The sequence below is a fragment of the Mastacembelus armatus genome, chromosome 11 (assembly GCF_900324485.2).
Source record: "Mastacembelus armatus chromosome 11, fMasArm1.2, whole genome shotgun sequence".
Taxonomy (NCBI): domain Eukaryota; kingdom Metazoa; phylum Chordata; class Actinopteri; order Synbranchiformes; family Mastacembelidae; genus Mastacembelus; species Mastacembelus armatus.
The window spans coordinates 2,524,653-2,595,456 of record NC_046643.1 but is presented as its reverse complement, the minus strand read 5'-3'; the positions used below and the strand labels follow the sequence as shown (position 1 = coordinate 2,595,456).

The following is a 70,804-nucleotide window of genomic DNA, read 5'->3' as shown; positions in this document are numbered from 1 at the left end:
AAACAATCAGAGAGGTTTTTCTTTCCCCTGACATCATGCCCAGCAATCCTGTGCTTGGTGCTTATCTTTGCAGAAATTGCATTGCTTGGTTTGGAACCCAGAGCCCATGAATGGGAGTGAGGTGAGTTTTGAGAACGCTTGGAATAACTATGGCTGTAATTGTGCAGTTAAAGCAGCAACTGTCCACCCTTGACCACCCTTGATGCCCTACAATGGATGTTCATGACAGGTAAGGATACTGAACCAGTGATAGTGAACTTGCGTGTTTTGCATGTTTTGCGTGGACACGCATCACAATCCTTGAATTCCACTCTGGATCTTGATGAATGAATTACTGACATTGAAAATCTTTACTAATGTACAATTTATTCAGAATAAAATAACATAACAGTGGCCAATGAAAACCAAAGCCATCAGCTCATGGAGAGCTGCATTCAAAATCAAATTGAAAATCAAAGTGGAAAATTGAAATCACAAGTTCTGTCAGCATCATCACAGCAAGTCATAATGCACTTCAAACAATATCTGGGTATGCTGCTGATGGTGTCTTGGGGGATTTCCTTGCAGACCTGGATATGGGCATCAGTGAACTCATGGACAGTCTGTGGTGATGGATAGATAGAGATATAATGTCCCATAGCTCAGAGTGGTAGAGAAAACAGAGGGGTGGAACTATTTTATCTTGCCGCCATGCTGTCATGTAGTTAATGTAGGCTTCAGTAGTTTCAAGCAAACCCTGCACTCTGCACAGTTCTTCTATGGGACAGACCAGCAGCAATTGCATTATTGGAAAGTAAATATTAAAATAAACCAAATAATATTTACACTTTAACTGTGATTCTACATTCAAATATTGCATCTGGAGTGGCGGAGTGACAACACTACAGTTCTATTAGTTTTTATTTTTTTGAGGGAAGTCTAGGTCATGGTGTGTTATGTAACACAAATTAGGGTCCAAAAGCAGACTCGCTGACTGGAAAAACAATTTTTGTTTGAATAGAAAATCACTGTAGAAATGAGGAACCAAAAACTCCAGAACAGAATTGCAGGTAAGACAAGACGTGACGAGGCGGGGCAGACAGCCCTAGACAGCAGCTCAGCAGTAATCCACTGGAGCTGGGAGACCTGAGGAAGACCAGAGTCAGAGGTAAGTATCAACGAGGTGACAACAACAAACATACGTTGTGGGACTTCCACTACTGCGTGGGTAAACAGACGAACTGGCAAAGACACAGTAAAGAACCGGAGCCTTTATTGCAGCTGTAATAAATTGACAGCAGGTGGAAGGCATCAGCAATGCCTGGTGTCCATGGTGCACCTGCACGTGAATGACAGACAAGGGCGACACACAGTAACCCCACGCCCCACCCCCAACCCCATACCAACAGTTTGTTGAGGTATTGTCTATGAAAGTCCCGGACCAAAGTGGGGTCCAGGATGGCGGAGCGCAAAACCCATGGGTGCTCCTCTGGGCCGTATCCTTCCCAATAGACTAGATACTGGAGACCCCTCCCTCTCCCTCTTATGGTTTGTCCATAAGTCACTGGACAATATAGCCCGGAGCATCATCTATGAGTTGAGGGGGCAGAGGAGGGTTGGACGGAGGATTCAGCAGGCTGGCAGACACGGGTTTGACCTGGGACTCATGGAACACGGGATGAATCCTCATCACAGAGGGGAGGCGTAGTTGGACCACTACCGGGTTAACTATCCTCTCGATAGTGAAGGGTCGGATGAATCTGGGGAAGAGTTTCCGAGACTCTGTCTTGATCAGGATATTCCTCATGGACAGCCAGATGGCTTGGTCCAGCTGGTAGAAAGAGAAAGGGGACCAGTGGCGGTCAGCTAGCCACCGATTCTGCTCTGCTTTCCTTTGCAGGGCTGCCTGGATGTTGGAGGGGCAGGACAGCTACCTCCTGTTCCTGGGCCTGGAACAGGGGAGGTTGATAACCCAAGGAGGCTTTGAAGGGGGCCAGCTCGGTGGTGGAGCTCAGCTGTGAATTCGATCCAGGCCAGGTGGGTATTCCAGGACAATGGGCAGGATGCCATGACACACCGGAGGGCCACCTCTAAGTCCTGGTTAAACCAATCTTGTCTGGGGATGGAAGCCCGAGGATAGGCTGACCGTAGCACCGAGGATCTTGCAAAATGCCTTCCAGACCTATGACGTAAACTGTGTACCCCTGTCCGACACAATGTCCAGAGGGATAGCGTGAAGTCTGAAAACGTGCTGGGTGAGCAGTCCAGCAGTCTCTAAGGAGTGTAACGAACCTAAGGCAGGAAAATATATTCACATTCCAAGACTTGTACCCTCTGACAATTTATGGCTATAAATCTCTCTGTAACCTACTAAGGTAAACAACAGGGCCCTCTCCAACAAGTACCGAACTGTCAAGACTCCATTTGAAAAAGAGCAGATCACTGGCTCTTGACAAAGAAACCCCTTTTTTTGATCACATCCTGCTGTAAATACTTTGAAACTACCCCTTTCAGGCAAGACCTGAAACTTATACAATGACTCATAAACTGTCCTTGTTATATTAGTGCTCTGATTACTAAACATGTAACATGTGTTAACCATGTGTTATTCCAACAGGCTTATAAAGAGCATCATTGTCAGACTACAGTGTGATATAGAATCTGTGCTATTGTTTATCTGTTATTCATGCTTGTAGTTAATCCATATAACTATGTGAAGTTTTATTGATTTTCATTTATGATGTTGCTGAACTATTGCTGAATAAATCTTAAAAAAGACAACTGACTGGCATCATTGATGTCAGGATTTCGGGAGGTGACTTGTCCAACACTGCCCCCTGCTGACTTTAAACTGTTTAGTATTCTGAAATAATCAGTTGATTCGCTGCACCTGCCCGCTGCATGTTTTAAGCAGACCAGGACAGTGCGCTCCTTGCCAGATTGTGGTTAACCCTCGTGCTGACACTCTCCTGCCACTTGATAGAACTCAAGTTCTGAGACTTCTTTTTGAATTTGCCTTTAAACCCGAAGTGCTATTGTCCTTGCTTTCACTAGTACAGATGTGTCTTCTAGAGATCTGCCTTTGACCTGTACGAACCGTGTGACGAAGAGGAACTACCTCACCTGGATTCAGTACGGACTACTACGACGTATCTGTGGATGCCATTACCTGACCGGAGAAGGAGATAAGTAGCTTAATATCAACTCTTCCCTTATGTGGACGCTGAAGAGGAGGATTAAATCCGTAACGCTCCCCACAAATAACAAGCATTAGGAAGTCAATTTTTGTACCCGACACAGTGACTGTGACTTTTGACAGTGGAGTTGTTCTGCTGGAATATGAGGAAAAGCTGTTCTGTTTGGACTTGAAGATTTGAGTTTCTACTCTTATGAATAAGGGACAATAAGGGAACTTCCTGGATCGTCGCGACGAGGAGCCCGAACAGCTAGCTTTTTCATACAGTACACTGTCACTGAATCGGTAGAACACTCCGTCAGATTGTAGACTGATATCCCGTATTACTCATTAATTGATTGGTTGATCCACCATAAAATGATCTGGTGCCCCAAATTATTAAGATGGTTTATGATATTCATAATTCATAAACCAGACATAATAAAGCTTCATGTTCAATACATATATATATTTAAATTTGCTACAGGCAGTAGGGAGCTTGGGAAGGGGAATAAACTGAGCAGCCTTGGAAAAGCGGACAAAAATGGTCAGAATGATTGTGTTACCCTTGGATGGGGGCAGACCAGTAACGAAATTCAAGGTGATGTGAGACCAGGGTCGTGAGGGTATCGACAAGGGCTGGAGCTGGCCGGCAACAGGTCGGTGGGGTGCCTTGCCTCAGGTACAGACAGAACAGGCCAATACATAGTCACGTATATCCTGGTCCATCCTGGCCACCAGAACCGTCATTTTACCAGGTCCCTGGTGCGGGCAGCCTCCAGGTGACAGGCGAACTTGGCGGTGTGGACCCACTGGAGTACCTGCGGATGAAGAAAACTCGGAGCAAACAGAGGACCAGTTCCAGGGTCAAGCTTAGGGCTTTATGCCTGCTTCACTCATTCCTCAATCTCCCACTATGCAGCTGGCAGGAAGGATCAGTTCAGGCTCTGGATCAGGTTCTGAGGAGGAGAACTGACAGGAGAGGTCATTGGGCTTTACATTACAGGATCCTGGGCGATAAGTTACCATAAAGCAGAATCTATTAAAAAACAAAGCCTACCTAGCCTCAACTGTTTGGCCAACTGAAGGTATGCGAGGTTTTTATGGTCGGTCGAACAATGAACAGTCGCTCAGACCCCTCCAACCAATGCCTTCACTCCTCCAGGGCAAGCTTGAGGCTAGGAGCTCCTTATTCCAAATGTCATAGTTCCTCTCTGTTGAAGACAGATACCAGGAGAAGAAGGCACAGGGGTGTAGTTTATTGTCTGTCTCTGTGCATTGAGAAAGGATCGCATCAACTCCCACGCTATTACGTAGATCTTATTTTCAAGCAGACGCTGCAATACCTGCCACAAATGCTCCTGGTGTTCATCCGTGATGGCATTAATCTCATGATACATGGGCATAAGGTCTTGTCCTTCTTTGCTACAAAGAAAAAACCTGAACTTACAGGGGAGGATGAGGGACAGATGATACCGGACACAAGCGATTCCCTAATATACTTCTTCATTGACTCCCTCTCCAGGCTTGACAGGCTGTAGAGTCGGCTAGAAGGCAATGAGGAGGTCAATGGCGCAATCATATGTCCAGTGTGGCAGGAGGGAAAGTGCCCTGTCCTTAATAAACACATGCACTAGGTCATGATAGCACTCTGACTAGAACCCTGGTTAACTTCGGCAGCTCCTTGGGTTGATTAATCAGACTAGAGGATGGAGTCAGCACCGCCCACAGGCAAGTTGCATGGCAGCGTGGATTCTATTCCGTGACTTTACCCGTGGACCAGTTGATGTGGGGATTATGTCGCTGGAGCCACGGGAGGCTGAGGACCTTGGGAGAATGTGGTTCGGAAATGATTTTTAAAGTAATCTACTCTCTGTGATTACCCGAGAGGATGAGCGTAAGTGGGACAGTAACTTGAGTAATGCGCGCAAGCCGATGGCTAACCCGTCTGTTTTGAGCGGCAAGGCGGATGTACATGAGGGAAATCTGTAGTTGGTGCACCAGTTCTGTGTCTAAAACGTTGTAGTCAACTGTTAACCAAGAGCCATCCATCCATCCATCCATCCATCTTCTGCTTATCCGGGGCAGTAGCCTAAGCAGGGACACCCAGACTTCCCTCTCCCTGGACACTTCCTCCAGCTCATCCGGGGGGGACACCGAGGCGTTCCCAGGCCAGCCAAGTGACATAGCCCCTCCAGCGTGTCCTGGGTCTTCCCCAGGGCCTCCTCCCGGTGGGACATGCCCGGAACACCTCCTTAGGGAGGCGCCCAGGAGGCATCCAGTACAGATGCCCGAGCCACCTCAGCTGGCTCCTCTCGATGTGGAGGTGCAGCGGCTCTGCTCCAAGCTCCTCTCGGGTGACCGAGCTCCTCACCCTATCCCTAAGGGGGTGCCCAGCCACCCTGCGAAGGAAGCTCATTTCAACTGCTTGTATCCGAGATCTTGTCCTTTCAGTCATGACCCAAAGCTCATGACCATAGGTGAGAGTTTGAACGTAAATAGAGAGCTGAGCTGAAAGGCGAAGCTCCTTCTTCACCACAACGGACCAGTACACCAACCGCTTTGCTGCTGCCGATGCACCGATCCATCCGTCCTTCCCTCACTCGTGAACAAGATCCCAAGATACTTAAACTCCTCCACCTGAGGCAGGGGCTCTCCCTTGACCTGGAGATGGCAGGCCACCTTTTTCCACGACCCTGCTGCATGAGCTTCTCTGGTTCCATTGGAGGATAGATGGGAGTCGGTTGAGTCCTGGGTAGAACTGATCGTGTCACGTGGGAGTGGTAGGAGGAACCACGAACCCCCAGGCCTGGCTGGCTTGCTCACGCCACCTCTTCCAGAGCCAGTTGTCTAACTGGATAGCTAAAATAACAAATGAGTGGAAATCGGGAGCATCCTAACAGCTTAGTTCATCCTTTAGCTCTTTTGAAGGCCCCTGTCTAAATAGTTCCTTAAGAACAGACTCAGCCCAATCCGTGTCTGCTGCCATAGTCTTAAACTCAATGGAATAGTTCACCACACTCTTGTTGCTAATGTTGTTGCTAATGTTAGCTAGCTAAAGCTAGCTGTTAGCTTATTTCAGCTGCTACTAAAGCAGCAAAAAGTCATTTAGAAGTTAATGTTAACAGATGCTTCTTCTTTCTCAATAAACAATGGCAGAGAGCACAGACTCATTTGTGGTTTAGGAACTCCACGAGAACTTGTACATGAATTTATGTCCAGTGGCGTGCAAGTTAACAGCTTCTCCTTTGGTTACTTGGCGTTTCCGCGGTATGTAAATGATATGTAAATCGTTGTCTCATAACCCTCCGTTTAAAGCCACCCCCCACCACCCCCCTTCACGCCAAAAGGGTGTCAGAAAGTTGGAACTGAAAAACAGTCCTTGGCATTGTAAAAAAAAAAAAGGAGCAGCATCGTACAAGAAACAATGTCATCGAAAAAAAGAATTGTCATTGAAAAAAACAGGAAGTATCAAAAGATTATCACTGAAAAACACACCACAATGCAATTGAATTGAATTGAAAACAATATTGTGGTCTGTCAGCGTGTCAGTTTATTGGAAATTAGCAGAGGAGGAATTCTTTTGGTGCACACACAAGTTTTAATCGAAATTACAAACTCTTGTACAAGGACCCATTCCTTGTTAGAAAATCGCAGTCTGCAAGCAGTTTGCTGCAACCAACTTCGCAAGAAAGAGAAGCATGCCAAGAATCACATCTCACTGGTTAACTACAGGTGGGGGGAAGGTGTGTCTCTTCACACTGTGGAGACAGTGCTTTTAACCTTCTTTCTTTAGCGTGCCAGGTCTGCACAACTCTTTGCAACAATGTGTGCACAAACAATATTTAACAAGCTAAATGGAATGTAACTTCTAATAATATTTTTCCCAACAGGTCCTACAAGGAGGTATGGACATTTCTGTGCTTGGTGGCATCACGGCAGTTTTGTGCCACCGTGCTAATATGGGCTGAGGTGGTACTCAAGTGTAATGGAAAACCCTCCGACCCCTAAAACGGGAATGGTTTGCATGTGGGCGCCACAAATAAATACTCTCTCCTTATCCTTCCTGAGTGATTCTAAAGCAGTATGCTTTAAATAGCCTATGGTATTTTATGCCTTATTATAAAATGGCCAGTCTCACTGGGCTGTCGGCGTCATGTTTCTATACTAAAATACAGGTTTTAAATGTTGGAATGAAAAATATTTGCTTTTACCTCTCTCATGTAATGCAGTCAGATCAAAGCACTGAATTTCTTGTTACTGAAAGCTAAAATTGTGGTTTTTGTCATGTCTAATATTTTACTTTGTTTGCTGCTTGTTTCAGCTGTTCAGCCGCTGTTAAGCTGTTGAAGCAACTGGATGTTGGAGGGAGACCTGTCACCCCTCTGCTCTGAGTCAAACATCCATATCAATAATTTAACCAGACAGGAAAAAACCTCAGACACCAGAAACCTCCAGCCAGTCACAGCTAAGCTAAGACATGTGAGCTTCCCCCAGGTTGTCACACTCTTTCTACACTAGCATTCTTCCTTCTCACGCACCTCTGAGCTGCGAAAACACAGATGGAGGATTGAATCTGACAGTAGTGAGTGATGCCAGTTAGCTACCTTGCATGGAGAGAAGGTAGCTGGACTGATGGATAAAATTAGAAAACCAGTCCAAAAACCTGAATGTCCCCTTGGGGATTAACAAGGTGTATCTTAACTTATCTTATTTTAGCTTTCAGGTTCAGCTCTTACATAACAATAGTTTATTTAGCTGTGTAAAAAGAATCAGATAATAGTATAATTTTCTGTGGCAGTTCAGTCTTTGACGTTTATTACTACTGGGCCTTCAAGTGTCAGAACAGAACACCTCAGCTATGCAAAGTGTATGTTTTTATTGTATAATTTTAGTATCAATGAAAACCAAACCAAACAGGTTTAACAGTTGCGAGGTCAGTGAAAACAAAAGGGGTCCACCCCCATACCTTTGAGTTTGTCTCTGAGGATGACTGGTTGGATGGTATTGAATGCACTTGAAAAATCAAAGAACATAACCCTCACATAACTTGCAGGTTCTTCAGGATGAGACAAACATGGTGAAGCACCAAACACCAGTGTGTTCTTTGTAAGCAGGGGATCTATTGTGTGTTTAACCTGGAGTTTTAGTAGGCAGAGAACCATCATCTCCAGATACTTCATAATATGGGATGTGAGAGCCACCAGTCTGTATTCATTTAGTTTAACTGGACACTTTACTTTAGGTCCCAGAACAATAAAAGGTGTTTTCCACAGAGCTGGGACCCTCCCCAGCTGTAGAGTAAAGTTGCAGATCCTCTGTAGAGGCTCACATAGTTGGGCAGCCCAGTCCTTAATCAGCCACCATCGAGGCCAACTGCCTTCCCACGGCAGAGTCTTTGTAGCTGCAGCCTCACCCTTGTTACTGTGACAGATGGTGGAGCATGTCCAGATGAGGGAGGGGGCATTGCTGCAGTGGTGGAGATGCACACAGGTGGAGGAGATGAGGGAGGAGATATTGAAAAAGAATGAGGGGGTGTGGCTGGACAGGCTGGTGCTTTTGTGACAGTGTCATCTTCTGTTGAAGAACTTGTTGAGTTCATCGGCTCTGTCCACATCATCCACTGTTGCCTGGTTGTTCGTTTTTATATCCAATGAAGTTGTTAATTCCGCTCCACACCTCTCTGATCTTGTTGTGCTGTAAATTTTATTTTTGTAGTCCTCCTAAACCTGGTTTAATCTCTTCTTCAGCTCACATTGAATATGTCTGAGGCGTTCCTTGTCTCCATCTTTAAATGTCTCCTGGTTAAGGATAGCCTTGATGTCACTAGTGATCCAGGGTTTGTTATTAGGGAAACAGAGTACAGACTTTGTAGGTATAACAGTGTCTCTACATGAATTCATGTAATCTATGAAACAGTCAACCTGTCAATGTCCATGCTGTTCCCTTCTGCTACCACCAATACGTTCCAGTCTGTACATTCAAAGCAGTCCCTTAGAGACTCAGTTGCCTCAGGGGTCCATTTCCTGACTGTGATGGTGGTGCAGGTTGATTCAGTACAAAGGGTTTATAACAGGTTTGCAGTAAGTGGTGGTAGGGCAGTATGCTGATGTTTGCATACAGCAGATCAAATCTCTCACCTTCTCTGGTTGGATGGTTGACAAACTGAGAAAATCTAGTCAAGTGTGAGGGGAGAGTCACATGGTTAAAATCACCTGATATTATTATGTGTCATGGATGACTTCTCTTGGAACATTAATTGTTGCTCTTGGTTGAATGTAAACAAGTATGGCGCTGATATGACTGAACGCCCTGGGAACATAATAAGGTCTGAGACCAGCTGCCAAAAGCTCCATGTCCTGACAACATATCCTTTCCTTGACAGTAATATGACCAGGGTTACACCATCTCTTGTTCACAAATGAAGCCAGTCCTCCACCTTTTGTCTTGACACTTGCCTCATCAATGTCATGTGAAGATTCTTTTCCCCACAGTAATACCCATAAGTCATTAAACAAAATAGAACAGTAGTTCTCAAAAATATGTCATAAAAGAGTGAAAATTTCAGGGGCCACAAGACTGTAATCTGCAAATTCTATAATGTTTTTTAAAATATTTTTATGAATGAAAAAAGAAAATATGTCTGGTGCTGTATTTATTGTTGTACAGTGCAGGAGCTCTCCAAAGCTCACCTTCAAAATATCCAAACTAAACACAACAACCACATAGATATAATGCGAAGACATTTACAAAGAGTAGACAAAAAACGTCAACAGTGAGACACTAACCAACTGCAAGAAGTTCCAAAATGACTATGCAGAAGGACCACAGTTGCAAAGAAACCACAGCGATGCAAAATGACCACAAAGAGATGCAGAGGGACAACAAAGATGCAAAATGGCAACTAAGGTATGAAATATGACCGCCAAAGATATAAAATGACCACAAAGCAACATAAAATATTCTGAGATCCAACGATACCAAAAAAGATGACCACAGATGCAAAACGACCATACATTTTGTGTGTGTTTTAGTCTGGGTGTCTTGCATGTGCTCATGGCCTATTGTGTCATAATCTGTCTATGACTAGTATCTAGTAAGCAGTGAACATGATTAGCATACCTTAATCAAAACGAACAATATATAAGTTCCTGCCATGATGTGTCACATTTGTGTTTTACACTGATGGAGAACACAGCCAAATCATCAGGACACCGAAAAAAATCAATATGAACAGGAAAATCAACAAATCAACTATGAATGAATGCATTTTGCCATAAATATGCAGCATGTCACTGTGCACATTCTTACAAATTGGGTATTCAGGTTTCGATTGAGAACTTCATTGTGGATGATGAAAAACCTGGAAGTGTAATACCTCCTTTTGAATAATGTCCATTAATACTTCTTCACAACTCTACAAGAAGCTCAGCAGTTAATCTTGTACTTAAGTCTCTCTTCAAAACTCTTCACCATCCTGGGAAAGAATGTTTTTGCAATCTCATCCATCCCTGTCTATATTAGGCAGATATTTCCAGGCTTTAAATATTCACTGCTTCCAGGACAGACATTTGATCATGTGGATGGTGGTCAGAAAATTTCCACCTCCGTGAGTTGGAAAAGTGCAATCAAAAGATTTGACTTTCACTGTATAGAAGGCATAAAGCTGAAAAGCACAATTAGTGGGTAGGTGTTTAGCTAAAACTGGTAAGACTGGTTGTTGTTTTGTTTTATATATATATATATATATAGTTTTATATATATATATATAGTTTTATATATAGCAGAACATAGCAAAGTGCACATATCAGTTTTTTGGTTTTTTTTTTTTCAATTTTACTCTGAGCATCATTACACACTCCAGCTGTGAACCTCTTGAAGGTCTGGAAGATAAAGTGATGACACTTATATAATAGTGTTAAAAATGTTTAAGATATTTATTATGCATACTGTCAGATGTCATAGAAATCAATTTAGAAATGCTTTGTTTGAAGACTGCAGTTTCATTTTTCAGACAGTGTCATATTTTATTATCCATAATGCAACACTGTAATATGTACAAACACAGATTTGATTTCTATTGGTAGTTTAAGAGTTTTCATTTTACAACATGTATAGTACAACCACGTCTGCCACAACCACCAAAAGTCATACATAACAAAAAATAATAATTTACAACCCCTAAAAAAAAAAAAATCACAAATTCATTTAACAAACAATGTGTGGGTTTTCTCTTTGCCTGTTCTGAAATCCTTCCATTTTTACATTTGAAATACAGTGACAGGTAGTGTTAGTGCAGTAAATAAGACAAGACATGAATGAATGAGGCAAATTAAAGAATCTCTTAAATCATCCCACATGCCACCTCAGTCCTCCATCCTCTCCTGTATCTCAGGTTAAATAAGATTTTACAGCTATTTTACAAAAACAGGTTTGATCAGTTCAGATGCATAAGACACTGACTGGCCCTCTGCTTTCATCTACTCCACTAGATTTGGTGAAGTGGTCAGCCTCTTCTTGCACATGATTACAAGCTGATACTTGCAGGTGGGAGGGGGCAAAGTAAAAGGTAATAGTGAAAGGATTGGTTGTGAGTCAACTCACTTAGCAGCTTGCCAAATAATGATGCTGAGTATGACAAGCACGATGGAACAAACCATAGCCAGGATGCACATCTTCTTCCGGGACTTTTGCTGTGATAAAAAGAGCAGGGAGAGGAGGGTTACTGGCAGGATTTCACTTAATGGCAGCAGAACAGAGGGACTGCTGCACACCCACCTGGTAGTAGCTGGCTCTCTGGAGCTGTTCTGTTCCTCGTTCTACGTGAACTTCTGCATTCTCCACATTTGCTTCAATGCTATCTACAGGGAAGAACATGGAGCAGGGTCAACCAAGAAAAAGTGAAATTTCAAGGATTCTTATAGAGAAAACATTTCAGGTTTTTAGCATCCACAGTGAAGTGGACCACTCAGACAGTATTTACTTGTGTCCTCCATGCGCAACTATTAAAAAAAAAAAACAAGTGAACACCACACACATTACTTTGCTGCTCCTGTTATTTTCTGATATAAAAGTTAATCCCGTATAACATTTCCAAAGAATCTTGAAGTGGGCAAGACAGAAACTCAGCCATAGTACATGTTCTCACAATAGTAGCATGCACTCAGTTGTCAAGTTATTAGGAACACCCAGCTAAAACTAGATCAGGCTAATCTGAAAGCCCTGCAGTAAATCCTCCTTCATGAGCACAATAACGTTCAATTTGTGTTCAGACTGTTCCACAGAGTGGCTGTTTCAAATGGGTCATAATTTTAGAGGATGCAGTTTGTGCTGCTGCTGAACAGAAATAAAGAAAAGGTTAAAAACAAAAACAACCGCAGTCCTACTCACCAATCATCTCTCCCTGATCATGGATCATCATTGCCAGGTCCTTGAAGATCTGGTTTACATCCATGATGTCAGACTGAAACAAAGAAATGGACAAAAAGCTTGAATCAGCTGTGGCAGGTGTGTTTGGATACTACGACAGTAGATTTTTGCAGAGGCTAGTACACAGGTAGAGAGACTGGTGATTTTCTACCATGTCCTGCTATTATTAATAATAAGCAAAGGCTGACCTCCAGCTGCCTGATGTTGGTTTCTCTTTCCTTGATGAGCTCGAGATCCTCCTCTGTGATGGCCGCTTCTTCTGTCTGGGTGGTCATCTGACCCCAGTCATCTTGGCTTTAAACAGGGAAATTTTTAAAGATGTTAAGAGCTGGAATAATGTGTGTGAACACAGGTGCTAAGTGCAACAGAAGAATAAATCAAAACTAAAGCTGATCGCCCTGGCTACTATGTGTATTGCGTGTCATTTGCACTTCATGAGATGAAGGTACAAAGCATTTAAAAATGTTACTACATGACTACAAAGTGAACCTTCTTTAACCCATTAACAAATGCATTTCGCAACTTTGCTGAGTTCATCTATTTGTCAATGCATGTAAGTTGTAAAATCGAGCTAAGAAAGAGTGGAATACCATGCACATTCTTTGTATTATTTTAAAAACATCCTGTATTTGCTTTTAGACAAATTCTTTCATCATTATTAGACAACCTTTAATTTCATCATGACGTGCAAGGATATAAACGGTTAACCAATCAATCTGTTCAACATAACTATGAAACACCAGTTGCTGTAAAGACAAGGTTCATGCTGCCTAAAGCAAAATCTAATATAAAAGATAAATCAATAGTGTACAGGGCTATAGCTAGTTGGAATTCACTCCCAGTGTAGACTATTCAAGAAAATATTAAAAGTTTAAATTTATGTTGAAATAATATCTTTAAAGACATCGGAAACTTTAATTTGAGTTGTAGAAAAACTAGTTAAAACTGGTGGTAAAAAAACTATATGCTTGTTCCTTAGGTTTGAGATGTATGTAAATAAAAACTCGTTTGGGTATGTGAAATTGTTTATTATGATGAATTTATCATGAAAAGGGTTTATTGTAGAAAGTGTATGTAATGAGAATATTGCTTTAATTTTATTATGAAATTTTTTAAAAAGAATTTAAGATGGACTAGTGTGTTTTGCATTGTTTGATTTAATGTTTAAGTTTTCTCTCTTATATGAATAGAACTTTCAATTTGGGGTAATTGTCATACAGTGGTAATTGCACTGTATGTATGTAAAGTGTGCATACGGTTGCATGTATGGTGCAGAATAGCCAATGCTGGTGCTACTGGGGATCCAAAGAAGAAAAAAAAAAAGAAAAAAAAAAAAAAGGGAGTGGTTCCTTTCTTGAGATAAAAATGCATTATTATATTTTAATCTGTTAAATGAATTAATCTTGATACTTTGGTTTGCAAAGATATACTGTAGTGTATATAATTCCATAATACTATGCTATATATAATATTAAACGCTACATAATAACAATCTCTTACTTATCAAAAGAAACAAGCTTCTCATCCCGAGAACCGTCTTCAGTCTGAAAGAGAAGAAAAACCCACTACTACCAAAGTCAAGTCAGCAAAACATTATCAAAACCTGACTCCCATGAATGTGATGCTTCATCACTACTGTCATGAATGCATTTAGGTGTCTTTTAGGTGCCTTGTGGTGTGAAAGCACCACTGACTCCTGCTTACCGACAGGCGGGATCCAGCCCTTGCTCTGGCTACTGATTCCTTCTCCTTCTCTGCTGCACGACGCTGGACTGCTTGGAAGTTGTTGAGAGCTGCTGAGAAATCATTCATCAGTCGGTCCCTCTGGATCTTTTGCTGCCTCTACACACCATAGAGTAGAGAGAAGTGTGTAGTATCAAACCAATTAGATATGGAAGAACAGATGTAAAGTCATTCACTGAAAATGAAATACAGCTTGATGAGGGTCATTGGATGAACAACTACTGTCTACAAAAGTTGTTTCCAACTCCAGTCCTTGAGGTCCACTGTCCTGCTTGGTTTCCAACTATCCCTGCCCTGCCCACTGCTGATTTCCTGGATCAGGTGTATTCAGCCAATCAGAAGCTGCAAGGGCAGGGATAGTTGGGAAAAGAAGCAGGACAGTGGACCTCAAGGACTGGAGTTGCAGACCCCTGGTGTAGAACTTAAAAGTCCAACTCTGGCGCCACCAAGAGACACTATGCTGAACACCACTCACATACGTTCTAGCAGAGAGATGTGTCAATGCTGAGTGAGGAGGCTGCTGTAAGAGTCAAATGCTTGTCAGTGTAAACTATTGATGTATTAACAAATGCAGATCAGCACTTACTTGCTCTGAGGGTGATGAGGGCAAAGGGATTGATCCTAACTCTTTTAGGTGCTTGTTGGTGTCTTTTGCCAGTTGGTTAGTATAGTGTTGCATCTGCTGCCTGTGGAAACATCAACAGTTTAAAATAACAAAGGACTGTATTGCTCTAAAACTAGAGTTCTATTTGTTCTTCACCCTATAATTTACATCTTTATAGAACATACAGAACAGTGTGAAATTTAAGCAACAACATAAAACAGTTCTGTCATGCGTTCAGGATAAGAATGCTGTGTGTGTTAAAGCCTCCCTGACTCATAGAATCTGTACACCTTTTTTGGAGAATAACTCTGGATCACTCTGTGGTAGTTTTGGCTGTTCGTAACACATCAAGGTGACTAGCTGAGAGAGAGTGAATGTGTGTGTCTGTGTGTGTCTGTCCATGTGATGAACACTACGGGCGTTACTAGTGATAAGGCTGATACATACAAATGGTCCTGGAGTTCACTGGTATCCTGTCTGGTCCCCAACTGATTCACCATGCTCTTGATCTGAGCAGCTGTTGTGAGAAGAAGTTATGAGTTTCCATTCATATTTTCAACTTCCAGAAGAAAAAAATCTAGAGTGGATATGCCAGAAACTTGCAAAAACAAAAAAAGGAAGTTACATTTGGTTCAGATAAAGCTTGTGTATTGTTAAAACAAAATGCAACAGTGCAATGAAAACAGACCAGAACAGACTTGTTTTGGAGTAGCGTCCCCTAAAAACAAATACATGAAACAGAAATGCCACAACCATCTTGATTTCTATGTTGTGCCAGCATTTGAACTTTTTTAGTTTTCTTTCAATCAGCCAATCGATTAATTGATTACTTGTTATTCATTGTGATGGCCTAGCCACTTTTGACTTCTAAATTATTGAATCCTCATTTTTGAAAGGTCTGGTAAAATATAGTGACATTTTGATAAACTTCAATCTTCTATAGAGAATCTGAAATGAACTGAGTCTTAAATGTCCTTTAGGTATTTTATTATCTTTGCAAAAAAGTCACTGTCATGACAGAAAAACAATGAGCACAATCAGTTTTATACAGTATTATCAGGATGGCTCCAGAAGCTGCCACAGCCAGTGTTTGTCCCTGACAGGGAAGACACTGATTAATTGAGTCGATGCATACTTAACAGAAATGCAAAACAAGAACAAGCCAGTGCCATAACAATAGTTCTTCATAAAGTTCATAAAATAGATTTTCCACTAGACTAGTTTACTCAAAGCACACTTAAGGCTCCTTGCAGACTTGATAAACTTTGAATTTGGCACTCAGTGACTTTCTGAGCCCCAAGTGTAGGGAGGTCCAGACATTCAGAATCAGTATAAATATTGTTGATGATCTGCATTAAAAAAAAAAAGGAAAAAAAAAGCTGACAAAAAAAGACTAATGTTGCATCTCCAACACAATTATAAAAGATGTATCATAAATATTTTTTCTGCTGCCCTGCAATTCATGGTGTTAATGAGTGAACATGTTGTCACACCCCAGTCAAATAACCTACCACATTCAACAAAAATAACCAGTAAAATTCTACACTGCAAATTCTGCTCTGCCTCAAAAATAATCCGATTTAGCACAGTGAGGCAGCCTTCATGGTAACAGCATCTTGAAGCATCTCCCCTGAATCAGTGAGCCAGTAAAAAACTTTGCTTACCTACACTGTGTCCATGGTCTTGTTCACACTCTAGCAAAAATAGCAACTGATACAGCAGCAAGACACTTACTGTTCTGTGTGATCTTCTGGATGTTGGAGCTGCATGTTTGTATGAGGGTGTTGAAATCCCGTGGTACAGCACGATAGCTGTCTGCTTTGCCGTATGACATGTCTGCTGGAGTGAGCTTGCCTTAGGAGTTAAACTGGCTGGACACAAGCAGAAGAGAAAGAGCTTTTAAAGAGAAAGCATCTGTATTTACAACTGTCATTATTCATTTGACCAGAGAAAACAAGGACTACAATAATGTGAGACAAGTGGTCAGTCTTGGGCCCTGCTGATGACATACACACATGCGCTGTTTTAGCATTTATAAGATATCTACAATTACATTTTGACTGGTCAAAACTCACATTTATATGTATTTATCTACAATTATTACTAGTAACATATTCGTTTTGATTTCCAAAAAGATAATTAAGATATCTCTTAAATGTTTCAAATTACAGTTATCTTTAATTATGACTAATCAGAATTTCATTGTAGTTTTGACTAGTCACACTGTAGTTTTAGATATCTGAAATGTCATTACGGACATTCCAGTGAAACTGCTTTGTTGGCAAAACGGTTTGCCATAGACATCCTGACACAGGAAACCGGAGGTACTTATTTTAAAGTTTAGGTCAGGCTTAACTTACAAACCACATTTATCACGTTGAGGCGGAGTAGTTTGTTCCCTTACACAGTCCACTTCCAATAAATGAATAATTGTTGTAAGTTACTGACGACAGAGACTGATCCAACGCTTATTATCGCTTTCGATAACAACTGTTAGCTTGCTAACAAGTTAGCCAGCTAATGTCAAATCATTGAAGCTGGTCGACATAAATGCAGACGTAAGACATGTGATATTGGTTTTACAATAACGGGACTGTGTTGAAAACACGGCTTGTGTTTAGCCAACGAAAGTTACCGGAGGATGTACGGAATTAACCTATGCTGTTAGCTAACCAGCTAAGTGACGACAACTTGTCAGCTTGTTCAGGATAAAAAGCCTATCTCAAAACGGCAACTTCTACACAAATAACGACTTGGAAACAACAACACACCACCAACACAGTTAAATCGTGTAATATTTAAAAACTATGTAATACCTGCTTATTTGGCTGTTTAAAATGAACACATAGGCGTAGGAATTTTCGCCCTGCTGTCAAGATACTGCCCTTCCTGCTCCGTAACGTTATCACGTAATGACGCGCAGTGTGAGCAAATAAACTATGGTTTCAAAACCATGCCTCACTTTCCGAAAGTTCAATCAGGTACCAGTCGGTAGAGGAATATTTTACCCCAATCCTAAAAAGAATGAAAATGCTAAAATATCGATTCTATGTAACGTTAATGTTTTTATTCATGTTTTAAAACAATAGGAATATAGGAATACAAATAAAGTATTTGGAATAAGGAGAGGAGAGGAGAGGAGAGGAGAGGAGAGGAGGAGAGGAGAGGAGAGGAGAGGAGAGGAGGGAGGAGGAGGAGGGAGGAGAGGAGAGGAGAGGAGAGGAGAGGAGAGGAGGGAGGAGGCAGGAGAGGAGAGGAGAGGAGAGGAGAGGAGAGGAGGGGAGGAGGGCAGGAGAGGAGAGGAGAGGAGAGGAGAGGAGAGGAGAAAGTCTAACCACAACACCAACATACAGTTACTAAAGTATCCAAAATATTTCAACATATGCTATTTTGTAAAATGTGGATGCTTTTAATAAATTCTGCTTCCTATAAACAGATGCTATACATAATATATGATATTATCACATCATATATAATAATATATCATATGAATCTGTATGATAATGAATAGTATAATATATGGTATTATCATATCAAATGTGATATATAGCATTTATGTATGTATAGGATTTTTGGATAGCAAAAAAATTCCACCTACACATTTACACATTATGTAAATCATTATATTTTAGAGGGTAGCATCATGGTGCTGTAAGTTCAGAGTCTGAATCCCATTAGGGTTAGGCTATTGGTATTTTATAATAGGGTTAAGTTTATATTAAGGTTGGGCTTAAGCAATTACTGGTTATGATGAAGGCTATGTCTCAAGGAAACTAATTTATGTCAATGTAATGGTCCCCTTCTGAAAGAAAACAAACCGTTTGTGCAAACTGGTGTGCAGACTGATACTTTTTTCTGGCATGTCACTACTTGTAACTGTCACATCTCTGGCCCTCAATGGTTTCCCAGTGAAACCAGGCACTGACTGGGAAGTGTGACACCTTAGGACACTTTTGGGGAGGTCAGTAGTGCATGCTGTAAAATGTTTGGTTACTGGTTATCTTTGGTTACCTTTCTTGGAAGGCAGGGGTCCACCCTGGACAGGTCACCAGTCCATCACAGGGCCACATAGAGACAAACAACCTCACACACTCACACTCACTCCTATGGGCAATTTAGAGTCACCAATCAACCTGACATACATGTTTTTGGACTGTGGGAGGAAACCAGAGTACCCTGAGGGGTCTAAATGGAAGCTAAATAGAACCAAAAAATCTCTAGAGCTCACTTGATAGATGGTATACCTATATTGGCAATAGTCAATATAGAGTGCTTTATCACAAAAACTATAAAACTGCATAAACAACAAAAGACTGGATTTCAGTTTGACTGTCATGCCGGGTGCAGGTATGAATGAAAGCGGACATAAAGTGACATAAAGAAGGTACGTTTTCCGTTTATTTCTTTTTAAACACTTGACCGTCACGTTTTACAATATTATAAAAGTACAGTATTGTAAAAGATGACGGCCGAATGTTTAAAAAGATAGGCTAGGATAGGCTTTAGTAAGGGCATTCCTGATGCCATGCACTATGATGGTGTATGTGCTAAATCATTTTTTAAAAGTGAGAACAGAAGTGGACTAAAGCGACTGTAGAACACTGCAGGATATGTTTTTGTCAAAAAACTGCCATTTAAAAAAAACAATAAAGGCTAAAGGACAGACAGATTTATTAGCAGGAGTTTTAGCTTTACCCCTGGAAAGAATAAGAGGCCTTAGCACCCAACAATCCTTTTGGAGGGAGTTTATTTGACAAATTTTTTAATATCACACAAAAGAAACACTTTAAGTAGAAAACATCACATATGAATTCAAAATTATGAAACTGTACCATTTAAGGGATCTTTGATAAGACAGAGGGGCATGTTCTGTGCATTAGGTGATACTTAGTACTAAGATGACAACTCATCAAATATTACCGGTAAAGATAAACCACAAGGCATATATATATATATATATATATATATATATATATATATATATATATATAGACTAAAGGTAAAAAAGTGCAAAGCAGCTTAAGGTCATGTGGACCACTAGGGCATCACTGTGCACAAACACACCTTCAAAATACCATCACACTTCATTTTCAGCAAATGTAGAACAATGCTGATAGGTTTGGCTTTATTTAGCAGGCCTGTATATGACAATGCTACTGAAGGACTTACACGGGTATCTATTCATCTCTGTCTCTTCATCTCAGGATTGTGCACCATCCTGTTTTCACCATCTTTCTCTCAACCCTGTTCGTCACAATCCATGTTCTAGCATCCTGTTTTGGACTTTTATTTGGTATCTAGTTACCTGTGTTAGTCTCAGGTATCCTGGTTTCTGTGTCTGTTGTTTTCTGGATTGTTTTTTCAAATAAGAGAGAGAGAGTGCACACTTCTTCCTGGGTCTCCCACTGTGTTCCTGTGTTTAGTGTCACCAGACTCCAGCTTGCCTGTAAGTAGGCTACACTCTCCTGAGCCTCTCCTTGTTCCTGTGTTCCGTGTTCCTGGACTCCAGTGCTTTCCCCTGGCTCCCTTTTTTCCTGAGTTTTCCTCCCCCTTCTTAGTCATCCTGATTCCCTTCTGTTTCCCGAGTCTGCTGGTTCAGCCATTATGCTCCTGGACTCTTTTGTAAATTCATTGAGATATATTTGTTTCTTTTTTTAAAGTTACCCTTTGTTAATAAAGTATTGATCTGCAAACTTGGGTCCAAAACAAAGTTATTTATATAGCAAACCTGACACTGTTTTAATGCCTAACACATTGTACAAAATTAGCAATCCTCAGAGGTATAGAGAGGGAAAAAGTACAAGAACATGTTCCTTATTTACTAAAGAGACAGTGTTGTAGGTAAGTACACTTAGGTCATAGGTGCATGACAGACAGAAAAATCTGTTTTTAGTCAATAAATATAACCATATATGGGTCAATAAGGTTTTGATGTTAAAACTAATAGATGTAAGCATATAGATGTAAACATTCAAGAATTTGAGTGTCTGGTTGGAAAAGCTTCATGGGGAGTAGTTAGATCAGGGACCAAATGATAAATTATCACATCCAAAATTATTGGCTGATTTAGCTGACAGACACACATATATATTGGTGTTACTGCGGTCCCTTTTTTAAAAATAAAGTTTGAGCAACTTTGAATTAGCACATATTTCATTCAAATGCAACAAGTGCCTAGTACTACGTCTTTGTAATCCTGAAACTTCTTCATGCATTGTTTTACTCATTTACAGGACCTCAGCTACCTCACTAACAAGGTAACATTACAGTTGCATTAATCAATACCTGTATTTTTCATCTATGGTTTTGATTGCAAATTGCATACTCACTATTTTTCATCATGTACTAGCTTTCCCCATTTTGGGTTGCAAAGATACTAGTTTAATTACAGGGCAACATGGCATGCAATGGGTCTAACTACTACAATACATGTTAAAAATGTATACTGCTTGCCTTGTTTCTAAACAAAGTCACGTCCCCATCTTCCTTATGACTGTCTTTTCACTCTACCTTCCATTAACCCAGTCTTATAAAACAATGAACACTCCTGATTTCCAAAGTGGTTGGAGAAAATGTCTGAAAGACCATTAGCTGGCCCTAAAATCCCAATAGTTATGGTCTGGTTTAGGCTACTAAACTTCGGATTCTAAAATAGAATTTAAAAAAAAATCATGTTAGTTCAACTATTGAGAAACTATAGAATGAAAATCCCCCTAAACCTTGAACTAAAGTGATTATCAGAAAAAAAGTTTAAAAACATTTATAAAAAAAAGTAAAGGTATCATAGAATATTATTTTGCATTAATACGGATCTTATATTGGCACTGGTATAGAAAATGTTGTAAAACGTTATCCATGTCAAAACACACAACACTCTGTGTGATCTACTGCATCAGTTGGGCAATGTGCAGAGTCAGATTTTCAATAATAAGCCAACAGTAAACTTGACTAAATGAATGAATGGATCTAAAACACATCTACACTGCATGCAACACAGGCACACCACACAATCTGCTACCAATGTACTGGTATGGTGGTGGTGAGACATGCAGGCCATGGTTGGCAATGGTGTGACAGTTTTTATTTGGGTCATGTCAGGATTGTGCAGGTAAGGGCCTCAGATGATGGTCTTGAGCTCCTCGTCAGTCAGCTGATTGACCGACATGATTTTTGTCAGCTGCTCGGCATACCTTTCCTGGTCCTGCATAAAATATGGGATGCGGACGTTCTCCATGTGACCCATGGATTTCAGGCGGTCCACATCTTCGAATGACACCTGAGCACACAGAAAAACAGTGACAGATAAAGCAAGCTTTTGTGCACTAAAAGTTAGAAGTTATATGTGTGTGTATATATATATATCAGCCGTAGCCAGGCTGACACAAAGTCACAGCTCTGCTGAGCCCAGTGTTCCCGTAGTTCTCAGCAGTGATGACTTCATGAGTTTCTTTATAAATAAAATCATAACTATTGGTGTTATGTAGCTGCCACAGATGGATCTTCTTTTACAGCAGCTCTTGAATCATCTGTTAGACCTCAGTTATATTCAGACTGCTTCTTTCTCATAGATCTCTCTGAACTCACATCATCAGTTGTTTTATCTAAATCATCAACATGTCTCTCAGACCCCATCCCAATTAGACTACGTAAAAATGTCATGCCATTAATCGACTCATCTTTATTAGCCCTCATCAATTTATCTCTAGTAACAGGCTATGTGCCGGAGGCTTTTAAGATTGCAGTATCACACCCTTACTCAAAAAGCCTACTCTTGATCCAGGAGTCCTGGATAATTATAAACCAATATCCAACCTACCCTTTATTTCTAAAAACCTGTACTTGTCTGTGTACTTGTCCTCTTTGATCTTAGTGCTGCATTTGACACTATCGACCACAGCATCTTATTAGATACTGGAACATGTGATTGATATTAAATGAACAGCATCAAAATGGTTCCAATCTTATTTATCAGACAGACTCAAATTTGTTCATGTTCACGATGAACCTTACATGCACACAAAAGTTAGTTATGGAGTTCCACAAGGTTCTGTGCTAGAACCGAATCTCATCACCTTATACCTACTTCCCTTAGGCAAAGTTATTAGGAAGCATGACATTAATTTGCATTGCTATGTAAATGACACTCAGATATATCTATGAGACGTTTCAGCTAGCCTGTTTGAAGCCTAACTTCAAACACATCTTACAGACATAAAGCCCCCCCCCCCTTACATTTATATGGCGCCATTGAATGTCACTAAATTTGTGCCTTCTCTCTCCTGTAGTTTGTGCTGTCTCCCTCTCTCCCTCTCTCTCTGTCTTTCTGTACCTTCTGCAGGTGTCTCTGGTCCTGGAGCTGTAAATTCTGATGTGCAGTTACTAGTCCCACCAACCTGCAGTGTCTATTTGTTGTTATTATTGCTGTTCATATCTCGCTCCTCTATTCACTCACCCCAACCGGTCAACGCAGGTGCCGCCCAAACTGAGCCCAGTTTTGCTGGAGGTTTCTTCTGTTAAAGGGCGTTTTCCTCTCCCCTGTCACCAGTGCTGCTCATAAGGGATTTGTTGGGTTTATATTTAAAGTGCCTTCAGGTGATTTTTATTGTATTTTTATTGTATTTTAACTTCAACAACACTTGCATCAAGCAGACTTATCATGCACTTTGAGAACACACTGCAGTATGTATTAAAGAACACTGGATGGATACAGACTGCAGATCTGCAATACAGACATTTGGATTCAGCTAGTGACTTTGTTTGAAGAAGAAGAAGTAGCGATATGGAGAAGCAACTACGTGGTGGATGACTAACCAGTATACTTGATACATGTTGTGAATGACTGCACCAAAACATCTAATAAAGAAGACGTTCATGTGTAGAGAATCCAAGAAGCAGTTATTTAATGTAGATGCTGCTTAGTAAATTAGAAAATATATTAATGCCCCCCCAGACAGAAATAATTGAGAAGTCTTACCTTTCCTAGAGCCATCAGCAGTGGGAAGTTGATCTTGGCTCTGTATCTCAGGATCTTCAGGATGCCATCGAGGTAGACCTGGTCTTTACTAAAGCACCCTGCGGTATGAGAGGTTAGAGAAGAGGAGTAATTCAAGTTTGAACATGAATTGAAAAGGGATAATATTAATATTAGGTTATTTTGAACATTTCATGTGTTAGATTGTCATGAAAATTAACGTTGGCAGCATATACCAACAAACTCCTGTCAAATGACTAGTAACCTGGCTGTGCTGTATCAGTCTGGCCTCTCTTTGCTCTGACACAGTAGTCCCAGCGGGTGTTGGGGTCCTGGACAAATTGCCCCAGGTTGTGGAACACCTGGGAGAAAGACATGTGGCTGGCCTGGTAGACGGTGTAGTAAAGCAGGGCAGCACGCCACAGTGTGGGGTCTTTCCTGAACAGCACACTGTGGATGCTGGCGAGGCCTTCCTCTGTTGGGTTCAGGGGCTTCAGGTTGTGCTTCCTTCTGCCCACGCAGCTGCTCCATGGCTGGTGGCAATTGTTGATGCCACGGAAATAATGTGTGCCTGGTGAATCAAGACACCACAATCTACTCATGCAGAGTATCAATACCTGAAACAGTTCCTTAGTAAATAGTGGATGAAAGAATGACATCACACTCAACTCTTAATGACAAATCATTTAAATCACTGGTGAACTCCAGGAACTACTGTGTACTCACCAATCTCATGCCTCAACATGCCCTCCAGCCAGTGCTCTCGGGCAGTTGAGCTGTTGATGGTCAGTGTCGGTCTGCCATTCACCACTGTCATGGAGGCTCTGGACAGAAGGTCATCTGTCACCTGCACTACTATCTATCAACATCACATAGATATATGCTTGAATAAAGAGTGTGGTAATTTTATTTTTTTTATTCCATATGCAGCATGATGGTGTGATTGAGCAGTTTGTGAGGATGACTGTATTGTGTTTTATGTTGCTGTTTTAGGTATCTTTAACTTGTTAACTACCTCCACTTTAACTAACCCCAGACATGATAGCCATCTGGACTCAGAACACTGACTCACAAACTAAGTAAAAGAAATGCACGTGTTACAGAGTTACTAGGTTGATTTCTCCTTTTACTTACTTGTTGATCTGCTGTCGTATGTTTAAATGCATTGGGACTTTGCTAAGCATACGAAAGGTAAATGTATATGTGATATTATGTGTTCAGTGAAACATTATTAACTGAGTGATGTAACTGTTGATGGTTACATAAGCACAACTCAGCAAAAACAAAACGCTCGATGACTTCAATAAAGTGGCAGCTTTTTTTAAGGTCATACTTTTCCCTGAAGCAAATTCACACTGACGCCCTGCTGACTGCTGCACTGTAAAGATCAAGGTCAAAATCCTCCATGACACAGACTGCAGAGGGCAACCACAAAAAGGTTAGGTTTCAAATTACAGCCTCTCATAATGTCTTTTTATTGTACAAATTTTCAGCAGTGGGAACAGTGTTGCCATTTTGTTTAAATCCAACAGAAATTAAACAGCCAAGTATTTCCTTCATGATCAAAAAACCTGTTTCATGTGTCCTCTCACCTCCCCTATACAACCTTCTTTTTCCATGTATTTCTTTACATTGTGCCAGATGCGACCTTTGGTGAGGAGTTTGCCACCAGTGGCCTGCTCAAACTTCTCATAGCTGCCATATCGCTGCAGGGCGAGCTCCATGATGTGCACGGCCTGAAGGAGATGAGAAGGTCCTGTGACTTAATAACTGGCACTGACACTTTCTGTTCTTGATTATATTGGACATGCAGTATTTTTCCAAAGTGTTAGTAAAATAAATACAGTGCGCAAGAAACACAAACCATCTAATACCAGATCTTTTTCTAAATATGAGACTTAGGTTTGTAAAATGCACATATTTCTTCTTCCCTCAAACTATATTAAATTTTGATGTTTTAAAAAGCTGTGCTTCCAAAGCAAGTTTACAGGTTTGCATTACATTGAATGAATTAATTCTGAATATAAATCTTTTCAGATCAAATCAGACAAACTAAACAGCTATATTGCACTTTTGTTTGCACAAAAGAAAAATGGATTCAGTTTAATCAATCACACACATCAGATATTTAATCAGTCTGTCTACACCAGATATATTTTTAAACCACTGTTCCAAAAATCTGTGTTCTCAAGGTCCTTAGGTCAACGTATGGTGAAAATTGTTTCTATTTCTGTTGTTGACAACCCTCTGTTTTTCTCTGTCAAATCTATTTCTATGTGAAATCACCTAGAGTAATGTCTACTTTGTCGACAAGATTTCAGGGAAAAAAAACATGCACTGTTACCTGTTCAGCTCAAACACTTTCTTTTAGTCTTATTATCATAGTATGTGTGTTACGAAAAAAGAGTGTAATACAACACCACTGGGATGTTTTCCTGGAAGCACATTGGGTGTCATACCATTTTGTATTCATCACTGATGGGAAGCTAAATTGTTGTTTTCTTTCAGAACAACAGTGTGCATCTGAAAATGTGCTGATGTTTCTAAAGCTTTGGTGTACTTCACTGTAAGAAAAGACAAATTGCTCAAAACCATGGAGTGACTGTTCATGTTGACAGTGGTTAAACTCACCCAGATAAAACACAGTAGCACCTGGTGTACTGCAGGTAAATGCATTCTGTGATGCAGGCTACTGCTCTTCCCACATTTCCACTGCTTTGATAAAGGTTACATGTTGCAGATGACATTGCTCTTACTTAGCCAAGTGAATCAAACCAAAGAATTAAATTGTTCTATACATGCTTGGGGGGCAGCACACCCTTACCTGTGCAAGGAAGTGATCTGAGGCATTGTTATGCTGTGCCAGGACAAGTGGGGATACAGGATTGCTGTACTCAAACTGCGGATTGTAGTTAAAGTCAGACTTGAAAAACTTAACCTTCTCTTTCTCCACATTAGATGGCTTGATAGCTGTAAGGATGCAGAGTTTCTTAGCATTTTCCACTTCCTTTGTGATTTTTCCTTTTTGCAGAGAGGGAAGCTTTGTGCGAGGTGACTTGGGAAGATATATCTTTCTAAGCTGTGGAAGAGCACGAGGGTTCAAGCCCATTGTGCTGCCCACTACTGCAATGTTATGTGCTGGATTAGGAAGATTGGAGTTGGTCCCTGAGAGGTTGCAAGTTGTCCGTTTACCGCCATCTTCTTGAGCATGTGCCTTTGTAGGAGCCATACCTGGATGGTTTCTTTTCCCAAATGTGGCACCACATTTCACTGATGTTTTTGGCCTCTTGTACAGAAACTGCCTTGGGCTCTTCTTCTCTTCCTCCTCAGCCTGCAGCAAGATGTTGTAGCTGCTAGAGTCAATGCTGAAAAGGTCTTTGAAGACACTTGAAGAAACCTTCTCCAGATATACTTGGCTTGGACTTAGTGCCTTGTCAGCAGGATTTAAGATATACTTTTTGGACATTTCTATTTTTGGCCAGTGGAGTCTTTCTGAAAGAAGTAATATGAGAGAAGAGAATAGAGTACATTTGTTTCCAGCTTACTTTAGAGTCAGCTTTATGTGCAGACCTTTTATAGATAGCTAGATAGAATAATCCTCTTATCGGGGTAGGATAAAATTAGATCTATTACAACGCCAAACTAAACAAAAAAAGCAATATTCACTACAAAGTTATAGTGAAAATGACGAACAGTGTTTTTACATCTATGTAAGCAAACTTACAGTTCTTTTCAACAATCACAATGATGTCCTCTTACTCAAATAAAGATATGTTGATTTGTACTAAACTACTGTGATGTCAGTTTAATAAGTCAATATCCTACTAACATAGAGGAGATTATTCTCATCATATCTCGAGAGACTTGGAGTAGAGCACAGGAGTCACAGTGCAGGGCCGAGTGACTTCCTGAAAGGCGACAAAGAATATCATCACCCTAATAGCAGGCTCGCTGTTTAGACAGGAGCACTGAAGCAGAATCCATGCTGCTGCACACAGCACAAACTAATGACTTCAGAAGCACAGTAATCATTGGAAGAAGGAAAAGTACAAAATTGGGACATTTTTTGCTTGCTTTATGCTCAGCCATCAAATCAAAAACTATTACCTATAATTTCAGCTGAGTATCTGATCATTCAGTAACAGGCTACTATCCAGTCATACTGTAGACAGCATTTCTATATAGTGAATGCTTAATTAACTTAATACTTTTTACACTTACTTTATATAAAATTAGATTTATGACAGCAAACAGTGCTAAACCAGAGTGTAAAACAACTGCACAACAAAATGAATCAATCCTCAAGCAGTTAAATTTCATCCATTGCCACTAATCAATTTTCAAAGCACCAATGTTAATGTAAAGTAGCTATATGATTAGCAATAATCAGGATGATTCAGCTGAAAGACAGCTCCTCAGAAATACACTATGAGGCTTTACTACACAAATGCTTTGGGTACAGTAAGCACTACAGAATGCAATGCAGACTATACAGGTCATACTGTTGAACGCTACTTAGTTTTACGATAGTTATTACATTGTAATTAGCGTTAACTAACATTAATTTTCCTGATAACGTTAAAGTTACAGAAACAAAACACTAATACAAAATTACCTGTTACTTTTATTGATTCCAGCATCCTTTGTTAAGGTACTTAATGTTGGGTTATTTAACTACAATTAAAATACCCCGGAGCTGATCGAATAACGTTAGCTTAATACTAACGTATTCTAGCTAAATTAGCCTGATAATGTTGTCCAAATAGAACTCAACGATGGAAGTTAGTTACCCCTAATAACTACACGAAGAAATATATATTCTAAAACATTTCAGAGGCTATTAGCAGAGCTGACAATAGACGTCCCGTATACACTGTGCCCCGTCCAGTCTGGTAAGAGCCAAGCTGGTTGTGTGGTACAGGCTTTGCACCGACTGGATTCCCTGCCTTGTTTCCATGGCTTTGCTAACTATGCAACACAGCTGACGCTCATGGGAAATGAAGTCCCTTTTTAGAAAAGAACACTTCAGAGAATGACGGAGAAGAAAATTGAGTTATCTATATTACTGATTTTATTTTTAGGACAAGTATGAACAGTATTGTAACATGAAAACTGAAAGTAGCGTAAAACTAGATATTCTTAAAAAATACATACATTTAAAATAAAATGCTAAAGAATGTAACTCTGTTGTGGGCTGATTACATAATCTGCTCTATTATTAATGTAAAGAAATTAGTCTTCCGTTTAACTGCATCGACCGAGACTTAGCTAATCTCTGTTTTCGAGCAGCATTCGTTTAACCGTTTGTTTTCAGCATCTGGAGCACACGGTTGACAGATTGACCGCGCGCAGTGACCGGCGTCTTGCACCGTGCACGTACTGAGCGTGCATAATGACATCCCCACGATTAGCTGGGTCCTTGTTTCTCATTGGTCCTCAACTGGTTCGTTGAACTGCTGGAGCCTGCGCAGTAGGGTCAGCGCTGAAATTCAAATTTGAACAGTTGTTTCGTTCAAAGAGGAGTCGAGAAGAGGATCTCACATGAGCTTGTTGTCAGCTGCCAATACAACTCAGAAAAGGAGAAGCGAATAGAATAAAAAAATAAATAGACCAGGACGTTCGCTTAGAAACAGGTTGTTCAAATATAGCTTGAATAAGGATATATTTAACCCGTAACGTATCAAATGGATCCATTTACTGAGGTGAGTTGCAGTGCTAGCGTTAACTAACATTAGTTAGCGTTATCCAACATTGGTTAGCCTTAACAAGCATTAGTTAGCTTTAACTAACCTAAACGTTGTTGTGTTGCTAACTTAATGTAAGGCTGAGTTGAAATAGCTGCATTCACGGTTCTTGCTAATACTACCCTAGCGTTAACATATGCTAACACTTCCTGTTTTTATGTTGTTAGACACATTTTAACGTTAGTCACGAAAGAAACCCAACGTGTTTATTCAATAGTAGTTTAACGTAGCAACGTTAAGCTTATCGTACTGTAATTCATTGTAACGTAAACTTATTCATTCAAACAAGGGCGATAAGAACATGTCACGTGTTTTTTTTTCTTGTCTTATCAGTAACTACTAACTATCAGTAATCTGAAATAAAAATAACTGCAGACCGGCTAAGCTAACACCTTATATTGTATTGTAACATCTGTGTTCGTTACTTTATCAGTTCACTTAGTCAAAAACACAATCAACATTATTCCAATGAAACGATGCTTTCTCCATTTAGCTAAAGAAATGGCATGTGCCATCACTGAAAACTGTTCGCTTGATTTATCACCGTCTATTGAGGCACTCATGCTGTTGTTGCAAGCTAATGCTAGAAAATGATTCCGGAGCAGAAATTGTATCTGATATACGCCAGTACCCAGGCCAGTAACTAACGTTAGAGTTTGAATTTTTAAATACAGGGAAAACGGGAGTGGCTCATTCCTCGGGAATGATGCAAAGTGTGACTTGAGTTTTTCCACAGTGCCTGGAGAAATTGGCGGAGCTACAGGAATGTGTGAAGGCTCACACAGCTAACCTACCGCACAGTAAATCAAACTGTGACAGATTGTGTGAGAGGCCAAGGGAGAGGAATGCCATATGAAAGAAAAAGGGACCAGCACAGAGAAACCCTTTTTTCTCTTGTATAAACGTTTTGTTGTCTTGGGTGTTATGTTGCTTGTTAAAGTAGTCAGTAGATCACAGGCTATGTTGAAATGCAGACCACAGAAGGTGTAAAATGTTTCAAACTTAACTTAAAACTTAAATTTAGGGGAATTTCAATTGACATGATTTATTTCTTAATAAAAAAAGAAGTTACTGAGAAATCAATAATTCTGAAGATAGAGTAGGCCAAGTTTGTTGATCACAAAACCTTTTGGCAATCATGTAAGGTATACATGATTTAACAGGACCAGGATCATTGTTTTATCATACCTTCAGTCACTGTATGTATAAAACAGCTATTAAAGTAAAAAAAAAATGTTCCTTTCTTGTGTGTGTGTGTGTGTGTTTGTGTTTGTGTGTGTGTGTACGTGTGTGTATGCAACCAGAAACTGTTGGAGCGGACCCGGGCTCGCAGAGAAAATCTGCAGAGAAAAATGGCAGAAAGACCAAATGCAGCAAACAGACAGATGGTTAAAAGGTCCAGAGAGCCTCTGTCTGACACAAATTGTGTCATCACTGAGCCATTCATTGATAACGGTATGACTGTGTTTGTTGTATTGGTATTATCTAAAACCTGTCACATTCGGTGTGTAGCTTTTCTTATATTTTTTCACCATGTCCTCCCAGTTCCACAGGTTTCCTCCAATCCTTCTCCTTCCAAGCGCAAGTGCTCAGGCGAAAATGTCCAGCCTGCAGTCAGTGAGGAAAACCAGGAGCCAGTCATGACACGACCCATGGCCTCTATGCTATCAGATCCTCCCACAGAGAAGAAACCTCCATTGGGGCCAGCCAGCGTTCGAACTTCCTCTTCCCTTGAGAAGAATGCTACCCATCCAGCTGTGCAGTCTCCACCAGCGCCGCTGAAAACTGTACTTCCAGAACCAGAGAAGGTGCCTGTCATGCCTGCTCCCGATGATCTCAGCAGCAGAGAAGCAGAGGTAGCCCCTACCACTCCAGCTCTGGTGGAACATGCAGTTCCATCTGAGGTGGGCATGAAGTCACGTCTTCAGAGGCTAGCTCAGCAGAGAAAGTGTTGGGATGATGATGGTAAGAATATTTTGTGTGGTGCTTTTACTTTATGTATTTATATATTTTTTTATATTAATCCAAATATTTGGATTTTTACTAAAGAATTTAGAGAAATCTCTTTTCGACATTTTGTTAAAATATGAACAGGTCTGTTACGCATGCAATAAAAAATGAACTCATATTATTTTATGTGATGACATTTAAACATCTTAAATTTTATTCCATTTAAAAAAGACGCTTGTTTACTAGATTTTCACACTGAAAGCAAGAGTGAGTGGTGCATTAACCCTAATGAAGCGACATGCACTAGACATTGGTAGAGATTCACCTGTGAGTTGCCTGTAAAAACAGTGGTGAACGGACCGCTGGGGGCACAGGGACAGTTGGCCTGCTGTACACAGTCAACTTGACCAGTGACAACATAGCAGCAGGATAAGGTGATGGACTCTGAGTCCTTGCGTCAGTCACGACTTTGAGTCTCGCCATGGTGCCACAAAAGTTGTAGTGTCTGTAGGCAACGCACATAGCAAACACAGCAACCGTCCACTTGCTTGTCCACCAATATCGTTCACATTTACAGAGTGGCCAGCGGTGGAGTCAAATTCCTGACCTGAGTCAACTCTTAACACTGCCGTTGGACGATCTCTGGATATGATTCTCATGACATCGTTTGGAAATTATATGTTAAAACAGAAACATTTAATCCACGCAGACTCTGACCTGCATTCAGTCAGTAGAAGTGTATGTGTGCTGTCAGCTTGACAGACACAGCAACTGAAAAAAAGCTGGCTGTCCTATATAGGCTATAGCTGTATTTAGACATTCACTAAATGCACCAGTGGAAATAAAGCCATGAAGCCTAAAAAACACATTAAACACAAGTTAAGTGTGACATGGGTATTAGGCCTGCGTCATAGTCAGTGTGGACTGTCATCTAATAAAACAGAAATCTGTCTGCTCAGTGAGATGTGCAAGTTACTGTCAGTTGGTGTGAGAACTATAAAAATTTTAATGGATGACCACGTAACAGAAAAACTAGAAGAAGAAGGCACCACCATTATCCACATAGTGTAAAAATTTCTTATGGAAAACGTAACTTTCAGTCTTCTCCGCTTGTTATGTTTCATCTCTGGAACAGCTCACAGTGATGATTTTATTCATTGTCAACTATATTAATATATTTTATTGGATAGTTGTTGTGGCCCTAATTATCTAGTTACGTACTCAGATGGGGATGGAAATTCTTAGAATATGGTGTATTTTACCAGCAGTGACGATTTTCTTTTTTTTTTTTTTTTTTTTTTTTTTGGTTAAGTATATTGTGTTCCACATTTCTCTATATTGGGAGATGCTTATTTAAAGTTGGCAATTTGTCCCTGACAAAGTCAAACGTGTTTCTTCTTTCCAGACACCTCTGATATTGTTCCAGACTGCACCCCTCTGTCCATGATGAAGAGACAAGCTGAAGGCTCACCAGCTCTAGCCCCTAGTGTGTCCTCAGATACTCCACTAGGGAGGAGAGGCCGACTGGCCAACCTTGCAACGACTATTGGATCCTGGGAAGATGACTTAAGCCATGCTAATATCTTCAAAGAGAATGCAAAAGAGAAACCTTGTACAACTGTTCTCAAGTTAGCTGTCAGAGATGTAGCTGCCAGCTATAAAACAAGTGTTGCAGGCCATGTGGAGGTCAACTCAACTAAGAGCAGGGAGTCCACATCCAGCTCAAGTCAGGTTTGTTTACTTGGGAATAATTTATTTCGTATATCCTAATCTTTCTGCCTAGAACTACATGATCTTGCTGATTCAATGAGTTTGGCTACTTTTTTTTTTTATTTAGTCTTATTTGTATAAGACTACCAGTGTTTCTCCCAGATCTTCTATTAGATAGATAGATTATCTATCTATATTTATCTATTAGATAGATAGATACTTTATTCATATTATGACTGTGAACAGGAATTAAATCCACTGACTGTTTCTTCACTGTGCTCAAGGGAGCTCATAGTTCTCATGACTGCATTATTTGAATAATGGGAAGAAATGCAGGTTATTAGACTGTGTTCAGACAGCTCATGAAGACATCTAGCCCCCTTATTCATTTCTTTCAGATCACTAGCACAGTAGGGGAATTTGGATTAAGTTTTTCCACAACACCACTACTTTTAGTCTGAATGCCTGTTAAGGATGCTAGGCCCTAGGATGTCACCATATGTGTTGGTTTTAAATATTTTATTATTTGTATGTTGGCAGGCTACATATTCTCCTGTCAAGTCTAGTCGAGTGGTTCCCCCAAGCCCTCAAAAGGCTGGAATCCCTGCTGCCAGACCAGCACCTCAGCTGGTAACCAGCCCTCACAAGGCTTCTAGTCAGGGGATGACCATCACACCTTCTAGTCCCCAGAAGAGCTCCAACTCTGGAACAACCATTCCATCCAGTCCTCAGAAGACTGGCCCCTCGTCAGCATCAGTGCTTCAAAGCCCCTTGAAGAATAAGAGCCTCTCCAGGGGCCTCACTGCAAGCCCTCTGAAGCCAGAGCTTTGTGCCAAGCCTGCTATTGTTGGCCTCTCTGTCCCTCAGGAAAAGGCCACTGCCGGAGCTCCTGGTGAGTTATTTTACAATACAGTTCTCTTCAAAATGAGCAAGAGTTAAAGAATTACCATATTTTCTGGGCTATAAGTCACATCAGAGTATAAGTTAAGGCATCCACCCAAAAATTCAAGTAGCTAAAAACAACTTTTACATGGGTTTAATAATACATCAGTTTTTAATCCTTTTTTGTTCATCAAGCAACCGTTTTTCTCAAAGTAGGTATTAAGCTCTCTTCTTTTCCCAGCAGGTGTAAAATCTTTCTTGGCACGGTTTGAAGAGAGGTGTCAGGAACGTACCCACCAGAGCTCTCCAGCAGGGGGCACTACACAGACCAAAACTCCCACTGTAACTCCAGCAGTCACACCAAACACGAGAATGGTACAGGAGCGACTCAGAGCTGCTCAAGCTGCAAGCACTACCACTGCTGATCTCACCCAGAGACAGAAGCTAGTAGGTTAATGTTCCAGATAGTCTAGTTATGGTGTATCATTATTTTATTGTAATAATGTTAACATCACAGTAGCAAGAAAATATAAAATAGTAATATTAATAATAAAAACATTCCTCTCATTTCAGGATCGGGAGACTGAGCTGGCTCAGATTCGCAGTCGTTTCCAGAAGGAGAGCAGTATGTGCAAAAACAAAGATGAAGCAACAGAAACCAAGACATGCTCAGATATTGAGGTTGGCTGACAAACCTGTATTGCACACAAATGACAAAATTATTGTTTGACACAGCACCACCATATAATATTTAGTGATTGTTTTTTGTTTTGTTTCTGGTCCAGGTTGTCAAATCAGTGGAGAGTCAAGCTGCCACATGTGAGACACAGGATGAATCCACAGCCTTCTCTGCTGAGAGAACAGATACACCCACCAAATACACTCCTCCAGGTACTCCATGATATTTCAGATTGGTGATTGAATGTTTTTATTTAATATCATGCAGATATTTTCATGGTTACTTGATAGAAGTGCCTGTTGTTCTTTTACCCTCTCTGTCACAAAGACAATTTTTCCTTGAACTGGAAAAACGTTTAGGCTGCCAAAAACCAAACCGTATTTTTTATTAAGATTATTTTTAAAATATTTGATACAATAGTTTAGAATAGATGGCTATATTCAGTCAGTATACTGCATTCAAATTGCACAAAATTGTTTTTCAAGTGGAATGGTGCTATGATAGTTTGATGACACAATACTATTAAACAATATAATGTATCCCCAAGGCTGTGTTTAACACCAAAGCTGACTTTTTGTGGCTAAACTATTTGAACAAAGTTAGTTTATGGTTTTAAATCTCATAGTAAATATTATGTAGAGAACGATTATGGTAGAGGTCTCTGCAGGTGCCTTCTGTAATTGAGCCTTACTGGCAGTGTGCATACAGGAAAGTGAAGACAAAACTTGAAGTGAACATTGTATCTTACAGTATACTGTATTTTACAATGGAACCAAAGTTGTCTGACAGAAAATTGGCAAAATGCTGATAGTAAATGAAAAGATTACTTGCTTACTTGTTTTTTTTTTTTTTTTTAAAGAAACAACCAATAATTCAATTTCTTATGCTCCACTAGTGTGTCAAATTTCTGTTTTCTATTTGCAGGCTGAATATATACAGGGTGTCCGCGGATCCTTAAAAAGTCTTAAATTCCATATTATAAAACTAAGGCCTTAATTAGCATTAAAATGTCTTAAATTCGCGTTTCAAAGGTGTTAAAATGAAATATAACTGACCCCATAAGGAAGATTTTATCTTGAAATCAATTTGAAATCCTTTCGCGTATTTGTTACGCAGAACGAAATAGGCGGAACCTACTAAAATACGTGTTTTAGGGGAGTTCATTTAACACATGCTTTCCAGCAGCTGCGTGAAAGTTTCAGCTCTATCTTTTGCCATGGGTAAATGTAAATTTAATGACAATTGGTTACAAAACCCTAATTTTGGTTAAGTCCAGTTAGTGGCAACGTGTTCGAGGTCCGGTGCAGGCTGTGCAAAAAAAATGTAAAACTCGGAATAATGGGTATGAAAGCTTTGGAGATCCACATGCGGTGTGAATAAGACAAAGCGGCTGCGGAAACCTGTCGGAAAACACCTGGCATTTTATTTTTTACTCAATAAATCAAACGGTGTGTAAACAGTTTATATCAATAAACAGTGTGTTATGGTAATTGGTTGTATTGTGGGATGTTTTATTTTATTTCTGCAAAATTTTATTCTGCGTGGTATTAAAAAGGTCTTAAAAAGTCTTAAATCTAGCTCTTACAAACCTGCAGATACCCTGTGTGTGTGTGTGGTTTTTTTTTTTGGCTCTTGATCGGACAAAATGGCATGTCTGTGCCATTTGCTGATGTTTATAGTCTGATAAGTAAGGGAAATAAGTTGTGCAGTAATAAAGAAATGAAAATTATTTTATTAATGTAGTCATTGCTTTCAAGAACATATTAAGAGCAGATAAATTGTACTTCAATTTTGTTGACCTGGGAAAATATGTTTTCTAATCAGGATTATGTTGACTAACAGGTCATGGGTTGCTGATCTCACCTCCAGCATCTACATCCAGTCCTCTGAGGGTGGTTGCCCATGTTGAGAAACTAACTAATGAAACCCCAGAAAAGGAGGAGGTAATCAGGGAGATTGAGATGAATGTGGATCAGTCCATTAACTCTGCAGTTATCAATGAGCTTTTTGATGGAGTCCTGGAGCAGAGTAATGATCAGGATGAGGAGGGAGAGGAAGATGCTTTGAATATCTCCTCCATGTCCATCCTCACTCCACTGGCAGAAACTGTGGCTGCTGTGGTAAAAAGTCCAGAGAGGAGAATGATGGTAGGCACCAGTATCTTGTCTTTCTTCCTGTGTGACTTCTTTAAAGACTTGCTGTTAGGCCTTTCAGTTTAATAATAAATAACATGTTTCTGTGCAGACATCAACCCCAGCCAGTTCATTTATTGTCAAGAACAACACTCCTGACATTTCCAAGCCAAGCAAGTTCCAGAGAACGAACATGATACGCACTGCCTCTTCAGACAGCCTTGAAGCCTCAGATGAAGACCATAAACTGCCTTATAGGTAAATGCTTTCATGCAGTGCTCAAATGGATGCATACAGTATTTAAGTTGCTGTCCTTGCTGTTGCATGAAACCTTAATATCAATATGTATGTTTGGTTTTGTGTGTATTAGCATTGATGCATACAGGTCTACTAGGGTGAAGGAACCTGAAAGACCAAATATGAGGCATGTTATTGTCAGAAACGAAGCTGTTTCTCACAGAGCAGAGGAGCCCAGAGGATCAAGTGTCGTCAGTGTCAAACAGAAAATGAAGGTTTGGAAGAACTTTTACTTTTAAAAACTATTTTAATAAACGATTAGTCAGTCAATTAAGTTTTCAATTAACTCCACTTTGCTACATGTGTATTAAAAAAATAAAACCAGCTGTAATTATTTTTATGTGGTGACATTTAAACTAGGGCTGTCAAAATTAATGCCTTAATAACGCGCTACCGCAAATTCATTTTAACAGCACTAGTTTTAACGCAGCGTGCATTTCCTGTTTGACCCGTGGCCTAGCCTGTAGTAGGAGAAATGGAAAATGCAGCCATAGACAGTAAAGAGTGCAGCAGCAAACAAATTGAGAAAGAAAAAAGTCTTCTGAACGGTAAATTCATTTACAAAACGATGTCTGATGGCTCTGTCGACAAGACAAAAGTTGTCTGTGCTTATTGTCGATGTGAATTAAGTTGGTTTGTCTGTTTGAACAACTGGCTCAGTGTAAAGAAAGAAATAATGGGAACATTTTTTTCTATGTTCTTTTTTTCCATGTGTTTAATAGACATGAACAAGTTCTTTGCAAAACATATCTACCATATTTGAAACATGTCTATGTTCTTTATGCTTTATGTTTAGGGTGGTTTCACTAATAATAAACATATATTTGCATAAAGCATCCACGTTTGTCCATGCCCATGTTGATTAGAGGATTAAAAACTTGAAAAGTATTCATTTAAGGTACATTTAGAACAGATAAAAATGTGCGATTATTATGTGCGAGACTGTGACCTGCATAACTATCATTGGGAAGCAGAATTCACCAAGTGTGGGATTGTTCACCCACTAATAGGGAACGTGAGCTGGGTTTAGACTGTCATGAGACAGGTTAGTTTTACCTTACTGATGATGTGTTGTTGCAATAGTAATTTTTTATCCTGCTGCTGCCTCTCTTATAGTATATAGTAATCATAGTGCATAGCAACTGTCCACCTGTTTGTCCACCAATATTGCTTGCACTTACCTGGCCTGGGATGGTCTGTTTGTGTGTGTGCAGCATTTTCACCGTCATCAAAAATAGAAGTGACATGGGTGTCATGTCATGTCTTATAGTCAGTATGGACTGGCAAAATGTAAAACAAGTCTGACTGCTCAGTGAGATGTGCAAGTTACTATGTCAGTTGGCCTGAAAACTGAACATTTTACTGGATGACTGATGACCTGACCACATAACATTAAAGCTAGAATAAGAAGGCTTCACTACTATCCACATAACAGTGTAAAAATTGTTTAATTATGGAAAACTTTCACTCTTCTCCACTTCTGCCATTTCCATCTCTGCAGCTGCTCACGGTGTCACTGTGTGCCACTGCAAACAGCTACATTATGAGATCCAAGTAATTGATAGATAGATTTGTTGCCAACAATTTTAATAATTGAATTTTATCGATTAGTTGTTGCAGCCCTAGTGCTGTGCCAGGTTATAGCATGAGTGTACAGTCTTTATGTGAGCTCTGTCATGTATTGTGGCCTTAATTTGTATACCTGGTGGGAAAAAAACATGACTTCACAGAAATTTCAAAGAGCTTACTAAAGTTTGTACCTATATGTGACAATTACCTTGTTTTGTGTCGCTATAGGTCCTGGCAAGTGAGATGAACCTGCAGCAGACTGTTATTCATCAGGCCAGTCAGGCACTCAACTGCTGCATAGATGAGGAGCATGGCAAAGGATCTCAGGTGGAGGCTGAGGCAGAGAGACTGTTGCTGATTGCAAGTGAGTTATTTCGGATGTTCCGCATACAAAACATATGTAATATGCATTTGCATGGTTCCCATGTATCCTGGAAAATCTACAAAATTGTGGACCACTTTTCCAGAGCTGGAAAACAATGAAGTACATTAAAGGAGACGGTCAGAGTTAGATTAGGGCCTCAGCAAAATTCACATTTTTGAACCCAGGTAAGGAGCCAGTAGTAGAATAATTCTCTGACTGACAGCACAACACATTGGAGCTGTACTAAGCTGATGCTGATGTGATAGGACACCAATCTGTACTGGCTGAGATGAGATAAATGTGTATAGTCAGGTTACATTAATATACACTCCACTGTTAGTTAGACAAAGTTAAACAACCAACTATTCACTGGACAAGGCACCATATAATTTTTATAAGTTATTTATTCTCGTCTGGTGACTACAACTATATAAAACCTTCTTTTGGTTTCTTTTCACTTAGCGGAGAGAAGGGAGGCACTGAAAGCAGAGCTGGAGCATCTAAAAGGAGATCCAGCAGGACGGAAAGAGGCCCCTACTGCTGCAGAACCCAGCATTATGTCTGCCTCCAAGGGCTCCATCAGCCTGCATGAGTTACGCCTGCCTCTCAAGGCAGACTTTGTTTGCTCCACTGCTAACAAGCCAGGTAGTCTGTAGTCCCAGTTAAAATGCATATATGCACAATGCATTCATTTAGAGCAACACTCCACTGTTCAACAGTATCTCTAGACATTACAGTGTCTATCTTGTTGCTGTGTTTTAAGGGTGGGCTTTAAATAGACTGATGCTGGTGTTAGGGATCAAAGAAATGGAAACCAAAACTTTTCTTCTTTGATTCTTGGCCATACTTTCAGAGTACTGGTATTTTTGGAAGCAATTTATAGATCTAGTCCTGCGATTCAGATTCTATAGGATCTTTATCTTGATTTAGTCATTGTCAATATATTTTATTTTGCTGATTGTCATGATTGTTTTTTTCTTTTGATGTATTTAGAGTCAACCAAGCATTCCTTCTTTATCATGATTCGGGCTGGAGCTGAGAACACTGTGGCCACTCCACTTGCCAGCACACACCGTGGCCTTAGTGGAGACACCCTCACCTTTCCTACCAAATTCACCATGTAAGTCACACACTCTTGCACATATAAAAATGTACCTACTAGGGATGCAAATTAATTAATTATTCATTAGTTGGTTGACCTTGTTGATTGATTAACAAATTAATTGGTAAGTGGCGATTTTCTTGAGAAGCCACTTTGTCCGGGGCTGAGTCATGGGGGCAGAGATGCTTAGACCACTTCCTTCTCCATAAACACTTCCTCCAGCTCTTCTGGGGGGAATACTGAGGCGTTCCCATGCCAGCTGAGAGACATAGTCCCTCCAGTGTGCCCGGGTCTTCTCTGTGGCCTCCTCCCAGTGGAGCATGCCTGGAACACCTCCCTATAGAGGCATCCAGAACGCATCTCCGAGCCACCTCAGCTGACTCCTCTTAATGTGGAGGGTGCAATGGATCCACTTGGAGCTCCTCCCCGGGTTACCGAGCTCTTCACCCTATCTCTAAAGGAGCACCAAGCCACCCTGCGGAGGAAACTCATTTCAGCTGCTTGTACCAGTGATCTTGTCCTTTCAGTCATGATCCAGAGCTCATAACCACAGCGAGGGGGTAGGAACGTAGATTGACTGGTAGATTGAGAGTTTTGTCTTTTGACTCAGCTCCTTCTTTACCACAACATCTTGGCAGATCGGACACACTGCTGCCGAAAGAACCAATCGATCTGTCAATCTCCCATTCCATTCATCCCTCACTAGTGAACAAGATCCCTCCCTTACTCCTCCACTTGAGGCAAGATGTCTCCCCTGACCCAGGTTCCGGTTGAGAACCATGGCTTGGGACTTGGAGGTGCCGATTCTCATCCCGGCTGCTTCACACTCTGCTACAAACTGCCTCAGCACATGCTGAAGGTCCTGGCTTAATGAAGCCAACAGGATCATCCTGCAAAAAGTGGAGATGGAATCCTGTGGTCCCTGAACATCCATGCCAGAGTCCAGCATGGACTGGGAACAGGTCTGACTTTCTGCCAGTAATGTCAAGCTCCTGCTCCATTTGTACAGAGCCTGGAAAGCCCTAAGCAGAGGGCCCCAGACCCCATGCTCCCAGAGCACCTCCCACAGGATGCCACGAGGGACACAATCGAATGCCTTCTCCAAGTTTACAAAGACTGGTTGGGCAAACTCCCATGAACCCTCGAGTGCCCTGGAGAGGTTATAGAGCTGGTCCATCATTCCACGACCAGGACAAAAAACAGCATTGTTCTTCCTGGATCCAAGGTTCTAGTGTCGGCATAGATTTTCCCAGGGGGGCTGAGGAGTGTGATGCCCTGTGGTTGGAACACACTGAAGAACACGCATTGAAGTTGGAAGCTATGTTCCAGCTGCCTCAGGAGTCCCACAAGCCATCCAGGCTTGTTAGGACACCTTTTTCACTTTGACAGCATCCCTTACTTCCGGTTACCACCATCGGATTTGGCGATTGCCACCAGGACAGGCACCAGAGACCTTACAACCACATCTTGAATGGCTGCCTTGACAATGGAGGTGGAGAACATGGTCTGCTCAGATTTAATGCCCCCAACCTCCCTCATGATCCTGGTCGAAGCTCTCAGGGAAGTGGGTGTTGAAGACCTCTCTGACAGAGGGTTCAGCCAAACATTCCCAACAGGCCCTCATAATTTGTTTAGGTCTGCTGAGTCTGTCCCGCTTCCTCCTCTGCCAGCGGATCCAACTCACCACCAGGTGGTGATCAGTTTGTCAGCTCAGCCCCTTTCTTCACCTGAGTCTCCAAGACATACAGCCAGGTCAGATGACACAACCACCTAGGGTGTCCTGTTACCATGTGCACTGAAGGATACCCATGCGCTTGAACACGATGTTCATTATGGACAAACTGTGACTAGCACAGAAGTCCAACAAAACACCACTCAGGTTCAGATTGAGAAGGCCCTTCCTCCCTTCACACCCCTTCACGTTTTACTGTTGTTGCTCACGTGAGCATTGAAGTCCCCCAGAAGAATGACAGAGCACCCATTTGGAGCACTGTCCTGGACCCTTCTTAAGGGCTTCAAGAAGGCCAGGTACTCTGTAGTGCTGCATCAGTAAGACCTATACCTGATCTGAAGGTGGAGGGAAACGACCCTCTCATTCACTGGGGAAAACTCCACCACATGGAGGCTGAGCTGGGCAGCTACAAGCAAGCCACACCAGCACGCCACCTCTCACCATAGGTAACTCCAGAGTAGAAGAGGGTCCATCTCCTCTCAAGCGGTTGGGTTCCAGTGCCCAAGCTGTGCGTGGAGGTGTGCCTGACTATCTCTAGTCAGTATCCGCTCAGCCACCCGCACAACTCAGGTTCATTCTGCCCCAGTGAGATGACATTCCATGTTTCAGTATCCAGGGATCGGTTCATCAAGGCCTCTGCCTTTCACCACCGCTCGATCCACTATGCACCGGCCCCTTACAGCTCCTTCTGCGGGTGGCGAGTCCAGAGGAGGGCAGCCCCTTCACTTTTTCGGGCTTTGCTGGCTGGGCCCTATGGGAAGAGACCAGATGCTCACCTGCGAGCCCCAACCCCAGGCCTCGCTCCAGGCTGGGGCCCTGGCTCCACTATGCGATGTCACAATCATTGGTGTATCCTTATCCTTATCTTATCTTATATAATAAGAGGCTTTTGAACCACTCTTAGTCTGACCTGTCACCTAGGACCTGTTTGCCTTGGGAGACCCTACTAGGGGCATGTAGCCCCCGAGAACATAGCTCCTAGGATCATTTGGGCACTGAAACTCCTCCACCACAATAAGGTGGTGGTTCGAGGAGGGGTAAATTTCTCTGTTTCAATAGGGTCTATAAGAATAAAAGCTTATATATTGAATAAAATGCATGTCATATACCTTAATAAATGATTTATTGTACCATTAGGGATACACTACACACAATGCCATTTATATAGTATAACAAAATAAATTTTGCATAGTAATTATAAATAAAATATATGTAGGCTACTTTAACATGAAAATAAATAGTGCACTGGCTCATCTGTTGCATGTGAAACATAAAATTCTGAATAGAAAGCTAAGCAAAATATTATTTAGCTTTAGCCCATATTAGGCTATATTTAACCAACATTAAGCCTATATAAAATATTATTTAAAGTGCAAGAAAATAACCTAGTCGGCTTCTTAATATGAAAAACTTTAAACATCAGCAGCACTTATAACCTGCCTTATTCTGAGAAATTTAACATTAAAATTACTTGGACTGGAAACTTAAAATATAGGTTGACTGAACACAATTTAAAACATGTGATCAATGGTGATTATTGGTATCATATCTTTTTCAGTGATGCTGAAAATCCTGAGTAATGCACTCCACTTTCCTCTCGTCACATACTCGTCTTCCCAGCACTGCAGTGATTGTAGATTGTGAAGGTGATGCATTCACTCCAAGCAGCACGGCTGCATGCAAGTTAGGTGGTAACTTGGCGAACTTGCTGTTGTAATTAAACGTACTACCACATAGTGTAGATTTTGCTTCTTTGTCATCATTAATTAGTTTAAATGGTCCCACACTGCACTCTGTTTTGACAGCTTGATGTTTGTGTGCTGGGTTTCTTGCTGCGAGAATTTCCTGTTGCGTTTAAGCCTAGATTAGGCAATGGCGCCCACAACTGGCAAAACCACTACATATCACAAAAATTCATTGATAATTGATTGATAGTTAATTGTTTACATCCCTAGTACCTACCATGTTGTTTAATCATCAGTATTTGAGATTATTTTATTAGATTTTTTTTTTTAAAAAACAAAAAAATAATACTCTTATCTTTGATGTTTAGTTTGATCATTTGGCTAAATTTAACTTGTAAAAGAAGTTAGTATATATTGGTTAAACTCACTTGATCCAAATAGAAACTTTTTGGTCAGGTTCTATTCTAACTTTATTCAGTTTTTTCTAATATTTTCTATTCTGGTGCACATCAAATATGTTAATCATGATTTCTGAATATTATCTTCATTTTCAGATCTGATATCTACAGTGACTTTGAAATTGATATTGAGGTCTATTGCCTGGTGAGTGTTTCCTGTGTATTACTTTGACTTCATTTGAAGACTTGAGGTTTATTAACAAAGCCAAAAAACTCTTGCACCTTTCAACACATAGTACAGCTATGAAATTTATCTCCCTGTTTTTTATAGGATAGGAATTATGAATTAGCCTGTTGAACTAAAAAGTATAATTTCCTGAATCTGTTTCATATTTGTTTCAGTTTCGTTTTAATTCCAGGTTTCCCTTAAAGATATCTGGATACATGTCATGCAACATCATCAACCACTAATGCGATTAGTCTCAATTACTGATGATGCATCGTGTCTTATAATGCTTAAAGTGTCTCCAAAGTGTCTCCTAATTTAAGTCTTCATATGTACTTAGCTCAAAATGAAAATGAGAGTATGATTCTTTAACTGAAAAATATCTAAGTTCCACAACTGGGATTTAGGACAGGACAGTACAGGACAGTGGGTACCATATATGCTAGCTATAAGTCAAAACTATATTGTTTTCCAGCAATATGGACCAAGTTCATTGACTTGTCTGTTCAATTGTGGGTTGTTTTTAACGTTGAAATGCATTTAAACCACAGTCAGTGGTTGGTTTCTTTTGCCGTCTTTGCTGTATTACAGAAGCCACAGTTGCTCTCTTTCTGAATTATATATTTTGTAGTATCCCCCCCCCCCCGCCCTTATTTTTTGTCAATTACTGACACATTACCATATTTTGTTGCACTCTTAGGTGCAGAAACGTGAGGTCTGCAGTGACAAGAAGAAGAAACCCAACAAATCAAAGGTAAATCCCCACTTTTTAAAAGTTCTTTTCTTTTTTTTTGTATTTATTTTTCTTGGAGTGATGGAACATGCTTTAATATTGAATATGTACGTATGTCCAGACAATATGGAGACAGGTTCATGAAGCCCATGATTTGTGTATGTCGGTATGGACAGTTTCTTTATCAAATCCCTCACTTGTTGGCGGGTGTGAATCACATGGGCAGATGCAGTTCACTCATTCAGATTGAAAGGGCTGAGCTGGTGATAACTGCCATTATGAATGAGCCCCATGGAGCTTGACAGATTCAAAAAGCACCCAGCTAAGCTACAGAGGCCAGATATTGCCATCTACTTTGTGTGTGAACTCCATGGAACCCACTGGAAAGAATGTAATCACTGAAAGACAATGTCTGTGCACAGCTTCTGGGGTGATTTTGGTTAAGTGAGAGGCAAGATGCAAATCACTCTAGCTGTTAGGACATCCTTTCCACTTTCATACATGAAGCAAAAATGTTGTTTGCCTTATTCCAGGCTATCACTCCAAAGAGATTCCTCACCATTACTGTAAGTATTTCAAATCTATTTTAAGCTGCCCACAACTTTTTTTTTTCTTAAGAATTTATCATTTAAATATAATTTGTTCCATTTTATATTTTCTCTTGCAGAAGACTGGACAGACACCAGGTATGTCATAATTCCTTGAAAAACAATTCTAGCAATTAGAGATGCACCGATTGACCGGCCAGTGATCGGAATCAGCCGATTTTTCGCATGACAGGCCAGGATTGGTAACCGGCCAGTCAGTCTCACGTCTTGCCAATACCAAGCCCATCCTTTTATTGCCAGCAGCACAGCCAGTGACGTCACAGCCACATGCACACTCAGTCGTATGTAAATATGTCGATGGTGTGGAAGTTCTTTTCTGTGAGTGAAGAGGACACAAAGATCGCAGTTTGTACCATTTGTAAGACCAAAATGCAATGTGGGGGTACAACCACAAAAACGCTCGGAACAACAAACCTAATAAGAAAATAAAGAATTTAATTGAAGAAAATATTTCTGTATATGCTTTCATTACAGGTCTTTAAAAAAAACGTTATCGGCAAAAATGGGAATTGGCAGATCACACTTACTGAAAATTGCAATTGGTGCATCCCTACTGGCAATAGTTTTTACCAATAAGTACAAAAAGAATTCTTCTAGTAAACAAGTTTCAAGATTCTCAGGCAGGTTAAATGTAAGCATTGATTGTTTTGTTTTTTTTCTCTAAGCTTGTGTGGTTATAATCATTTCACTTTACACTTTCATAGTTGTGGCCAGTCCAGGAGGCCCTAATGCTGTTCGTACTAGTAACTTTGTGCTGGTTGGATCTCACAAGCTCACTCTGTCCTCAATTGGGAAAAACAAATTTCCTTTGGCGAAGGTAATAACGCCTTAACTGTCACTGTTCTGGTTTCTTCTCTTGGCTTTTTCCACATTAACACTTTAGTTTTCTTCTTTATTCTGCCTCTTATGTGGCTGGCCCTTGTCTGAAGGCACAATATCTATGTTGGTATGACACCAATGGATGACTTATTTGAATTGTAGTTATCTGTGTACAGGCTTTCCAGAGACTCACAGTAGCTCCATTTGTTCTCTTTGGACAGTATTTTCTGCCTGTACATTTATTCACCTGCCTTGGTATCTTTCTTTTAGATCAAATATGAAGGAAGGGAAAGCGAACTACTCAGTGGCATATTTCATACCGAGGTTACTACTTGCAATATTGTCTTTACCTTTTCTCTGCTTGTGTGGAGAGGGAACTGCATTGTTACTCTAACATTATCAACTTAATCAGAGCATAACTTGATTTTCACATCTGTGCTTTTCAGCCACTGGTTTTAACAACCTTCAGTGGATGCTTTCATTTGACCTTAGTTTAACCATATAACATATCATGTTGACATTTTTTGAATTGTAAACATAATATCCAAGATTTTCCTTTTTCTTAAATTTCTCTACTGTAATTGGAAGGTGCCGTTCCTGTGCCCTCTGGAGGGCCACATCTACCTCAAGATGCAATGTGAGGTTGGCTCAAAGGTGGAAGAGAAGGGCTTCCTGGTCAGTGCAAGCAGATCAAATTGTCACTAAAGATGGACCAATGACAAGATAGGCACTGGTTTGCTAGTACAAATGTGTTTTATGCAGTTTTAATCACTTCTTCTTTTAACCCCAGACAATGTTTGAAGATGTTAGTGGATTTGGAGCCTGGCACAGGAGGTGGTGTGTCCTCTCAGGATACTGCATTTCCTACTGGACATATCCAGATGATGAAAAACGCAAGGTAAATGTGATTTAAGAGCTTGTCTAATTTATTTAGTCATGGACTTTTACCAGTTATATTGTGTGGACCTGGTGTGTTTCCTCCAAATATCACTGTAAGTGCTGTGCAGGGGCTTTCACACACACAATGCAACGCTGTGCACTGAAACCCATTATTTCAAATGGCTTACGCTGCACCACAGTGGTTTCGCTGCTCAGCAAGCAGCAGTAGCTTTCTGCTCAAGCCTCAAATTTAGTTCACTGTCCCAGGGACTATCCAAATACTACCTGGGGCACAAAGCATTTGTGACAGAAAGAAAGGTACCTTAACTATAATGATAATTGATCCTTAGGGGAAATGATTTTTCTTCTTACCTCTTTAACTAATATGATGAGTTTGGTCAAGATATGTTTACTGATCTGTTTTGACTGCATATGTGTCGGGTTTGTGATTTGAATAGTGCGTGTCTGTGTAAGGGTGCACCCACACCAGCCCCACATCCTACTTCAGACTGTGTGCATTGTCCATCTACCACCAAAACCGTTTGTCCTTTTGTGGGCAACTATAGAAACATGACAGTGCAACATGCCTGCCTCTGTGAAAGGAGGCCCACTCCCTATGTAAATTTAAAGGCTCATTCTAAGATTAAGAAAATGCCATGGTAGTTTGATATGTTTAGTAGAAAAGGTTGGATTTCTGACACCATGGTGGTGTGGCAGGGTTAAAAAGAGCCACCGTCATGATCGTGGAAATCGTAGCATTAGACTCAGCAAACCTTGCTAACACTCTTACCTTGGTTCATTGTACACCCTGCTGGTATAAATTAGAGCCCAATTCATAAATAAAACTTCACAAATTTGAAAACAGCAGCAGCAACAAAAAAAAAAAACTTATTTACTCTTATTCATGTTTTCATAATAGCAGACAGGAGTCTACTAAACTGTGACCGGTGGTTTTTCTGGAAATACTTAGCTAATATAGCTGTGCAATTAATCGAATTTTGATTTTGGGTCTCAATGATCATGAAAACTATGTAATCAAGAAAAAAACGATTATTCCGTTTTTTCAAGTTATTTTGGCCTGCATTTTCAATGATGCGCGTGCGCACTTTCACTCCTCCAGAAGCCTGAACTCTCTCTCAGCCTATAATGTTGGCAAAACAAGTCGCATATGTGGTATCTGGTGGCATTTAAAAATCAGTGCAAGTGAAGATGGCGGAAAGAAAGCAGCCACAGAAATCTTTTGTCAACAAAAGAGGTAGAAGCAGTTCCATTGTTTGGGAACAGTTTGGATTCGAGGAAGCGAACATGGATCAAAAACACATTATGTGCATTATGTGTGGCCCAGGTTGTGAACCCTGGACCTTCTTGCTGTGAGGCAACAGTGCTAACCAATCAGCCACCGTGCTGCCCCCATTTTAATATATTTTTATATTATCTTCATTGTTTTGTTCAATAAATGCAACCTATTTCCAAAGTTAATGAGTAATGTAAAATAATTGTGATTATGATATTTTCCATAATCGAGCAGCCCTCATAGTTAAAATTATAGTTTCATAAATCTGAAAGTCGGTTGTACAGGATTATAAATAGTTTATAGGTCAATTTTGGCAGTTATTCACAACTGATGTTTCTCTCTTTTTTTTTTCCCCCAGAAACCCATTGGTTGCATCAACCTGGCAAACTGCACCAGTCAGAAAGTGGATCCAGCCAACAGAGAATTCTGTGCTCGACCAAACACATTTGAGCTTATCACAGTCAGACCACAAAGAGAGGATGACAGAGAAACACTAGTCAGTCAGTGCAAGAATACCATGTGTGTCACCAAGTAAGTACATATTATAAATGTATGCATATATCCTATGATGTTTAATGGATAAATGAACGTGGATTGCTGAAGTCTGTTCTGTGTAGGAACTGGCTGAGTGCTGACACCAAGGATGAGAGGAATTTGTGGATGAGGAAACTGAACCAGATTCTGGTGGATCTGCGTATGTGGCAACCTGATGCCTGTTACAGACCACTGTAACTGCTGCCCTCTGTCAAAACCAGCCCTTTTATATTTTGGATTGTTAGTGTCAATGACATATGCAATTACTGAGTGCAATACAGTATGAGAATTGTTAAATATTTTTACTTGTGGATGGTTTACAGGAGATAAGAATTTAAACACATAAGTCATAGTTTAGAGGAAAGTAAATAAAGCCATATGTTTGAAACATTTCAGCATAGTGTTTCATGTAGGATTTTGGGTGTTTTGTTTTGTATATTTCCAGGCTGGTGTGAACTTGGTTTCTGGGTCTTGTTAAGATGCCACATTTTTATGTTAATGCCAATATTTACATACATGATGCATGGCTTTAACTTATTTGGCTTCACTGGTGAAATCAATATATATGTGTTGACATTACAGATAATACTAATATGAAGCACCATAGTTTTATCACTAAATTCACTCTATTTTATTCTGCATGACAGCACAGAACTATATTGAAAATTTTGGTAAGGTTTTACTTTGTATATTAAGCTTTTTTAATTTGTGCAGGATTTTCATCTTTTTTTTTTTTGTTTGTTTTTCATTGTCATGCGCAGATTTTATCATTTGTACTTCAGCCTTCATGGTATTTGCAATATTTTGTCAGTGTTTATGTAATTATTGAGGGGATGTTGAAGTTTTGGTTAGCTGGGAATAAGTTCTATTACATGGTCTACATTCTACATACAAAAAAAACCCATCATACAATAATCAATAATATATCATTTTTCATGGAAACTCTTTTTGAAAAGAACTCCTTAAATTTGGGTTTTATAGTGTTGTCTGATTATTATACAAATCAGTACATTCTTACAGTGTAAAAAGTCACGATGGATGGTGCAAGAAACTACCAGCAACTTTTTTTTTAAAAAAAACTTAAAACACATTGCTGGCTTTTTTTTTATTGCAGTCCATTGCTTGTTAGTCAGTATATACAGGAGTAGCAATATCAGTTACACATTATCAGCCTTTGCTTTATGTTAAATGAAAAAAAAAATTTAAATATAAATGCAACAGCAGATGATGCTCTCTAACATTTTTAATAGTGTTTTGTTTTGTGAACTTCCAGCTCTTGCTTTGCTTAAGAGAATGTAATCGACTTCACAGTGCCGCTGCTGTCAATGAAAATGAGTTTTTGTGTCTAGGTAATAGACTGCCTTTTTCAACTTGCTGACAATTAATACAAATTCACATACCTACATTGTTTTCTTCTCTGCTTCCCTCCTCCATACAGTGGTTCTTATTTAAGTTTGTCACTCTGTAATTTTGTTTCATCAAACAAATTTAAATATTAGTCGAAGATAAGATAACACAAGTGAATACATGCAGTTTTTAAATGAAGGTTTTTATTATTAAGGGAAAACAAAATCCAAAACTACATGGCCCTGTGTGAAAAAGTGCACAAACAACAATATATCATTTTTCATGGAAACACCCCCCCCCCCGGCAGGCTGCCGCTTCCCTGGAGAAGACTCTCTCGTAACGGGACCTCTTTCGTCTCCACCCTGAAAAAACTGTTAAACTGTTTGAATAAAGACTAGATATCCTCGTATCTGCATGTGGGTCTTCCTCCCCTGCACACAAAGCCATATCCCAGTGAGTTCTGTGGTGATAAATGTTTGTATACTGACAATGGCCTAAATGAGTGGGTACCATAAAAGAGATTGCTCCTGCACTATGTAGTGAATAATTTAGCTGCTAGAGGGCTATATATTTTTTAGGAGCTATGTGGCCCTGAGATGGACTGGTGACCTGTCCAGAGTGTACCCCTGCCTTCCAAGAAAGGAAGGAATAAGCGGGTATAGATAATGGATGGATGTATATATTCAAATGTATTCACCTATAAGGAGAGATATCATTAAAATTACATTCACTGAAGTACCAGACACATGATGCCAAATAGTAGCTAATGTTGCTCCTTGTATGCTAGATGTGTAACTAGGCATGTTTGCCATAAAAGCTTTGTATGAGGGGGATATGTACTGTAAATGTTGCAGCTTGTTCTGCTGGCCCCAGGTGTCCAAAAAAGCATTTATTTTTAAAATATCTTTAAAGAGGTGTACTCTGAGACTTTTATACTTCAGCCGTACAACTGTATTATATTAAAATTACCTCTGTTACACATCTACAGAAGATAATAATCTTAGCATTTGCATTTTAATGCATCCATTAAAATGCAGTAAAACTAATGAACTTACTGTTTAAATTGTTTTACAAAAGATTTAAATGATAAGATTTGAAGGTTTCATGATTGTAGCACATTTCTGATTGGAACAAATAGATGCTGTTGCAACATATCCTTGTTGTAACCGTCCCCAGCTTTACTGGTTGTGCAATATCTTGTTTACAACCTGTTTCCTCTTGTTTATTGCACGGGTAGCCTGTCATACATGCATACACCTTTCATATATACTTATATAATGAAATAAGTAAAGACGAGGGAGGATATAAAAAGTGTATTTATCAAAGATCATGTACGATGACACAGACGATCTTGAAGTCAGGGCAAGAAAGCACTGAAGTAAAAGACGTGAAGAGCTTTCCTTAGAAAGTGATACCATCTGGAAACGTAGTCTAGATATGACTACTGTGCTGTGGGTTCCTTAGTGACCTGAAAATTCAGAGCAGCACTCACTGTGCACACTGGTTAGTGAACTGTGGCTTGTTTCATCTAAATGATGATGGCATGTCCTCAGGTGAAACTAGCTTACATGTGTCATGTTGCAAAGACTACAGCACAGATCCGTGGATATAACCTATAAAAGTCACAGCTCTGTTGAGCCCAGTGTTCCCTTAGCTCTCAGCAGTGATGAATTTATGAGTTTCTTTACAAATAAAATCTACTACAGTAGCTCTTGAATCATCTGTAGGACCTCAGTTATGTTTAGACTGCTTCTCTCCCATAGATCTCTCTGAATTTACATCAGTAGTTGCTTCATCGAAATCATCAACGTGTCTCTTAGACCCCATCCCGACTAGACTGCTAGTCTCTGCCATTAATCAACTCATCTTTATTGGACTTGGTAAATTTATCTCTAGTATCAGGCTATGTACCACAGGCCTTTAAGACTGCAGTAATCAAACCTTTACTCAAAAAGCCTAGTCTTGATCCAGGAGTCTTGGCTAATTATTGACCAATATCCAACCTGCCATTTATTTCTAAAATCCTAGAAAAAGCTGTTGCTAAGCAGCTATCAGACCACTTACACAGGAATGAACTATTTGAAGATTTTCAATCAGGATTTAGAGCACATCATAGTACAGAAACAGCACTGTTGAAAGTTACCAACGATCTTCTCTTAGCCTCAGATAATGGACTTGTTTCAATACTTGTCCTCCTAGACCTTAGTGCAGCATTCGACACCATTGACCACAACATCTTATTACAGAGACTGGAGCATGTGATTGGTATCAGAGGAACAGCGTTAAAGTCGTTCCAATCCTATTTATCGGACAGATTCCAGTTTGTTCATGTCCATGATGAACCTTCCACACGAACAAAAGTTAGTTATGGAGTTCCACAAGGCTCCGTGCTAGGACCGATTCTGTTCACCCTGTACATGCTTCCTTTAGGATATGTCATTAGGAAGCACTTTACCACTGCTATGACCAGTAACTTTTTACTTTTAAACTCGGAGAAAACAGAAGTCATTATATTTGGGCCAAAAAATCTCAGAAATAACTTTTCTCAAATTATAGCTACTCTAGATGGCATAACCCTGGCCTCTAGCACTACTGTAAAAAACCTTGGAGTTATTTTTGACCAGGACATGTCCTTTAACTCACACATAAAACAAATCTCTAGAACTGCATTCTTTCACCTGTGCAACATTTCCAAAATTAGGAACATCCTGTCTCAAAATGATGCAGAAGAACTAGTCCATGCATTTGTTACCTCAAGGCTAGATTACTGTAACTCATTACTATCCGGATGTCCCAATATCTCCATAAAAAGCCTCCAATTAATCCAGAATGCCGCAGCCAGAGTCCTGACAGGAACTAGCAAGAGAGATCATATTTCTCCTATATTGGCTTCTCTTCATTGGCTCCCTGTAAAATATAGAATAGAATTTAAAATCCTTCTTCTCACATACAAATCCCTTCATAATCAAGCTCCTTCATACCTCAAAGACCTTGTTAGAATAAGGGCATTGTAAATTGCTAACTGTGTTATGAGAATTGTCATTTTGCAGACAGATTTATGTAAAGGGTGTAACCAGGCATGTCATAGTTGAGGAAACCCAGGTTTTCTGTGCAAATCACCAAGACATGTAAATGTATGGATGTGAACTCTGTATGAACTCTGAAGTTAACCTATGTTTCAACTTTCCCCTGTTGTGTAAAGTGAGACGGTGCCTGGAACCCATGTAACCACCTCCAGATATAAATTAAAGTGTTCTGAGCGGGCTCGGGGCTGCAGCCGGAGATAAGCAACAAGTTTGCATCTCCTAACAGTCACGAGCTCAACCTAGAACAAAGAAAAGAAAGTCTCTGTTTAAATGTTTGATTAGAACCAACATTTATTGGTGTTTCCGCCCGGTTTCCAATACAGCATCAACGGTGAAGAGGAGGACGAGGACGCTGGAAAACTGCGCGCAGTCGGTCCCAGGAAAATCCACCCTCGTGAATTCGACGGGAGGTCGGTGTCTGCTCGCCTGAAAGATCCTCTTCACTTCTGCTGCTTGACGGAGGCCGGACAAGAGACGTATTTGCAGAAATAGGTGAGCTGCGTTAACTTCTATGTCTGGGACATAGCAGTGTCAGGGACACTAGAGAGCAGCTGCAGAGTTCGTCAGGGACGAAACCTATGTCAGGGACATAGCAGTGTCAGGGACACTAGAGAGCAGCTGCAGAGTTCGTCAGGGACGAAACCTATGTCAGGGACATAGCAGTGTCAGGGACACTTGAAAAGTAAAAGCGCTATTCGTCAGGGACGAAAAGAAAGTATCAGGGATACTGAAACACGTGTGAGTGAATGAGAGCGTGTGAGTGAATGAGAACGTGTGACTGATGGTAGTTGACGGACTATTGTCGGCTGAATAGAGCAGCGTCACTACCTATTTAAACTGTGTATTTTGTTGGGCACAAGTAAAAATTGAAAAGTTGAGTGTGGTGGACGGCTGTATCCGCAGGTAATTAGTACCTGTAGAAGCTTGATACAGTGGACGATCCCCACGCTGTTGTGACTGATCGTTTGCTTGTGCCAAAGTTGCAACTATGGGAAAGGGGAACAGTAAACCCCAATTAATGGGGGATCCTAAATTTATGAACACTTATTCTCCCGGATCAGCGAGATATTTAGGAGAATGGCAGAAAAGGTATGAGTTTCCTGGAAAATTGGAAACCTGCGCATGCGATAAATTGGTAACTCAGTTAAAAGCAGAAATGGCCATAGTAGAACCTAGGAAAATTGATAAATTTAAATTGCAGCTCATTGAGGCAGTAAAGTGGCAAGAGCAAGCTGAGAAGAGAAGAGAAGAGATAAAAAGTCCCTCATAGCAGCCCTCCAAGAGGACCCAGCTGATTTTGTAGGGCGTCCACAAGCATTAATTCAACAAGAAGAAGCAGCGGCTGCGGCTGCTACGGCTGCTGCAGCGGCTGCCGCACCTGTGACGGGGGCAGCGAGGACAGCTGCGGCCCCGCCTCCTACGGCTGGACCTGCTCTAATCAGTCCTAGCCACACTAGATCAGGAAATCTGTATGGTCCTTTAAGTGATGAGGTCCAAGGACTGGCAGAGGCCATGTTAAAATTAAGTCCGTTTAGGGACCTCCAGGGCGATGGGTCAAGGATGGGGCCCCGTCCTGATCCGCCGCCCTGGCCACCATTGACTGACCCAGCCAGCATTTTTCCAGCCATAGAGGTGCCTAACCCCCATTTTGGAGTAGGGAATGATAACAGGCCCCTTCTTCTGGTAAGGAGACCGTGGTCTTGTAAGGAGCTAGAGGATGCAGTAAAAGGGCTAGGGGACCCCTTCGCTAATGTTCGTCAATGGATTGTAAATCTGCAACAACTTAGACAAACTTACAATTTGGACGGGCAGGAGATTGACTCAGTGTGCAGGAAAGCTTTAGGACACAGATATGGAGGAGTGAGGGGAGGATATACAGGGCGGACTCCAGGGGGGGAGGTTTTGGCCCCCGGAGACCCAGCCTTAGACAACCAAGTTGCATTACTGACAGACAGAGTAAAAAATGCATTTGTTAAACCTCCTGATTACCAAGCTATTGCCCAATGTAAACAGAAAGAAGGTGAGGATGTGCAGGACTATAGAGGACGGCTAGAGGAAGTGTTTAAAGCAAACAGTGGTTTGGATCCCTCTGACACTGTCGCTTCCCCCTATCAGCAACAACTGAAACAGGCCTTGCTGAGTGGGTTTCTTCCGTCCATCACTCACCACATCCGAAAGCTAAATATTAATACACCCACAGATGGAGTGACTCAAATAATGAATTATGCACAGCATGCCCAAGACTTACAGAAACATGAATCAGAACAACAATCAAAAGCTGCAGTGTTTGCACTACTGGATGTCATGGGTGACAGGGGGAGAGGAGGTCCTTCACAGTACAACAGGAGAGGATTCAGAGGAAGAGGCAGAGGTAGAGGGAGCTCAGGAAGAGGCTTTGGAAATAGGAAATGGAAGGATGATGTATGCTATAATTGCGGTAGACCAGGACACTTTGCCCGTGATTGTGATGAGCAGAACCAGAGCTCAGGGAGAGATGAAGGTAGACGATCAGAAGAGTATAGGAGACCAGGATCCTTTAACCCCCAAACATGACTAGGCCCTACTGTAGATGAAATGCTGGACCTTGAAGAAATTGTAGACACTTATTATAGTGCAGAAGGGAATAAGGTAATGCCCATTAGAATGCTAAAAATTAATGGAGTGAAAATAGAGTTCTTGTGTGACACAGGAGCAGACAGAACAGTCTTGAGGGATAAAGTTCCTGGAGTGACAAAAGGTGATAAAAATATTTTTGTAAAATCAGCAAATGGACAGGTCACCCCTTGCAGTTTCTCCCAAAGTTTTGTGATTGAGGATGAGGCATCTGGCTTTCAGGAAAAGGTAATGGCAGTTTTGTGTCCTAACTGTCCTGTGAATTTATTGGGCAGAGATCTGTTGAGTAAGTTAAAAATATCTCTAGTGCCTACTACAAACGGGATGGCAGCCATAGGCCCGGGGGAGGAGATCCCCTCTTATGTAGTGCTGAAACAAGGGGCACCACATTACTGGTGGTCCCTAGATCTGCCCATGCCTGACCCTGGACGCACAGGAGAGCAGCTCCTGCGCCTGCTGCCTGATCCTCAACCACCACACTCAGAAAGCCTCTCCCCAGAGCAGATGCATGTCACCCTCTATTATAAACACACCCCAGGTCCAGATTTTGACTATGTACGGAAGTTTGAGAAGTTAGGGCCACAGAGAATAACGCTTAAGACCCTTTATACTGATAGGAAAGGAAAGGCAGTATGCTCTGTTAGTCTTCCTCCAGAAGCTAAGCGCCTCTTGATGGGATGGTCACCTAATCCTCACTTGTCAGTGTCTAAGACGAATGACATGCACTGGGAGGAGTTAAAGCAGTTTTTGAATAAAGCTGAGAGTATTTGTGATTGGCATGAAGAAGAAGGAGGCTGGTTTAGTAATAGTGTGGGAAGCTGTTTTTACAAAAACTTAAATTGGGTTGTGACGGCCACTCCCCGTGCTCACATGGGGGAGGATGACCGAGAATGAGTGTTACTTCTGGAGGAGTTAGATCCGTGTTTGGCTGAGGTGCCTGACAGTTTCTGGTCTCGAAGCAAAACTGATGTAGGCCTAATGACTACAGCTCCAGAAGTTATTATTAAACCTAAATCTGACTATAGACCTAGGATAAAGCAGTATCCCCTTAAACCAGACGCCCTTCAGGGAATCAGGCCTGTGGTACAAGAGATGCTTGATGCAGGGATCCTGATGAGGGCACCAGAGGCTCAGTGTAACACCCCTATATTCCCAGTGAAAAAAGCTGATGGGAGGAGTTGGAGGATGATCCAAGACTTAAGGGAAGTAAATAAAGCAGTTGAAAGTAGGGCCCCGTGTGTCCCAGATCCTCACACTTTGTTGAACCATATAAAACCTGAGATGAAGTGGTTCACGGTTGTGGATCTCAGTAATGCTTTTTTCTCTATCCCAGTACATCCGGACTCACAGGGATGGTTTGGGTTCACCTTTGAGGGAAAGAAACTTACCTACACCAGGTTGCCACAGGGTTATGTTGATAGCCCCACTATATTTGTATCAGAATTGGAAAATTGCTTATCTACATTCCATGTGCCCTCACATAGCCAAATTTTGACCTATGTGGATGATATTTTAATTACATCAGACACTCAGCAGCATAACAAAGACACGGCGATAGCACTGTTCAAACATTTGGAAAGAACAGGTAACAAAGCATCTCCAAAAAAGCTACAGTGGGCTACTTCTGAAGTTGTATTCCTGGGTCATAAATTAACACCAGAAGGCAGAGCCCTGACTGAATCCAGGAAAGCAGCTATTCAACAAGCTTGTAAGCCTATCACTAAGCAACAGATGATGCAATTCTTAGGGCTGTGTAACTACTGTCGACAGTGGATTCCAAATTATGCTCAGGTAACACAACCACTGTTAGACCTGATTTATGAAACACCGATGGCCATGAAGCAGGAAATAAAGTGGACTCCAGAAGGTGAGAAGGCTTTCTGTGAGTTAAAAGCACAGTTAGTGACCACACCTGTCTTGAGTCTCCCAGATTATAGTAAACCCTTTGTTCAAACTGTGGATTGTAAAGGGAAGTTCATGACTTCGGTGCTAACTCAGTTGTCAGGAGGAAAGCAGAAGCCAGTAGCCTATTATTCTAAGAGGCTGGATCCTGTGGCTTGTGCTTTGCCTGCCTGTGTCAGAGCTGTGTGTGCCGCTGCAATGGCAGTAAAAGCCTCGGCAGAAGTAATACTTTTCCATTCACTTACACTGCTGGTCCCACACTCAGTTGACTTACTTCTGACAGAAACTAAAATGTCATTTTTGTCACCAGCTAGACATCTGTCAGTCATGGCGCTCCTAATGTCCCAGCCACATTTGACTATAAAAAGATGCTCTACACTCAATCCATCTACACTATTGCCCACAGCTGAGGAAGGCACACCACACTGTTGTATTACAAACACTGAGGAGACGTGTAAACCCCGTAGTGATTTGAAGGATGTAGCCTTAGCTGAAGGGGACGTGTGGTTTGTAGATGGTTCCTGTTTTAAAAATGACAAAGGAGAAAATATGTGTGGGTTCGCTGTAGTGTCACTACAGGATGTCTGTGCAGCAGGGCAACTTCCTTCACATTTCTCAGCACAGGCTGCAGAAATAATAGCCTTAACGCAAGCATGTAGGCTAGCAGAGGGGAAGAGTGTCACAATTTATACAGACAGCCAGTATGCTTTTTCAACTCTTCATTTTTTTGCTGCACAATGGGCTCGCAGAGGAATGAAGACAGCTGGAGGACAGTCGGTTAGACATGCTCCACTCTTGCAGGAGTTATTACAAGCTGTCATGTTACCAAAACAACTTGCGGTCTGTAAATGTGCCGCACATACGAGGAAATTAGATCCAATATCTAAAGGAAACAATAGAGCGGATGCTATAGCAAAAGCAGCGGCGCAGGGACAGTTTGGAAAATGTAACCTTTACCTCATGGAAGAAGTGAAACAGCCTATAGATCATGAAGTACTTTCAGACATGCAGAAAAGAGCTCCACCGGCTGAACAGCAACTTTGGCTCAAAGAAGGAGCCATAATTGAGCAAGATCTTTTTAAGATTAAAGACAAACTTTGCCTACCTAGAAGTCTCTATCATACGGCAGCTATTTTGACACATGGGCCCTGCCATGTGTCAACAGGAGGGATGGTATATGCAGTGGAAAAGTATTTTCATGCACCAGGTTTTAATAACTACTCAAAAAATTTTTGTAAATCCTGTTTGACTTGCTGTAAGCATAACCCACAGGGAAATCTCAGACCAAAGAGAGGGAGATTCCCCAATCCGGACTATCCATTCCAAGTTATTCACATGGATTTCATAGAGTTGTCACAATGTCAGACATACAAGTATTGTCTTGTTTTGATAGATGCATACTCTAAGTGGGTTGAGATTGTGCCCAGCAAAAGTGCTGATGCACTAACAGTGGCCAAAGCGCTGTGTAAAAGTATAATCCCAGATCATGGAATCCCACAGCGAGTCTACAGTGATAATGGTCCACATTTTGTAAATGAAGTAGTTACGCAGATGTCTAAACATCTGGGGTTTGAATTGAAAAACCACTGTTCATACCATCCCCAAAGTGCAGGCCTGGTAGAAAGAACTAATGGCACTATAAAGATGAGACTGAGGAAAACTATGGAGCAAACGGGAAGGACATGGGTGGAATGTCTCCCCCTGGTGAAAATGTATATGAGGGTCACGCCAACAGACAGAGGCCTGACCCCATTTGAAATCCTTTATGGAAGACCTTTTACACTTCCCATTTGTGAAAATGTGTGTGAAAAACCTCAAGGAGAAACTACTCTAGCTGAATGGATGAGCAAGATGTTGCAAACTAGAGAAGTCATGAGTGCAAATAATCTGCCAAGAGATGTTTTGTCTCCACAGATGCAGAGAGTCAAGCCTGGTGACCAAGTTCTGATAAAGGTCATCAAGAGGAAGACCTGGTCCACTCCTAAGTGGGAGGGGCCCTACACAGTGATCCTGACCACTCCCACTGCAGTGAAGATTCAGGAGAGACCTACGTGGATTCATCAGAGCCACTGCAAGATACTACAGCCACTAGGAGCCGAGTAAGGTGGAAGTCAGCCGGTATCAAAACCCTTGGCTGCTGAAGAGACCATCTGATCCTTACTCCCAGCTATGGCTCTCCATCGGCTGGTTCTGTGTCTAGGGACACTAAGTATTGTCTGTTATGCAAGCACAGAGGTGACTGTAAATACCACTTGCTCCCAACAAAGGGGTTTCCAATTTGGCATACAGCTACAAAAACTACGGATCAGGACCTACCAAGTATCCTCTTGCAGACATGCTACAGGATGTGTAAATACTGATTATGTGTAATTGTTTGTGCTCTGATAGAGGACCAGAGGTGGTCGCCCAGGAGCCTGGGGGCCGGTTGGGGATTTTTCCTTTACAGAAGGTTTTCGCCCAACCCCTCACAGAGCCTTGCTTCTCCAAATCTTGTTTAGTCATAATGACGAGTTTCCAGAAAATCCTACAAGGAAGATGGAAAACTCTGATACTATGGTGAAAATGACAAACAGGAGGGAAATGTTAGAATAAGGGCATTGTAAATTGCTAACTGTGTTATGAGAATTGTCATTTTGCAGACAGATTTATGTAAAGGGTGTAACCAGGCATGTCATAGTTGAGGAAACCCAGGTTTTCTGTGCAAATCACCAAGACATGTAAATGTATGGATGTGAACTCTGTATGAACTCTGAAGTTAACCTATGTTTCAACTTTCCCCTGTTGTGTAAAGTGAGACGGTGCCTGGAACCCATGTAACCACCTCCAGATATAAATTAAAGTGTTCTGAGCGGGCTCGGGGCTGCAGCCGGAGATAAGCAACAAGTTTGCATCTCCTAACAGTCACGAGCTCAACCTAGAACAAAGAAAAGAAAGTCTCTGTTTAAATGTTTGATTAGAACCAACAGACCTCATAGTACCATATTATCCCAATAGACCACTTCGCTTTCAGAGTGCAGGTCTACTTGTGGTTCCCAGAGTTTCCAGAAGCAGAATGGGAGGCAGAGCCTTTAGTTATCAAGCTCCTCTCCTATGGAACCAGCTCCCAGCCTGGGTTCAGGAGGCAGACACTCTCTATACTTTTAAGGCTAGACTTAAAACCTTCCTCTTTGACAAAGCATATAGTTAGGGCTGGCTTCAGGCAACCCTGAACCATCCCTTAGTTATGCTGCTATAGGCCTAGACTGCCCGAGGACCATTGGTGCACTGAGCTTCCCTACCCTACCCCTCTCCTCCCTTCCCCCCCCCCCCCCCCTTCTCTCCTCCCACCTCATGTATATTCCACCATTGAATGTTACTAACCTTGTGCTCTCTCTCTCCCCTAGTTTGTGCTCTCTCCCTCTCTCTCTGTTCTCTCTGTACCTTCTGCAGGTGTCCCTGGTCCTGGAGCTGTATATCGCTAATGTGCAGTTACTGGTCCCACCAACCTGCAGTGTCTATTTGTTGTTTATTGTTGCTGTTCTTTTCTCTCTCCTCTATCCACTCACCCCAACCGGTCGAGGCAGATGGCCGCCCAAACTGAGCCCGGTTCTGCTGGAGGTTTTTTCTTCCGTTAAAGGGAGTTTTTCCTCTCCACTGTTGCCAAGTGCTTGCTCATAAGGGAATTGTTGGGTTTTTAGTTTTAGTTTTTGTAAAGTGCCTTGAGATGATTTGTATTGTGATTTGGTGCTATACAAATAAAATTGAATTGAATTGAACCTTTAAATAAAGCTTAGAGTAAATGTGCAAAAACAATATTTAGATTTATTTCAGTTTAATGTTACATTTGTAGCTGTAGCTGTTACACAAACCAATGCTTCAGCCAAGAACAAAAGAAACAGGGAAGTATAAATAGGGAGAACACAAAAGGTGATGAGACACAGGTGAAATCAGTGAACTCAATAACTAGTGTGAAGCTGCCGGGGACCAGTGTGAGAGAAAGAGGAAGTCTTGAGAAAGTAAAGGTCCCTGACAGGAAGCCCCAAAGGGGAATCATGACAGTAGCAAATGAAAACAGGCTATTCAGGTGATTTGCAAAATGTATGTCTAATCTATCTATCCAAGCTATTGGGCGTTTTAATTGTTTTTAACTTAAATATAACGCTACATTTTTTATTCATTTATGTACAATCTCATTATGAAGAGGCAGTAATCCTGGGTTTCTATTACAGATTGTCTTTGTTGCTAACAAACAAGCAATACTAAAGATACTTTTTTTCAAAATTCTTCATAGTCTGCATTACCAGCATGCATCTTGGCCAAACAGTAAATCTCTTACAAAACTCATTCAGACCAGCAAAACACTTCATATAACTCAAAATAGCTTGTTCACGATAACACTAGCAACAGCCCTCATCCAGAAGGCATGCAGTCACTGGTAACACACTGACCTGAAAAACATTAACATTAGCGAGCCTTAAAGCAATTGTAAACTTTTCTCTTTGAAGTTTCACATATATCAGTAATTCATCATTTAACACTGTATTAAAGAATGACTCAGAAAAGCAATTTATTTCACATCCTTTAGTATTCATTCAAGATGAATGCATGTGCAATTTGCCTAACTTCCCCCTCAGATTTGGTTGCACGCTTACAACGCTCAATGAGACACCATGGTTCACAGTATGATCAAGTTCAGAGGACACTGCTCTTGGTCTTCTCCTTTGTTCTCCTCCTCTCTTCTTTCCCTACCAGCCTGTCTTCCTTGATCCATGTTTCCAAACACAATCATTCTGAAGCTGTCACCTTTTACTAGCAGTTGGCAACGAGACTACATACAAGACTCCTTTCTTTCAGCTGGAAGTACAATTAGATGTGTTAGAATTATTACTTTTTCACTTTATTGTAAATATTCTGCTAAGACTTTCTATATGTCTTCATATGGTTATTGGTTAATGCATGAAATTGACCAGCATTCTGTTCTGAATGTGTTACATGTGTGTTAAATGTTTTTTCTTTCACTTTAGGCCGACTATGCCCTACAAACAGGACATTGAAATGAACTGCATCTTCATGCTGAAAGTGTATCCTGTAGAAAAAACTGTGATATGCATAGCCTAAATGCAAATGTATTGAAAACAATATTTGTTGTTTTTTAATGATAATGTATTATGAACAAAAAGGAAAACTGTTAAAGTAATTTACAGAAAGGCCTACAGTTTTATTATGTGTGTATACAGTTTGCCATATGGAGCACTGTGTCAGGACAGGGCTCATTGCATCACCTACTGCGTGCCAAAAACGCTTTCTAGCTTCCACGTTTTCTTCGTTTTGTGTACATATCGTTGGTGCAGTGCATATGCTCATAAATGTAATTAAAACGAAGGCTCTTTCAAAGTTTTACAAGTTTGAACCATTCACAGGTTGACGTTTCACAATTCAGAGAGTAATAACTGAGCTCACCTCTTGTATCAGTAGTTTTACGCACACCACTGGCATGTCTGTAGTCTATGGATGAATCTGCTCTTTAGGCAGTAGGCGGAGTTTTATTCGCAGCAGCACCAGTAGCAGCCTCTGGGTACGACTGAGAGGCAGCACCTTATCCAGCTGTCCTTGTACATCCATGAGCAGAGTTACCTTCCACTACAGCTTCCTCAGAGTCGATTAAGAACAAGGTAAGTAGTTTAGTTAGGACAACTCGTCTGTGTTTATCTGTTTCACGCAGGATGAAAAGAAATAGTGGCTTTGGTTCACCTGAGCACAGTTTGTACTCGGATTATTCTCTTTTGAAGCACAAGGATATTTCATTCTCGCAGCGTTGTTGTCGGGTGCGTGAATAAAGTGTGAGCTAGTCTGGCATTAACATTATTTAGAAACAAGTGCTCTTTAGTGTGTCCCGAAATGGAAAAAATGACGCAATAATTCAGCAGAGTGTCGTAGCAATGATGTTAGCTGTTAGCTTATTGCTACATCTTGTGAGATATTATTTTTATTGTTAATATTCTGAATGGAGCTCAACGTTAGGTGCGTTTGACACAGGAGAAAGGACTATATTATAACGTTACCAAATAAAAATGCTCCCCTTGACAGGTGTTGTTGCACATCGCAGTCTGCCACGGTCCACGCTTAGTTAATGTTACGCCTTGTACTGTAGATTTACTATGTAACTGTTCACTAACACCAGAGCCTGTCACTAAAAACACACCAGGGTTCATCTTTTATGTTCTATTAAAGTTAGTTTAACACGTTGTTATATGGCTAAGGCTGGGGACACACTAGACGACTTCAAAATCTCCCCCGATTTTAACAACATGGGAGACCACGATTTTTAATATTATAGTCCTCAGACCACACACACACACACACACGGGGATCCAACCAGACCGGAAAGTAGTGCTGGTTCTCTCGAGCCCGTCTGCCTATTCAACCGGATGTGTCGCTGAGCAGCGCTTCGATCCCTGCTTCAACATGCCCAAAATCACGTGACCGCCGCGATCGTGGCCTCGTTACGTCACATGACGTGTCGAGCTGCCTCGCGGGAATTTTGAAGGAGCTGAGCTTTTCAATATGTCAAGGCTTTAAAAGGTCTGAGTCACTGCTCAAACCGTGGGTTTGTTGAGAGGAGGAGATGGCTAAAGACATTATTACCATTTCAGTTGTAGTCAGGGAGAGTGTTAGTTTACATTTAGGTTTAGGTATATATTTAGTTTAGTTACAAACACTGAATAACACATACACACAAACACACACCACACACTTATTCACACACCAGACAGACATAGAAACAGAGTAGGTTTAGTAATAGACAGAGAGTGAGTTGTGGGACTGAAAGTTGTGTGAGATTCTGTGTGTGAAAGGTGAGTGACTGAGTGAGCCAGTGAGTGAGCCAGTGAGGAAGGGACATGGAGGAAGAGCCAGTGCCACAAAGAGCACGATCATATGCCTGGGAGGACTTTGATCTGATTATCCCCAAAAAGATCAAATGCCTGATTTGTGCTCAGGAGCTGACTACAGCAGCAACACGTCCTCAATGCTGCAACACCTGCTCACATGCCAGCTACATCAGTGCCATGTGAGCAGGTCTTCTCCAAAGCTGGAGAGGTAGTGAGCCACAAAAGGAGCAGATTAAATTAGATCATTAAATTAGATTAAAACTGTAGAAATGATTATTTTTCCAAATAAAAATCTTTGAACCCACACAAATGCCAAAGTCACTGAAATACCCCATTTATAATATAAAAAACAAAGTTGTATAAGCACCAGCATCAAAATACACCAATACAATTTTACTATTACACATATTTGCCATATTTCAAGGCTGCCTGTTGTACAAACATCTTTAAATATTGTAATATGCAAAGACAAACACAATGACACACTTTTGACAAAATAACTTTTATTAAACCTTCAGAGAAAGATAGAATGTGAGATCCATTACAGTCTGAAGCAATGAGGCTTTGTCAGGACATCCACTCAGATGCAGTTCTCAAAGCCAGCCAGCAGACTGGCTGACTCTTCTGACTGTATCAAATGCTTCGAAGCAGTGTGTCATTTTCAGGGCAGTTGTCTCAAAGTGGTTCAGTGCTTCATAAAGCTGCGATTTTCCCATCACTAGCGGAAACCACACACCTGCTCTTTTACTTTGGCGACTCCACAGACACAAGATTTCACAGAAACTCGCGTGATCAAACATGACTTCGTGACGCACTCCTTTATCGTGGTAACGTCTTGCACAATACCTTAAAAAGACACCTGCGTTGTTGGCGTAATTCAAGAAGCATGTCTTCAGTGCTCCTCTTGGTGCCGCTTTTGTTTTGATTTGCCATTATGCTTGTGAGGTGTAAAGGTACAGGACAACCGGTTGGTGATGTTTTTTCCGAGCTGCTCGCCCTCCTTTGTTACTGTGGGCAGGAATAATAAATATCAAACATGGTATATTTGAAACATCGAGGAAGCAGGGAAGTGATCGTGTTGACACCACACACTTGAGGATTGTTTAGACAAATAACGAATAACGCCCCCCCACCCCCATGTCTCCCAACGTTGTATGACACTTTTGATCAAGTAAACAAATGTATACGCATATGAGAACAATCATCAGAGGATGCTCATTCTGTTGCAATTCAAAACTATAACTATCACTATTTTTCGGAGGCTGTGCAATGAGACGCGGCTTATATCACTACATGTGTCTCTCTTGCCTCTCTAAAACTAATCAGTACGGTGTCTGTATCTGTCTGTCTTTACGTCTCCCAGCTGTGAAATGTGTGGCATCTGGGCTTTGTTTGGCAGTGATGAGTGCCTGTCAGTCCAGTGCACTAGTGCCATGAAGATTGCTCACAGGGGCCCTGATGCTTTCCGCTTTGAGAATGTCAATGGCTTCACCAATTGCTGCTTTGGTTTCCACCGGCTGGCTATTGTGGACCAGCTGTATGGCATGCAGCCCTTACGCATCAAGAAATTTCCTTTCCTCTGGCTCTGTTACAATGGAGAAATTTACAACCATCACACGGTAAGGATTCACTACTGACTTTGCAGGATGCATTTCCTCCCCCTTTGGATAACTGCAGCAGACACGATGTACTCCATCATTACACCGTGTAACTAAGTCACCTATTCAGACACAGGGATGTTGCAGCAGAGACCACAGAGGTTCACTTCAGAGTGCAGACTTTTACCCATGATTTCAATGTGCTTCACAGCTTTCTACTATCATTTTTTGCATTATTGATGTTTTGCTGGAAGTACTCTTTTTTTTTTCTTTTTATTCATCCAAACAACATTATTTCTTAGGATTGGATGTTGTTCTTTATCTACTACTGAGTCACCAGAAATAGTTGCTTTTATCTTAGCATTATCCCTAACCTGAAATTTCTTTACATTTGCATCAAACCACTGTGCTCATCATCTCCTAACTGTACCTTTCCTCAAAGGGGCATGCTTATCAACAATTTTCATTAATATTTACATAAAGAAAGAGCTGGGATAGGCTCCAGAAGATCCTCATGACCCTAATTAGGAATTAAGAGGTATAGATGATGAATAATGGATGGATTTAGTTAATTAAAGGGGTCCACTTTTGAATTACTAGGCATTTGCTGAATCTAAAAAGTCAGCTTCTGCTCCTATACCACCATATAAAGGGAAGGTGAAGTAAGACCAAGCACTGGTCATGCCAAAGGTGGGTTTTTATGTAATCCAGAGTTTTTTAGTGAACAGAAGAAGATACCAGAAGACGAAGATACTTGAACTTCTGTGAGAAGAAGACAGTAAACATAAATTAACTATTTGTGCCATCTCTCCACTCTTCTTTCAGCTGAAGAAGCAGTTTGAGTTTGATTATCAGACTAAAGTGGATGGAGAGATTTTGCTCCATCTGTATGACCGCTTTGGCATTTACAAGATGGCTTCTCTGCTGGATGGTGTATTTGCTTTCATTCTGCTGGACACTGCCAACAGAAAAGTCTTTTTGGGCAGGGATACATATGGCATCCGCCCCTTGTTCAAACTTCTTACAGATGATGGATTCCTTGCAGTCTGCTCAGAGGCCAAAGGTAATGGGATACTCTCTAAATGTTTTACACTTGTCTAAGAAATGTTTTCTACTTTTACAGAATTGCTTAAATTGTTATTCTGTTCACAGGCCTTACAGACATTACCCATGCTATGGCCATCCCTGCCAAAATTGCCCCCTTCCTCCCTGGACACATTGAGGCCTTTGATTTGAAGCAGAATGGCAAAGTTCAGTCTATTCAGATCCAACAGTTTCACTGCTGCACACAAGAGCCTGCTCATGCCATTTATGACACTGTGGAGAGACTACCTTCAAGTATAAAACTGTTCATTGTTAACTAATGTTCATGTGTTCATTTGGTAAGCATTTTGTGTGTTGTGTTTTTTTTTTTTTTTTTTACAAAAATGATGTGTCTCCAGGTCTTGATGAGGAAACTGTGAAAAGCAATATCAGAGCCCTTTTTGAGAATGCAGTAAGGAAACGTCTAATGGCTCACAGGAGAATTGGCTGTCTTTTGTCAGGTAATCAAATATTCTGCCATCTGTAAATTGGGGTATGTGGTAATGGGATAGTTTGGTACAGGAAACAGTGAAGGAACTGAACATGCAACTTTTCTTTTGCATGTTTGACTGCAACATCAGCCCTGAGAACAAAACTGAGACTCAGACTGACTGAAATTGTCATACAGAGATCATCATACACATAAACAAATCAAATTTGCACATTTAGAGTATTTTCAGAAGATATTCTTCATTAAATGAAGTATCTTTAATAAGCCCTTTCTGGAAAGACCTGCAAAGCTGCATTTTGAAATCTGTGGCTTTAGACGAATGACTCGCTCAAAGGTCAGCACTCTAAAGACAGTTTGAGATTACATGGTGCAAATTGTGTGTTCACATGTGCTTAATCTCTTCTGGAATTCACTTCGCACCTAAGAGAGAATATAGGTACTGATTGTAGTATTTTCATTGAAACAAAGGATGAGGCTGGTGCCATAGTGTACCATCAACTATTAAAAACTCATCAATGAACCACACAGTGTCACTGGGTGTGACATGTTAATTACAAACATTTATAGATAGCTCCATAGACTTAGAATGGCAAACACATTTGCAGTAGTACCATAGACACAGGTCACTCAGCCTTTGGTTTAGTCTTTTTATGGGATATGTTAACAATGACAACATAGAAAATTGTTCTTTAATTTTGTAACCACCCCTAATGCTACTTGGCTCTCAAGACGTAAGAATCTGATGGGCTCATGTTGAAATTAGTCACTCAAACAGATACAGTATTCATAAAACACATTTTGGTAAGATAAAATACAGGGCTGCTCTTTTATCGTATTTTAAATGTGTAACACACTTGCTATAGCACATATTGTCACATTCTTCAGGTGGCCTGGACTCCAGTGTAGTTGCTGCTACACTGGTGAAACTGGCCAAAGAGGAGAAGATGCCATATCCCATCCAAACATTTTCAATCGGGTCAGAGGACAGCCCAGACATCCTGGCTGCTCGCAAGGTCAGTTCTTTTGATACAGAGTACAGAGCATGATGCATGGTGTTTGTGGTTAGTTCTTGGAATAAATGGCTTTAGCCATTGTTTTGGTGTTTGTCAGGTTGCAGCCCACATTGGCAGTGAACACCATGAGGTGAACTTTACTGTAGAGGAGGGCATCCAGGCAGTAGAGGAGGTCATCTTCCACCTGGAGACCTATGACATCACCACCATCCGTGCCTCTGTTGGTCAGTGCAAAATGAAGCATTAGATAGAGCATAGAAAGAAACAAACTAAGCATAGAAAGAAACAAACTAACCCAAAACCACAATTAAGAATCTAACACTAAAATGAACTATGGCCTTCAAATTTATGTGCATGCCAATGATACAATATACTACTAAATGTTATAAAACAGAACTTTTTATTTTGAGATAGTAAGTGACAATTATTTATTATTATTTATTTGCCAAGAAATTTTTATCTAGACCATTTCTGTCTCTTTTGCTGATGGATGTGCTCATTGATATGGTGGAATATGCTCAATATCTGCATTCCATCCATCCATCTTCTTCTGCTTATCTGGGGGCCGGGTCACATGGGCAGTAGCCTAAGCAGGGATGCCCAGACTTCTTTTTCCCTGGACGCTTCCTCCACCTCTTCCATGAGGACACTGAGGTGTTCCCAGGCCAGCCAAGAAACATAGTCCCTCCAGCTTGTCCTGGGTCTTCCCCGGGATCTCCGCCCAGTGGGACATGCACAGAACACCTTCCCCGGGATGCGCCCAGGAGAGATCCGGAACAGATGCCCGAGCCACCTCAGCTGGCTCCTCTTGCATGGAAGAGCAGCAGCTCTATTCCAGGCTCCTCCTGGGTGACCAAGCTCCTCACCCTATCTCTAGTAGAGTACCCAGCCACCCTGCAAAAGAAGCTAATTTCAGCTGCTTGTATCTGAGATCCTGTCCTTTCGTTCATGAGCTTTGGGCCATAGGAAAGTAGACTGACTGGAATGCCCCGAGGCTCTGTCAATCTCACGCTCCGTCCTTCCCTCACTGGTGAACAAGATCTCATGATACTTAAACTCTTCCACCTGAGGCAGGATCTCTCCCCTGACCTGGAGATGGCAAGCCACCTTTTTCCGGTTGAGAACCATGGTCTCGGACTTGGAGGTGCTGATTCTCACCCCTGCCGCTTCACACTCGGTCGCAAACTTAACTTCCCCAGTGCACGCTGAAGGTCCTGGCTCAATGGAGCCAGCAGGACAACATCCTCTGCAAAAAGCAGAGATTAAATCCTGTGGTCCCTGAACTGGACTCCCTCTGGCCCCTGGCTGCGCCTAGAAATCCTGTCCATGAAAATATTGAACAGAACCGGTGACAAAGGGCAGGCCTGCTGGAGTCCAACATGCACTGGGAACAGGTCTGATTTGCTACCAGCAATGCGAACCAAGCTCCTGCACCATTTGTACAGAGGCTGTATAGCCCTTAGCAAATGGCCCTGGACCCCATAGTCCCGGAGCACCTCCCACAGGAAGTCACAAGGAACGTGGAAGAATGCCTTCTCCAAGTCCACAAAACACGTGAACTGGTTGGGCAAACTCCCATGAGCCCTCGAGCACCCTGAAGAAGG

The 70,804-nt window shown here is 41.0% G+C and overlaps 4 protein-coding genes across 12 annotated transcripts in view; 2 read left to right on the top strand and 2 right to left on the bottom strand.

Annotated features, from left to right (window-relative positions):
* Positions 1-11,160: 11,160 nt before the first annotated feature.
* Positions 11,161-17,846, bottom strand: stx12 (syntaxin 12). 3 transcript variants are annotated; one of them, XM_026300802.1, is made up of 10 exons: positions 17,747-17,846; positions 16,665-16,801; positions 15,378-15,447; positions 14,913-15,012; positions 14,288-14,425; positions 14,084-14,127; positions 12,772-12,877; positions 12,545-12,617; positions 11,933-12,015; positions 11,161-11,847 (listed from the first exon to the last, which is right to left on the bottom strand). In XM_026300802.1, the coding sequence occupies exons 2-10, from the start codon at positions 16,762-16,764 to the stop codon at positions 11,755-11,757; spliced, it is 807 nt and encodes a 268-aa protein (XP_026156587.1). In that variant the 5' UTR covers positions 16,765-16,801; positions 17,747-17,846; the 3' UTR covers positions 11,161-11,754. The 3 variants fall into 3 exon arrangements, with proteins under 3 accessions (XP_026156587.1, XP_026156589.1, XP_026156588.1); XM_026300804.1 differs by having other exon boundaries at positions 11,933-12,011; XM_026300803.1 differs by having other exon boundaries at positions 11,755-11,847; positions 16,665-16,797; positions 17,747-17,837.
* A 2,783-nt stretch (positions 17,847-20,629) lies between these two features.
* matcap2 (microtubule associated tyrosine carboxypeptidase 2) lies at positions 20,630-28,821 on the bottom strand. Of its 3 annotated transcripts, XM_026301094.1 has the most exons (8): positions 28,517-28,821; positions 27,731-27,809; positions 26,726-27,393; positions 25,494-25,637; positions 24,628-24,760; positions 24,167-24,472; positions 23,905-24,002; positions 20,630-22,206 (listed from the first exon to the last, which is right to left on the bottom strand). In XM_026301094.1, the coding sequence occupies exons 3-8, from the start codon at positions 27,365-27,367 to the stop codon at positions 22,048-22,050; spliced, it is 1,482 nt and encodes a 493-aa protein (XP_026156879.1). In that variant the 5' UTR covers positions 27,368-27,393; positions 27,731-27,809; positions 28,517-28,821; the 3' UTR covers positions 20,630-22,047. The 3 variants fall into 3 exon arrangements, with proteins under 3 accessions (XP_026156879.1, XP_026156878.1, XP_026156880.1); XM_026301093.1 differs by lacking the exon at positions 27,731-27,809; XM_026301095.1 differs by lacking the exons at positions 20,630-22,206; positions 27,731-27,809 and adding an exon at positions 23,326-23,477.
* A 579-nt stretch (positions 28,822-29,400) lies between these two features.
* anln (anillin, actin binding protein) lies at positions 29,401-50,303 on the top strand. 3 transcript variants are annotated; one of them, XM_026300645.1, is made up of 24 exons: positions 29,401-29,603; positions 30,950-31,100; positions 31,191-31,610; positions 33,001-33,326; positions 33,846-34,197; positions 34,432-34,634; positions 34,761-34,868; positions 34,973-35,078; positions 36,709-37,013; positions 37,111-37,256; positions 37,369-37,510; positions 39,093-39,228; positions 39,691-39,873; positions 40,222-40,348; positions 44,302-44,350; positions 45,072-45,125; positions 45,638-45,670; positions 45,772-45,790; positions 46,417-46,529; positions 46,802-46,855; positions 47,120-47,206; positions 47,322-47,429; positions 49,063-49,235; positions 49,322-50,303. In XM_026300645.1, exons 1-24 carry the CDS (start codon positions 29,586-29,588, stop codon positions 49,434-49,436), a joined length of 3,528 nt encoding a protein of 1,175 aa, XP_026156430.1. In that variant the 5' UTR covers positions 29,401-29,585; the 3' UTR covers positions 49,437-50,303. The 3 variants fall into 3 exon arrangements, with proteins under 3 accessions (XP_026156430.1, XP_026156429.1, XP_026156431.1); XM_026300644.1 differs by having other exon boundaries at positions 34,429-34,634; XM_026300646.1 differs by lacking the exon at positions 46,802-46,855 and having other exon boundaries at positions 34,429-34,634.
* A 13,423-nt stretch (positions 50,304-63,726) lies between these two features.
* The window catches only part of asns (asparagine synthetase), a 12,903-nt gene continuing 5,825 nt past the window's right edge, over positions 63,727-70,804 (top strand). For 2 of the 3 annotated variants that reach the window (XM_026300564.2, XM_026300562.2), the window contains exons 1-7: positions 63,736-63,837; positions 66,419-66,674; positions 67,479-67,716; positions 67,806-67,991; positions 68,096-68,197; positions 69,073-69,200; positions 69,298-69,424. In XM_026300564.2, the coding sequence (XP_026156349.1) occupies positions 66,426-66,674; positions 67,479-67,716; positions 67,806-67,991; positions 68,096-68,197; positions 69,073-69,200; positions 69,298-69,424 (1,030 nt within the window). In that variant the 5' untranslated portion in view covers positions 63,736-63,837; positions 66,419-66,425. Of the gene's footprint in view, positions 63,838-66,418; positions 66,675-67,478; positions 67,717-67,805; positions 67,992-68,095; positions 68,198-69,072; positions 69,201-69,297; positions 69,425-70,804 lie in introns of all 3 variants that reach the window. The other variant, XM_026300565.1, reaches the window with a different exon arrangement.

Excerpts from the sequence above, each read along its gene's own strand:
- stx12 (XM_026300802.1), bottom strand. The coding sequence starts at position 16,764 with ATGTCATACGGCAAAGCAGACAGCTATCGTGCTGTACCACGGGATTTC. Across the intron at positions 14,128-14,287 it reads GGGCTGGATCCCGCCTGTCG|ACTGAAGACGGTTCTCGGGA; the intron begins GTAAGCAGGAGT and ends CTTCTCTTTCAG. Across the intron at positions 12,878-14,083 it reads AAGCTTGTTTCTTTTGATAA|CCAAGATGACTGGGGTCAGA; the intron begins GTAAGAGATTGT and ends CCCTGTTTAAAG.
- matcap2 (XM_026301093.1), bottom strand. The coding sequence starts at position 28,541 with ATGCTGGAATCAATAAAAGTAACAG. Across the intron at positions 24,473-24,627 it reads CATGTTGAGGCATGAGATTG|GCACACATTATTTCCGTGGC; the intron begins GTGAGTACACAG and ends TTGATTCACCAG. Across the intron at positions 24,003-24,166 it reads GACTGATACAGCACAGCCAG|GGTGCTTTAGTAAAGACCAG; the intron begins GTTACTAGTCAT and ends CTCATACCGCAG.
- anln (XM_026300644.1), top strand. Across the intron at positions 37,014-37,110 it reads GTCCAGAGAGGAGAATGATG|ACATCAACCCCAGCCAGTTC; the intron begins GTAGGCACCAGT and ends GTTTCTGTGCAG. Across the intron at positions 40,349-44,301 it reads TTTCCTACCAAATTCACCAT|ATCTGATATCTACAGTGACT; the intron begins GTAAGTCACACA and ends CTTCATTTTCAG.